At 34.4% G+C, this 72,089-nt stretch overlaps 3 protein-coding genes across 4 annotated transcripts; 2 read left to right on the forward strand and 1 right to left on the reverse strand.

The window, feature by feature from the left end:
* The first annotated feature begins 19,047 nt into the window (after positions 1–19,047).
* On the forward strand, positions 19,048–22,124 carry LOC115716889 (probable receptor-like protein kinase At5g24010). Its single transcript, XM_030645804.2, has one exon. It carries the CDS (start codon positions 19,283–19,285, stop codon positions 21,785–21,787), a length of 2,505 nt encoding a protein of 834 aa, XP_030501664.2. The 5' UTR covers positions 19,048–19,282; the 3' UTR covers positions 21,788–22,124.
* A 7,725-nt stretch (positions 22,125–29,849) lies between these two features.
* On the forward strand, positions 29,850–32,743 carry LOC115716888 (deSI-like protein At4g17486). Its single transcript, XM_030645803.2, has 4 exons — positions 29,850–30,256; positions 30,900–31,161; positions 31,832–31,899; positions 32,234–32,743. Exons 1-4 carry the CDS (start codon positions 30,122–30,124, stop codon positions 32,516–32,518), a joined length of 750 nt encoding a protein of 249 aa, XP_030501663.1. The 5' UTR covers positions 29,850–30,121; the 3' UTR covers positions 32,519–32,743.
* A 13,030-nt stretch (positions 32,744–45,773) lies between these two features.
* On the reverse strand, positions 45,774–48,363 carry LOC115724976 (uncharacterized). 2 transcript variants are annotated; one of them, XM_030654364.2, is made up of 2 exons: positions 48,112–48,363; positions 45,774–47,189 (listed from the first exon to the last, which is right to left on the reverse strand). In XM_030654364.2, exon 2 carries the CDS (start codon positions 46,757–46,759, stop codon positions 46,115–46,117), a length of 645 nt encoding a protein of 214 aa, XP_030510224.1. In that variant the 5' UTR covers positions 46,760–47,189; positions 48,112–48,363; the 3' UTR covers positions 45,774–46,114. The 2 variants fall into 2 exon arrangements, with proteins under 2 accessions (XP_030510224.1, XP_030510225.1); XM_030654365.2 differs by having other exon boundaries at positions 45,774–47,186; positions 48,112–48,332.
* Between the last annotated feature and the right edge of the window lie 23,726 nt (positions 48,364–72,089).

Below are 72,089 nucleotides of genomic sequence, written 5' to 3' on the forward strand. Positions count from 1 at the left end.
AAATAATTCACGTTATTTATCTATCTAAGTATAATTTATAAATATTAAATTAAAATTTATATTTGGAATTTTTCATTCTAAATTGGAAATTTTAATTAAATAAATATATATTTAAAATAAATGGATTAAAATAAATATTAGAAGAAAATACAAACCTTCATTAAATAATGAGCTTTATTATTATAAGGATATTCGATCTCCATTGTTGGTTTTACATAGCTATTGTTTTAGTGAGTAATCCTCCCTAATGGAGGAACGTTCATTAGCAAGTTAGCACCGTTTAATCTCGAAAGATAAGTAATCTTGTAAGTTTTTTTTATATAGTTTATGACCACCCTAATGGTGGCGACTGTATAAGACTTGCAAGAATATGAAACAATGGTGGAAGCTCGTAAGATAGAATAGCCTTGACTCTCGCCTAAACGGGACAACGCGGATTCAAATCTTGATCGAATAAAAGGTTGCTAGAATGTTTGACATTTTAGATGAGCTGACAACTCTATTCAATGAATGATAGCTTTGACTCTCGCCTAAACGGGACACTGATATCAGTTTGTTGAAAACCTTGGAAATTATTTAGGATTGTATGTTTTAGTATTTTCACTTGTCATTCCTACTTGCTATGTGCTTGATAATTTCTGAATTGTGTATGAATTTGTATTGAACCATGTTATTTTCTGTTATTAAATTGTAGTTTAATTTCGAATCTTCATTGTTGGTCTAACTTGATTTGTTTTTCTAATGAGATAAATCCCTAATGGATTTTCACCATTAGACTAACATAGTAGTGTTAGATCTCGAAAGATAAATATTGTATATGCAACATCTAGCTGTTCATCAATTGATGACACCTTAGACTAGTGTTTTACAATATGAAACAAGAAGATTGTATAAATAAGATTACTTTGACTCTCGCTAATTGGAGCATCGTTGGATTCTTATTTAAAACGAAATTATCCTAATTCCTCTTAGCTTATTCATTTCGAATTAGCTTAATGACATATCATTGGATGAATGGTCTATAAATCATATAAAGTCTTATTTTCTCTTAAGAAATTAGATGACGCATATGATTATATTCCCGGAATTCTATCCCAAAATGATATAAATCCTCAATCTTAAATATCTCCTACTTATATAGGCAAATCATAGAGTTAGATTAGTAGTGGTGGTCCAAGAAAGAATTACTAATTATACAGTTACACTTTCACAAGTGTTTCATAACCATTTTCTATCAATGGATTTAAACTGTATGAGTTTAGTATTCTGTGACCAGAATCCACTTGCACTATTCTAAGAACTCTTTGATGTAACTAAACTTAAGTCATCAAAAGATACAACCACATATTTTATAAATCTATGGCATTTGTATCTTGTTCATAGTGGTTTTGACAAGATCATTCTCTGCAAAGAGTTAATATGCCTATATCCACTGAAAGCAATTTCATCTCATTCGCAGATGGATGAACATTCAGGGGTGGATATGAGTTTTCGTTGTATTCTTAAAACGATCACTCTAGATTTTACCTTATGCAAAAGAAATTTGAAATGTTTGAAAAATTTCATGAATTTCTAGCAATGGTGAAGGTAAGTGGTTAAAGATCTTGCGAACTGATAGGGGTAGAGAAAAAGGTAGTAAATATCCAGTTCAAAGATCATTAATTTGATTTTGAATTATATCCAAACTTACCTCCCCAGAAATTCGAGTTGCATATTGATGATTAGTTACTAGTCGTTGCCTAAATCCTTATATGGTAATTTCAGAATGATGTAATGGTTGTATACTTAATGTAAATCATTACTAGATTCATGGATGACCTAATCGAAATCTTAAGAAAAGCTAGAACTGCTAACCCTGGTTTGCATGTTTGTTAGCTATTCTAAGTGATTAGGGGTGGAGCATCCCATAGTCATTAGATAAGAAAGTGTTTGTTTAAACAAATACCACTTTTCTAAGAAAATGACTAAGTCTGAAAATAAAGTAGCAAATAAAGGAGATAATTTTTTCTTGATTCCATAAGTGTTCTATCATCTTATTCGATACAAGATGATCCCACTGCCTCTGTTGCCTTAACACAACCGAAGAGGTCTATACCATTTAGTTTTCTTTGACATAGTTCACGGTACCTTGTTGTAGTGGGAGAGTTTCTAGGAACTCACTCTTCTTATGACTTGGAAGACACTAGTGATTAAAATCCATTGTGAGTTTAAACAAGTAATGGATTGTCAAGATAAGAAACTAAGAAGAAAGCCAAGAGAACTATAGTTTGATCCATTCACATGGAGTAACCTAAAGTTTTCTGTTACAAGGACATGAAAGGAAATTTTCGTTAATAAGTCTATTCAATGGACTTAACAAAACTTCCTGTTCCTAGTATTGTAGGTTTGAGTTTATCTAAACCTATGGCTTGTGATATACCTGGTAATTACTTACTCTAATGCAAGCAACTTACTTTAGTAAGATGCTGGAGCATTTTCTTTCCAATGGAAATCTATAGAAGCTTCACAACTTCTTAGATATAGATTTTATTTATCTAAGGAAAATTTTCAACTATTCCAGAGAAGATAAAGCCATGAAAGAATTTCTTGAATCAACAGTGAGAGGTCTCAGATATGCTTTAGTATGCCGTAGACCAGACACCTGCTGTTGAGTAGGAGTAATGAGTAAGTATCAGATTAATCCAGGAGAAGAACATTGGAAGACAATCAAGTAAATTTTAAGATTAAGAAGAGGAACTATATGTTAGTCAATAAGGGTGTTTTTGAAACTCTTAGACTACACCACATCAGATTTCGAGACTTGCCTGTGTGCTAGAAAGTCTGCTGATGAGATGGTGATTACTTTGGGGGTGGAGTAGCGATTTTGGAGAAGTGTAAAAACCTATCTGAAATCTCTTGGTCTACCAGAAAGAGACTGAATGTTAAAAGTTGCAGGAAAGATACTTATTCAGTCTAAGGAAAGTTCTATACATTTGTGGCAGTGTTCCAACTTGCCTTAACTACTAGGGTTATTTCCTGATTAACAAAAGAGTAGTTGCCCAAAAGTATAGAATCCAGTATCCCAAAAGAGTAGACATATAGAGAGGAATTTCACATTATCAAGGATTTTGTGATTAAGGAAGAGTAATGGTGGAGAAGAGGTTGTGTTTAATTCAACCTGTCAGATCCCATTACGAGGAGTATACTACTATTACACTTGATTGGTATATCAAGGTGTTAATGATTATTTGAAATGCACTTTTTGTTTTATATTAGTGCAAGTGGGAGTTTGTTGGGTTTTATGCCCTAAATAAAACTCATTTCATATAATCGAATTTACTTATTAATAAAGATCAGAAATAACATTTTATGTTGCATGGTTCACATGATTTATTTCATGATTATATGTGTATATAATGTATGAATTCTCTTTAAGTCCAGAACATATGAGTTGGTTAAAGATTATAGTGTTGTCAGCACAGTGGAATATAATCTTTATTATATGTTCAAAAGTTGATTCCCTGATTTGTCAGAACACTGGATTTAGACTGACATGGTATAATCAGCGATAGGTATTCTTACACCTTGGAAAAGTGTTATGTCCTTTCCAGGACATTGGCAAAGTTTACCAGTATCGGATGCATGGAGTATGCATTGGAATGGACCGATATTGAACTTTGAATTAGATTTTGAAACTTACCGTAAATATATATTCAATTCAATATCATAAGTTGATCCTAGATCACATGATCGAAATCCTGATATGGTTAGGCTCAATTTCAAGAGTGTTACTCGTGTTCTTTGATTTGTTAGTTAAGCCCAGTTTTGTATCAGGGTAATACGTACATTTTGGGAACACGGTAATACAATTGAGTGGGGGAGCGCTAACATAAATATGGAATCTATAGCTTCTGTTTGGCAAATAGAAGTAAAGGATGATTTCCTTCGAGCTTAACCAAACGAAGATAAATGGTGGAGATCTCATTTCACTTAGGTGAAATATCATTTATACAGGGTTAAGTGTTTTAAGGATAAAATACATTGTAGGGTGTTACGGTAATTTAATCCCTGTACAGTGTAAATCATCTATATAGAGGATCATTGATCACATTAGGGTTATAACAATAGATAACTAATGATGTGTCTATATCGTGGAACATATAGAGCGTTTCTATATGACTGAGAGTGCAATTCCAAGTTCTAAGTGTGGATTCAATGAGGAATTAATAAGTTAGGGAATTTACTTGGTAAATTCGGTTCGACTTATTGGAAGCTCGGTTATATAGACCCATGGTCCCCATACTAGTTGAGGCCATACTGCTTGTAAGACTCAGTTAATTGATTTTAATTAATCAATTAAAATTCTAAAAGTTAGACTATGTCTACTTTATGAATTCTCACAGTTTAAGGATGAAATTGTAAAGAAAAGGGTTTCTAGGTTTAATTATTAATTAAGAGACTTTGTATGTCTAATTAATAATTATTTTAAATGACAATATTATTTAATAATCTATTTTAGTTATTAAATAATTAGTTTTGGCATTTAAATGATTAGAATTGGAAAAATGGCATTTTTGGAGAAATAGAAATAAAATTGAGGAAACTCCAAAATCCAAGTGAGGCCCATTTCCCTCTTGGGCCGAACACTCCCTTTGTATTTCCCAATTATTATTTTTATTTTTTAATTGTCATGTAATTGCTAATCAAAGCCTAGCTATGATAGGAAAGTGGTGGATCACACTAAATAAGGCAGTTAATCAATTACACAGTAATTAAGGAAACTGTTTTATTTGGAAAGTTGTGCTCTCCCTTTTCCCTATATAAAGGAACCTTGCTCTCTTCTCTTGCATGGACTATCAGCCACGAAATTAAGAGAGAAAAATAGAGAGAAATTTCGAAATCCTTGTGAGATGAGTAGTGCCCACACACATCAAGTGGTATCTCAACCATAGTATGGAAGACTATAGAATTTCTGCATCAAAGAAGGAGAAAAGAAGATCCAGGTTCAGATCTTGGTGATGCTCTGCTACAGAAAGGAATCAAGGGCTAGAGATCTGAACGGAAGGAGTCATATTATTCCGCTGCACCCACTGTAAGGTTTTCTAACTTTATATGTGTTTATTTTCATTGTTTTAGAATTCATATTAGGTTGTTAATCCAACATACTTGTTAGTAAATCTAGATCCTGGTAAAATAATTTCCAACATTTAATGCTCTTGCAAACATGCTTGTATATGCATTTATGATTGCTACAAATCTGACCAGAGAATTGAGCCAAAGAGCTATTCAGAAGCAATAACAAGTAAAGAAGCTAAGCTTTAGAATAAAGCTATGAATGATTAAATGGGATCTCTAACCAAGAACAAGACTTGGATTGTAATTAAAATACCTCACGGGAGAAGGATAATAAGCTGCAAATGGCTTTTCAAAGTAAAACCAGGACTGGCGGAAGGAGAACAACCAAGGTGCAAAGCAAGGTTAGTTGCAAAGAGTTTTAGCCAAAAAGAAGGCATAGATTTTAATGAGATATTCTCACAAGTTGTGAAATACAAGACAATAAGAATCATGCTTGCACTAGTTGCTCAATATGATCTAGAACTTGAGCAAATAGATGTCACCACAACATTCTTAAATAGAGATCTAGAAGAGGAAATCTTCATGGAACAGCCAGAAGGCTATGAAAAAGGAAGTGCAAAGTACTATGTTTGTCACTTGAAAAAGTCCTTATATGGACTAAAGCAGGCACCAAGACAAGAGAATAAAATATTTGACTCTTTTATTAGACAATATGATTTTGTAAGGAGTATGTATGATACCTTCCTATACTATAAAGGGTCAAGTATTCTCCAAGCTGAGTATCTCCTACTATATATAGATAACATGCTATTTATTAGCAAAGAAAGAACAAAGGTAGAAAAAACCAAAGAGATTTTGAAATATGAATTTGAAATGAAAGAATTGGAATCTGTAAGCAAGATACTTGGAATGAATATTCAGAGGAATAGGAAGCAAAAGAGTCTATTTCTGCCAAAACTAGTTTGCCACTTTCTAGTTATAATTTTGCCACTTTATTTCAACTAATTATTCTTCTTTCAATAATAACATATTTTCTAATTCAATCCTATAAATGCCAAAACTATTTATTTAATAATTATAATTAATCATCAAATAAAATTGCCATTTATATTATTTATTAATTAGACCATGCAAAGTCTCTTAATTAATAAATTAAGCCCAAAACCTCTTTTCTTCACTATTAAGCCCTTGCTTAGTGAAAATTCTTAAATAAGACATAATCTAATTTTAGAATTATAATTGATTAATTAAAATTAATTGGCTGACTCTGCAAGCAGTATAAACTCAACTAGTGAGGGGACCATGGGCCTATATAACTGAGCTTTCAATAAGTAAATCTAGAATTTACAAAGTAAATTCCCTAACTTATTAATTCTGCATTGCGCCGCTTTAGATTTAGAATTGAATAGCACTCTCAATTATATAAAATGATCTATATGTACCATGATATAGATACATTACGATTATTCATTATTACAATCCTAATAGTCAGAGATCATCTATAAATGATCTACACTGAATAGAGACAAATTTACCATTCGACCCTTCAATGTATCTTATCCTTAAAAGAATTAGCCACCTATAAATAATATTTTAGTAAACTAATATAATTACCGAAATGAGATCTCAATCATTTATCTCTATCAAGCCAAGCTTGAAGGAAATCATCGTTTCACTTCTAAATACTTATAGAAGCTATATATTCCATATCTATGATCAGGACTCCCACTTAATTGAGCTACCATGTTCCCAAATATATAAATATTCCCCATAATCATTAATTAGCTTCCACAAACAACTTGAAGAACATAAATAATACAACTAAGTTGAACCTAACCATATCAGGATTAAGATCCATAGACTTTAGATCAACCTTCAATATTGACTTAGAAAGATATAACGGTAAGTTTATGATATCTTATCCAAGATCGATATCGGTCCCTTCCAATGTATACTCCATACATCCGATACTGGTAAACTTTGCCAATGCCCTGGAAAGGACATAACACTTATCCAAGGTGTAAGTATACCTTATCGCCAATTATCTGTTAGAATTTATTTTATCGGGATCTTAGATCTACTCACAAGTATGTTGTTTAAGATCCTAAATATGAACTTTCTAAAACGATAATAAACACATATAAAGTAAAGAAAACCTTACATTGGTTGCAGCAGAATAATATGTCTCCTTCCACTCAGATCTCTAACCTTTGTATCCTTTCTGTCGCAGAGTATTATCAAGATCTGAGCACGAATGTCCTTCTCTTTGAATTTGATCCTTCACGATCTTCCAATCTATGAATGAGGTACCACTTGCTGTGTGTGGGCACTACTCTATCACTAGGAGGTTTCAAAATTATGAAGAAGAAAAGAGAGAGAGAGAGAGAGAGAGAGAGAGAGAGAGAGAGAGAGAGAGAGAGGGTCGGCTATAGAGAGAAAGTGGAAGGCTCAGTTTTCAGAAAAAGGCAGTTTCCTGAATTACTGAATAATTGCTTATTTTGGTGTGAGCCATCACTTTCTATTTATAGGAAACTACTAGGTTTAGGTTAGTAATTACTTGGCATTAAAATAATGAAAATATTAATTGGAAAAAGCCAATCAAGTGGCCGGCCATAGGTGTTAGAGGGCCTCACTTAGATTTTGCAGTTTTCACAATTTTTATTTCTATTTTCTCAAAAACGCCAATTTTCCAATTCTAACCATTTAAATGCCAAAACTAATTATTTAATAACTAAAATAGATTATTAAATAATATTGTCATTTAATATAATTATTAATTAGACATATAGAGTCTCTTAATTAATAAATAAACCTAGAATCTCTTTTCTTTATAATTTCACCCCTGCTTAGTGAAAATTCACAAATTAGACATAGTCTAACTTTAGAATTATAATTGATTAATCATAAATCAATTATTGAGTCTTACAAGCAGTATGGTCTCAACTAGAATGGGGCCATGGATCTATATTGCTGAGCTTCCAATAAGCCGAACCGAATTTACCAAGTAAATTTCCTAACTTATTAATTCCTTGTTGAATCCACTCTTAGAACTTAGAATTGCACACTCAGACTTATATAGAGCATTCTATATGTTCCACGATATAGATATGCTATCTCATTTAACCATCGTTATAATCTTAATGTGATCAAAGATCCTCTATAAAGATGATTTACATCGAGATGGGATAAATTTACCGTTTTCACCCCTCAATGTATTTGGCCCCTTAAAACACTTAGCTACCTGTAAATGATGTTTTAGTGATCTAAGAAATAGTCACTGAAACAAGAGCTCATCCATTTACTTCTATTTAGCTAAGCTCGAAGGGAATCATCACTTGATTTCTATACACCAGTAGAAACTATAGATTCCATATTTATGTTCAGCGCTCCCACTCAATCATACTATCATGTTCCCAAAATATACATATCACCCTGACCCAAAAGTAGGCTTAACTAATAAATCAAAGAACATGAATAGAACTCCTGAGATTGAGCCTAAGCATATGAGGATTTAGATTCTTATAATCTAAGATCAACTAGTGATATTGACTTGGACAGATACAACGGTAAGTTTATAATATCTTGACTAAGTTCAATATCGGTCCAGTCCAATGTATACTCCATACATTCAAAACTAGTATACTTTACCAATGTCCTGGAAAGAACATAACACTTACTCCAAGTGTAAGTATACATCATCGCTGATTATCACATCAGTGTAAATCCAAAACACTGATGAAACAGGAACTTAGTCTTTTGAATCATATAATCACAATCACATTCCACTGTGTTGACAATACTGTAATTGTGAATAAATATATGTTCTGGACTTAACTGATTTTGTGCATATATTAAATATATTAAACCATAAGCATGAAAAATTCATGCAAACATAAATCACTTCAAATTTCTTAGATTGATAACTAATCAGATTGTAATGGGTTTTATTTAGGACACAAAACCCAACATTATCATGTCAGTCTAAATCCAGTGAACTGACAAATCATAAGAATTAAACTTTTGAACAGATAATCATGATTATATTCCCCTATGTTGACGACACTATAATCATAAACAAATATATATATATGTTCTGGACTTAATAGAATTTATACATTAAATATATAATCCTGAAATAAATCATGTGAACGATGCAACATAGAATAATTTCTGATCTTTTATTAATTAATAAATCTGATTATATTAAAATGGGTGTTATTTAGGGCAGAAGACCCAATAGGTCTCCCAATCCAACAGTCTTCAGAGAACACGCCTACACATACCCCAAAGGGTGTTGATGGCGTGGCACCTTGGAGAAATAAAGTAATAATTATAGCTGTATTTTTGAAATCCTTGACAAGACAACCAGAAGTCACCATCTCGTGACAACAACTCGCCTGCCTCTCTCTAATAGTTTCCTTAATTACTCAGCCGTCAATCGCAAAACTAGGGGCATGTGTTATAGTGAAAAATTTTCACCTAGAAACTTGAGATAAGTCTCCTATGAAATTGACATGTGGATCCAATCCCCAAAAGATGGATAAGTTGTTAAATAATGACTCCTCGAGAGTTGACCCCGCTTGACCCAAACTCGCGAGATGATGCAACCTTGACAGCGTCTAGTCGCATACTATGCCCCGCATAGAATAAAATAAGTAGGACCAAGAGGGGTTTATACAAGTCGCACATATACCAATAAATATGCAATGACTAAGTAGCCTTTTCTTGCGATTTAGTAAAGATTGTTGCTTTACATAATGAACTTGTCCAGATGACAAAGCGTATTTGATGACTCGATAGGGACTTGCATGTCTCATGTTGTCAACGCATATGAGGTGTCCATATATGCGACTCAAACAGAACGCAAACACCTTAACGTAAGACTCATTAACCCTAAAAAGATAGAACATACACACCCAAAGCCTGTTAGCTTGTGTGGGAATATGAGCGGGCAACTCGCACCCTACAGGTCTCATAAGTTGTTATACTTATTAAAACAGATTTAAAATGTTCTTCATTTTTTCTTTTACATTTATTCTAATTTAATGTTAATATTAATTGTAAAATGGTTCCATAACCGATCAGTTATGTGTAACTAGAGTGACACTTGCTTTGTATATAAAGGAGTGATCCAACCTGAATAAACTAGACAAAAATCCTTTGCAACAGTGGACTAAACAGATCATGAACTGACTGAACCACTATACATCTTTGTGTTCATTCCATTTTTCCATTTTTGTTCTATTGTCTGGGTAGTCTTGTTCGTATACTCGTTGTTCTAAGTTGAGTACTTGTTTATTTTTCTATTAAATGTTTATTATTTATTTACTTTTTGGTGTTGTCCAAATTTCTCCAACAACAGGTTACAAGAAGGTGATAATAACATCAAGTTTTTCCATGCCTCGGCTTCAGCTAGAAGATGCAACAATTTTATTTCAAAACTCAAAGACTGTAATGGAGCTTGGGTCGGTTGGGAACAGATTATGGTGGATTATTTTACTGACCTTTTTTCTGCCTCTTACACCGACTGGAGAGAGGTAACAACCTGTGTTCATTCTCGTGCCTCGACTGAGAAAAACATAGAGCTGCTACAATCATTTTTGGATGAAGAGGTTCAAAAAGTGCTATTTCAAATGCACCCGGATAAGTCCCCAGGTCCCGATGGTATGACCATTGGCTTCTTTTAAAAGTGTTAGCCGGTTGTTAGTCGAGATGTCACCCAAATGGTACACAATTTCTTCAATTCATGACATATCCCTACTAGTATGAATAACACTAATCTAGTTTTAATTCCTAAAAAGAAGTAGCCTATGAATATGGGTGATTTAAGACCCATTGCCCTTTGTAATGTATTATACAAGATTATTTCCAAAGTCATTACTAATAGGCTTAAGATTGTTATGCCTCCCGTCATATCAGATACGCAAAGTGCATTCTTACAAGGACGTCTAATTTCTGACAATATAATGATCTCTTATGAGATTATGCATTATTTGAAGCGAAAAAGAAGGAGTCGTGATGGGTTTATGGCTCTTAAGCTTGACATGAGTAAAGCTTATGATAGGTTTGAATTGGACTATCTTTGAGCCATGCTTGATAGAATGGGATTTGATGGTAGATGGATAAATTTGATAATGCACTATGTGCTCTGTTTCTTACACGATTACTCATGGAGGTAAGGAGTTGGGTCCTATTGTTGCTCAAAGAGGCTTACGGGCTTCTCGAGCTTGTTACGTAGTTATGAACAAAGTGGTTTGATTACTGGCTGCAAGATTGCAAGAGGAGCCCCAATTATCTCACATATGTTATTTGTAGATGACTATTATATTTATTGTAAAGCTACAGAGGAAGAAGCTCATAATATCAAAGAATTATTGTATACTTATGAGGTAGCTTCTAGACAAAAAATTAACTTTTCTAAGTCTTCTGTGTTTTATAGCAATAATACTAGTATTGTTATGAGGGATGTTGTTTGTGATCTATTAGAAATTTATGAGGCCGATGACAATGGTTATTACTTGGGATTACCTTATTCAGTTGGTAAGAATAAGAATGCTATACTTGGTTTTCTTAAAGACAGACTAAGGAAGAGAATACAAGGTTGGGAAGGTCGTATGTTGTCTCGTGTAGGCAAGGAAGTTTTGCTAAAATCAGTTTCACAAGCGCTCCCTAATTATGCAATGAATTTTTTATGTTACCCATTGATACTTGTAAGGAGTTGGAATGACTCATGGCTAAATTTTGGTGGAATACGGACTCCTCTCAGAAGACTGGTATTAGCTGGATGAGTTGGGATCGTATGTGTCACCCTAAGCATGTTGGAGGATTGAGATTCAGAAGTTTGAGAGATTTTAATATGGCTCATTTAGGGAAACAAGGCTTGAGGCTTTTAGTGAATGGACTCTCACTAGTGGATCAAGTTTTTAAAGGCAAAATTATGCTCACGGGTCTTTTCTTTTTGGTGAACTAGGGGATAACCCAAGCTTCATTTGGAGAAGTATTTTTGAAGCAAAAAAACTAATCCTAGCAGGTGCTTTTCGGTTCATTGGTACGAATGAACATGTGTCTATTCTAAGAGATTCATGGCTCCCACATAACACTAGTAGTTTTGTTACTTCAATGCATCTTGCATTAGAGAATAAGACTATCAACAACCTGTTTAGTTTAGAAGCTCAAGCTTAGGATGAGAAAATCATTAAGGATCTTTTTATAAAAGAGACCAAGAATTAATTTTTTCTATCCAGCTAAGTGACTCAGCCACAACTGATTTTTGGTGTTGGAAATTCGACAAGCTAGGATAATACACAGTTAAGAGTGCGTATAAGCACTTGCAAGAGGTTAAAAGAGCTTGGTCGATGGATAATGCTACTGGGTTTTGGCAGGACCTTTGGAACCTTAAAATTCCACCGAAGATCAGTAATTTTCTTTCGAGGACCGCTTCAGGATCATTGCCTACTTGTGTTCAATTAAAAAAAAAAAGGCATGTGCCTGTAAGTTCAACCTGCCCTTTGTGTCTTTCATATGACAAAACCATCTATCATGCTTTGGTAGGCTGCTCATTTGCTCGGGCTAGCTGGAGCTGATTGATGGTGGATATGGTAATGGTGTGGATGAAAATTTCCACAGTTGGTTGCTAGTTTTGATGAGCAGGGGCAGAACTCGTGAGTTGGAAGAAGCAGCAGTGGTAAGTTGGGCAATATGGCGTGCACGAAATGAGTTTGTTTGGCAAAAAAAGAGCTGGTCTGCTGCAAATATTGTTGCTTCAACAAAAATTCTACTTGATCAATATAGTTTTGCTCAAGAGAGAAAAGGTTTTTCTTTGTCTCGTCTTCTTGATGGCAGTCGAGTTACTGAGCGTTAGACTGCACCTTCTCTAAACCAAAGCAAGATTAATGTTGATAGAGTTTTGTTAGAGAAGAAGGGCCGTATTAGGTTTGGTTGTGTGGCTCACGATTGTCGTGGAAGGATGGTTGAAGCCTACACTATGGGCAAGTTGGGACTGGTTCAACTCAAAATTGCAAAAATATAAGCACTAAGGAGGCTTTAAGCTGGATTGCTCATCACTCATGGGGTCTGGTATTATTGGAAACGAATAGTTTGATCTGTGTCCAAGCTATTCAAAGTAATATATTCATCTTATCTCAATTCGGTCTTTTAGTACAAGATGTTTGTACTCTTCTTTTATCTTACAATTATATTGAATTGTATTTTGTAAAACGATCTACAAATAAGTAGACTCATTGTCTGGTAAGGAGTTCTTGTTTCTCTACAGGTCATGTGCTTTAGTTGGAGAACATTTTCTGTGAAGTGCGCTATATTATTTTGAATAATTTTAATCTTGTTATAAAATAATATAAAATAATATAAAGTAGATGAGAAGAAAGAAGAAGAAGATGAAGAGAGAAATAGAAAGTGAATGAGAATTTCTGAGTTGTTTATTCCAATGGGGTGAACCCCTATTTATACAAATACAAGAGTGAGATATTAAGAAACTAAGAAAAAGGGAAACTAAGGAAAAGAGGAATGTTGATTACAATTCATGGTAATAAATAAAAGATTTGGACATCCACATAATTATTAATATTTATAACACTCCCCCTTGGATGTCCATAATAGCTGACTTATTAAAAATCTTGCTGAAAACTTGGTCAAAGGAAAAAGAGTATAGTGTAAACTAACTCCCTCCCCCTCATTTAGGCATTTGTGGAGATCTTCTAATCGACGAATTTCGATCTTGTCTGTCGTCTTCTCAAATGTTGATGTTGGTAATAACTTTGTGAATAAGTTTGTAAGATTGACACTTGATTGAATATGTTGAACACCAATATGCATTTTCTTGAAGCGTATAAAGAAGAATTTCGTGAAATGTGTTCTAACTCTATCTCCTTCAATGTACCTCCTTTTAGTTGAACGATGAAAGCAGTATTATCCATAGAGAATTGCTTGGGTTGATACTTCTTTATTGAGTGCAATCCGTATGTTTCCCGAATATGCTATGCCAATGATCTCACTCACACACATTCTCTACTTGCTTCATAAAATGCAAGTATGTTAACATGATTTATAGTTGCCTCGTTAAAAACCTTGCCAGAAAAACCCAGTGGGACAAAATCTGAGCTAGGGAAAAGAGTACAATATATATTTCATATTCATAATTATTTGCAAGTTGCCTCGTTAAAAACCTTGCCAGGAAAATCCATTGGGACAAAACCTGAACTAAGGGAAAAAGAGTGCAAAATATGTCTCCCCCTCATGCACATATGATCCATAATTCTTTTGGTGATAATATATCTCATAAGATTATTGTTATCACTTTTAAAATATCACCATATATAATCTTTGATCATATATTTTCTATAACTCTTCCAGAGTATGCATGGACTTCCAAATTATAGATGAGGGGTTCGTGGAACATTAGTCTTTATCCAACTAATTGTATCATTCATGTGTGTACACAACTTTGTTCATACGAAAATTTAAAATTTCAAGTAGATATGAACATAACACATTAATGGTACTACAAATTTTCATTTGTGACAATGATGGTACTCCAAGACCATATATTTATTCCATCTTGTTTTATGATCTTAATTTCCATATCAAATGATCATATATCTATAATTCTTGATACATATGAAGTACTTCAGGACTTCAATACTAATGAACAAACTTTATACATTAATATTTCTCGAAATACAAAAGAAATAAAAGTTTGTTCTTCAATTAATCAAAAACTCTTCAAGAGTCTATCACAACGTATAATTTACGTATTTATATTGCATAGACAACCATAGGTATTTTTCAAATAATAATTTACTTACATGTCTTTATTTCATACAAAGATCTTTGTCATATAGTGCGCGCGACTTTGAATTTATATCACTTAAGACATGTATTAAATTCTTCTAGAATTTTTAGATAAGGCTTATTTCAAATTCTCACTATATTAGGAGCTCCAAATAAATAACCTTTTGTTGCAACATTTATGTGACGCTTATAAATCCTCATAAAATATATTCCAGGCTATAATCAAATCATGATTATATTTTCTCAATATTTAAGCCTTACTTCAATCAATCTCATGTCTATGCAAACTTTGTACAACAATTCATTATGTACAAATACATATATGCAAATTTCTCATTAGAAATATTTATTTGCACACCCTACAGGTCTTACTTCACTTTATGTGAGTAAATTTGCCTGGATTGCGTCATAATATTTTAGCCAAAAATCAAAATGTATGTCGATGATTCTCGACAAATCTAATACCATGATCCTTGCTATCTCATGTTAGTTTATTGCATATGCAAACATTCAATATTTATTGTCGACAAAAATTTCAATAAATGATAATTTCCTCCCATATTGACATAACTTATAGAGATCTCTTTAAATTACATATTTTTCAAATATGTTTATCATTTATAGGTACCTATATAGAATCACTTCAGGGATTCAATTATGATCAAATGTGTTATGTCTAACTTCTCTTGGGAGTCTTTTCGAGTACCGTTTTCATCACGGTTATCATTTTAATACTTTATAACATTAAGGTATCTCCATGGGTACCTCTAGATTTAACAACTTCAGGGCAAATCAAATGAACATTTATTAATAATTTTTACATTATTCATTTACGCTTCAGGCGTTTTCAACTCATTCTATCTCAACTTTGAATAATATTGATTTGCAGTTGGTATATATCATTTTGAACTATATTGTTCTTATATACTTTGTGCAAGGATCATTTTTCAAAAATTATCATCGATCCCAACCGGCTTCTCTCCCCCTGATCGAGAGAATTTTTAAAAATTGTGATATCTAATAATATTAATATACTTGTAGGGATTTCAGTATATCACAATGAATCAATATTTGTTTAAACTCATATATACTATGTGACATTGAACTTCAGGTTCAATAAACTTCAGTTTCAAGTTCAATCCTTATGAACTTAATTCATTTCTAAGAATGAGTCATACGTGTATAATTAGAAATACATAAATTTACACATTTTGTAAATGCATGATTATATAATCTTATCACATCGATAAGAAATTATGCAATAAAAATCTAACAATGGCTCAAGATTGTTAAGAAAATATAATTTAAATATTTTCTATGTGGAAAAATATATGCACATTCTTCTTTTGAGCCTTATAAATAACAATGAGAAGAATCTTCTGGTTCTTCAACAAAATTTAGTCAAATTCTTTGACAATTTATTGCATATGATTGATCATGTCAAAATAATTCAATTCATGAACTTCAGGTTCACTATAATTTGTATTTCAATGAAACTTTCAAAATGTAATGTAAATTCATTACAACATAATCATTACAAGTTTTATTTTTATATACACGAATAATATAATTATATTATTCTCCAAAACATATACACTCTTCAGGAATCACTATCATCAATTCAATGATGTGTATAATTTAAAAGATACATGACAACTTCATCATGTTATTGTAATGGTCAAATAGATATAACCATAACATATCATTCATTTTTCCTGATATCTTTTTAACAAGTCGTCTAATTTATTAATAGACTATTCATCAGTCTAATTATCATGACTTGATATATTATATATTTAAATGTACAACAAGTACATATAATAAGTTATTTATTATCACTTTCATAACTAGATAAAAGTTACACATCTAGGTACATACAAAGACATTTTACTACTCAAAGTAGCAATTGTATGTAAGACTTCTTCAGGAAGCTTTTCAACTAATCATTTTGTGATTCTTTATCACTTTGATTATATTGGATCACTAACAAATATTAGTAAATTATATATCCACTTTTGGGATTATGCAAACTGAATTATATGGTAACTATATATTTACATATCATGTACCAACAATAGTTTGAAACTATTGATTTCAAGAAATAATAAAATATGTATAGATTAATTTCCTTCTGGCATTACCAATATATGTGAAATCTATATTCTTTGAAATAGAATTTCATGCCTATTCATTCTCTTTAGGTAATGATATTTAAATATTCTAAATGTACAATAAGTTTGTACAATTCACATTCTATTAAATAATCAAGTATACTTTTATCTTGATTATAAGTGTGTCCGTACTACAAGTACGCGACCACTATTATTCAATTCCACACATGATATATAGATTTCATGCACTTTGATTGTGTGTGGTATCTCATCTTTTGGTTGTTTCCACTTTTTTCTGTAAATATTTGAGTAGTAAATAATGTCATTGATTATTTAAAATCATTACATTCACTTCGGGGAATGACGTTGAACAAGTAGAACATTATTATAAATTTCTTAAAAATTTATTACTTGTTCATCCATAAAAATATAAGAAATTATTCAACAATTTCTTTTACGATATTTCAAAGAATATATGAATGCAATTTTTGCATAGTCTCCAAGATGTATGCAAAATTTAATCTTTAATATATGTCAGATTCAATAATTTCCAACATTGCAAGTAATAACAATGTATAATAACATGACTAATACGAGGAATCTTTAAAAGTAATTGACTTCAATTCGTATCATTCTCTGCAGGGAATGATGAACAATAAATACATGCCTCATGTATTTAAATAACATTAGTCATGCTCATTGTTATTCTTATACTTTGATGTTTCAATGCAATTTTCTTAATATTCTTTTTGGATATTCAAAACCCACTATAAAATTGCATCAATAATAATCATTTTTAATGATTCTTTAGTTGTATTCACATAAATACAATCATTTTTTTTTGACAAAAATAAAACATTTACTTCAGGAAATGTTTGTCAAAATCTATATCGATATTAGATTACTTTTCATTGTCCTCAAAGAATACAAGAACATATATATAAGTATGTATTCATCTCTTTCATTATATATCCATCAACTATATAATGAATATTACGTTTGCATAATCTTCAGGATATATGCAATATTTTATTGAGGAAGCATAATCATCAGGATATATGCAATATTTTATCGAGGATGCATAATCTTCGGGATATATACAATTTTTTTTATCGATGATGCATAATCTTTAGGATATATGCAATATTTTATCGATGATGCATAATCTTCAGGATATATGCAATATTTTATCGATGATGCATAATCTTTAGGATATATGCAATATTTTATCGATAATACATAATCTTTTGGATATATATATATATATAATTTATATAGATTTTCTCTATCATATCATAGGCACACATATATTGTAAATATTATGAATGATAAGAACATAATATATATATGAAATTAATAATAAATATATAAAAACATATACATACATATATAATATATAGATATATAGATAAAAAGAAAAAGGAAACCAAATGATTCTTGAAATTGTTTCAGTCAGATGAGTATATATATAAATATATATTTAGTGTATCGTGACTTTGAAACAATTCAAGAACTTTAACAAAATACTTACATTGGGTCTTAGGCAGAGATTCATGCTTGAAGCTTGGGCAGAGACTCGTGCTGATAACGTGTTATAAAATAATATAAAGTAGATGAGAAGAAAGAAGAAGATGAAGAGAGAAAGAGAAAGTGAATGCGAATGAGAATTTCTGAGTTGTTTATTCCAATGGGGTGAACCCCTATTTATACAAATGAGATATTAAGAAACTAAGAAAAAAGGAAACTAAGGAAAAGAGGAATGTTGATTACAATTCATGATAATAAATAAAAGATTTGGACATCCACATAATTATTGATATTTATAACAAATCTTTAATAAAAGTGACTGGTTTATTTTCTTTAAGAAAAAAAAAACAGCACATATATCTTTATAAGGAAATTACATAATTACCATATCAATTGATTTTTATTTTCTTGGTACGTGATTGGCGATTGTGATGGAAACATATTAATGCTGGAAGACTTTTATGTACATATTTGATAAAAATGCCAGTGAGTAGTAACCATATATGATAAATATATATTCTTTGTCTTAATGGGTTCCAGTCAGGCTAAGTGTGGAAAACGTATTCCTTCAAAATAGTAGAAAAAATGCGACTTTGTATCATTGTTAATCTTATCTGAACACTCTAAGAAAAATACTTATGTCTCTGTCTCCACTACTAGACTAGTAGTGTACTACAATTGAGTCTCCCATAGTCAAACCCCAAAAGGGTCTTCTTTTCTTTTCTTTTGTTTTCTTAAAAAGCTTTGAACTTTTCTTTTGTTGAGCTCCTCCTTGATCTTCAATGGAGACAAGAATGAAGCTACACTTTCTCTTTCTTTCTCTTTCCTTTCTCCTTCTTCTTCCAGTATCAGCCTCTTTCACTCCACTAGACAATTACCTTCTCAACTGTGGTTCACCTTCCAATGTTACGCTCTTTAACCGGGTCTTCATTGGTGATTCATCCAATTTGGGTTCGGATTTTCTCTCTACAGACCGGTCTATCTCGTTCAAGAACCAGAACCCATCTCCAAACTTGTCTCCTGTTTACACCACGGCTAGAGTTTTCACCACTGCTTCTGGGTATAACTTCAACATCAAGAAGAATGGGACTCACATAGTACGTTTTCACTTTTCACCTTTTGTTGCTCCTAGTTTTCCATTACCATCTGCAAATTTTACAATTTCTGTAAATGGGATTTCGGTTTTGAAAAATTCCCATGTTAGAGATACTTTGATTAAGGAGTTTATAATGAAAATAGACAAAGCTGCACTTGAAATTGTATTCACCCCCTTGGGTAAGTCGGGTTTCGCTTATGTGAATGCTATTGAAGTTTTTTCTGCCCCTGATGACTTTATTGTTGATGATGGAGTTAAGTATGTTAAAGCTGATGGAGATGTAGAGTACAAGAATCTCTCTTCTCAGGTTTTTGAAACTATTCAGAGAATTAATGTTGGAGGTTCAATGTTAACCCCTTTTAATGATACTTTGTGGAGAACTTGGTTACCTGATGAAGATTATCTTGTTCTAGCATCTGCTGCCAAGCCTGCTGTCACCACTCACACTCCAAATTATCAGAAAGGGGGTGCAAGTAGAGAGATTGCTCCAGATAATGTCTATATGACTGCCCAGCAAATGAATAGGACTAACTTAAATGTTGGCTCTAGATTCAATGTTACTTGGAAATTTCCAGTAGGTTCAGGTGGAGTTCCACACTTGGTTCGTTTGCATTTCTGTGACATTGTTAGTCCTAGTCTTAACTCACTCTACTTCAGTGTGTACATCAATGGGTACTCTGCTTACAGGGATCTTGATCTCTCAACTTTAACTATTCACTTACTTGCTTCTCCAGTGTATATGGATTTTGTTGTTGATTCTGATGATTCAGGATTTATGCAAGTTAGTATTGGCCCTTCTGATCTTAGTTCTCCATCAAGGGCTAATGCCATTTTGAATGGGGCAGAGATAATGAAGATGCTTCATGCCGTCCCTTTGCAGTCAAATGGCGGGGTAAGTAAGAAAACAGTTTGGATTTTGGTGGGTTCAATTGTTGGAGGAGTTGTTCTGCTGTGTTTGGTTATACTTGGAATCATTCTTTCTTTCAGACGAAGGAAGAGGAGGCCAAAACCAAGACCAAGACCTGCAGAGAGTGTTGGGTGGACGCCTTTACGCATATTTGGAGGCAGTTCACTCAGTAGACTGTCTGAAGGAACCACCCTTGCATCACCAGGACCAAACGGATATCTTGGCTTGAGAATCCCTTTCACTGAGATCCTATCAGCAACAAACAACTTTGACAAGAATAGGATTGTAGGTTCTGGTGGATTTGGTATTGTGTACAAAGGTGTTTTGAGGGACAACACAAAGGTTGCTGTAAAGAGAGGTCAGCCAGGATCTAGGCAGGGCCTTCCTGAGTTCCAGACTGAGATAACAATTTTGTCAAAAATACGCCACCTTCATCTTGTTTCACTTGTTGGGTATTGTGATGAACAATCGGAAATGATATTAATTTATGAATATATGGAAAAGGGAACCTTGAGAAATCATTTGTATAGTCCAAGGTCCACACCATTGTCTTGGAAGAAACGGCTTGAGATCTGCATTGGTTCAGCAAGAGGTCTTCACTACCTTCATACTGGTTCAGCACAAGGAATTATCCACCGAGATATTAAATCAACAAACATTTTGCTTGATGAGAATTATGTGGCCAAAGTGGCAGATTTCGGTCTTTCAAGATCTGGTCCATGTCTCTGTGAAACTCATGTAAGCACTGGTGTGAAAGGTAGTTTCGGCTATCTTGATCCTGAGTACTTTCGCAGGCAGCAACTAACAGATAAGTCAGATGTTTATTCATTTGGAGTTGTGCTCTTTGAAGTTCTTTGTGCTAGGCCAGCCGTTGATCCATTGCTTCCTAGAGAACAGGTGAACTTAGCTGAATGGGCACTTCAATGGCAAAGGAAAGGCATGCTCGAGAAAATAATCGATCGCCATCTTGTTGGACAGATCAAACCAAGCTCGTTGAAAAAGTATGGAGAAACAGCAGAGAAATGTTTGGCTGAATATGGTGTTGATAGGCCAACAATGGGAGATGTGTTATGGAACTTGGAATATGCACTCCAGCTTCAGGAATCTGAACCACAGACTCAACAGGAAGAAGTTGGCAATGTCGATTCGCAGCAGTTGTCAACTACTACAACTCCTAGCAATGCAAGAAGAGTAGAAGAAGAAGAAGAAGCTGACGGCAGTAGTAGTTTAGAAATTAATTCAAGCCAAGTTTTTTCCCAATTAATGACCAATGACGGCAGATAACTTCACCACATGCTGCTGCAGCATTCGATTTTTACTCAGTAAATCTACTCTAAATCTCCATCTATCACAAGTTACAACATCAGAAGCAACATATTTTAAAGGTACTTAAGTATTAACATTAAATATTCTTCCTTCTTTTCATTATTTTCCCCTTTCATATATAATTTTGATTGCAAAAACATACTATATAGTATCACAATATTCATATAGAACACAATACATGGGCTTCTAATTTTCTAGCCTAAATAGTTCAGTGGCTTATAACTGTTGTATGGTTTTCTCTATTGTTATTATCCACTGGATATATAATTAATGAAACTGCTTGAAGGTTGGACTCTCTCTCTCTCTCTCTCTCTCTCTCTCTCTCTCTCTCTCTCTCTCTCTCTCTCTCTCTCTCTCTCTCTCTCTCTCTCTCTCTCTCTCTCTCTCTCTCTCTCTCTCTCTCTCTCTCTCTCTCTCTCTCTCTCTCTCTCTCTCTCTCTCTCTCTCTCTCTCTCTCTCTCTCTCTCTCTCTCTCTCTCTCTCTCTCTCTCTCTCTCTCTCTCTCTCTCTCTCTCTCTCTCTCTCTCTCTCTCTCTCTCTCTCTCTCTCTCTCTCTCTCTCTCTCTCTCTCTCTCTCTCTCTCTCTCTCTCTCTCTCTCTCTCTCTCTCTCTCTCTCTCTCTCTCTCTCTCTCTCTCTCTCTCTCTCTCTCTCTCTCTCTCTCTCTCTCTCTCTCTCTCTCTCTCTCTCTCTCTCTCTCTCTCTCTCTCTCTCTCTCTCTCTCTCTCTCTCTCTCTCTCTCTCTCTCTCTCTCTCTCTCTCTCTCTCTCTCTCTCTCTCTCTCTCTCTCTCTCTCTCTCTCTCTCTCTCTCTCTCTCTCTCTCTCTCTCTCTCTCTCTCTCTCTCTCTCTCTCTCTCTCTCTCTCTCTCTCTCTCTCTCTCTCTCTCTCTCTCTCTCTCTCTCTCTCTCTCTCTCTCTCTCTCTCTCTCTCTCTCTCTCTCTCTCTCTCTCTCTCTCTCTCTCTCATGTATTGTATGTATCACTGTACTTGCTCTTTCATCCATTTATTCAACCTTAGTGGACATCAATTAAAATTCAAAAGACTAGAGGCATATTATGTTAGGTGGGTTGTATTGAGTCATTGCTCATTATGGTTTTTCTTACCAGTGCATTAGACTCTAGGCACTCACAGGCATAAGTGAAAATGGTACTCAAGTATTTGAGCAACTTAATAATCAAATACCTCTGTATATATGTATTCCCATGATAAAATAGAAAAGACAATTAGCAAAAAAAAGAAAATAGACATAGTCATCATATATCCTTAAAATTAGTTTCAATTTTGGTAGTTGTTTTCTGTTCATTAGTTGTAGTTTTCTTAACTACAGCACAGTATTGGATTGATTTTTGAACAAAGTTCATTCCTTTTGAAATATCTAAGGAAGCATGGTACAATAATCAATTATAGAAATCTTGCATGATTTGAAAAATGAAGTTTCATCATGTGAGTGTAAATAACAATAAAAGTAGAATATACTAAATCACAGCCATAAATAAACACACTTGTTAATATGATTGAATAGGACATAGTCTAGAATCAATGAACAAAATAGACAACTCTTGTCTTTTTTCCATTAGTTTTTGAGTTGAATAGTGTAACCAGCAGCATAGGAACAACACAACATATGTACAAGTACTACATAAATTCTATAATATATAAAAGAAAAATGAATATGAAAGCCCTTAGGCCTAGACTAATCTAGATATCAAGATATGCTAATGTTATGGTGTTGATTCACTAGAAAGTAATTTCATTTTCAGCTTTGATTTATTGCAATGTACAAAGTGCAAATATGATGTGTGTGGAGGGAGGGTCCCCTTATACGGCTGGAAACACAATGGTCTATTTTTGGGCCAATGGAATATGCCATTATTCTTCAATTTTTGCAACAAAATTCCAATTGGGAAAAAAATGTGCAGAGTGGGGAAATAATATAATTATCTAGTTATGAATATCAGAATTTACATAAGTGTTAGCTAAAAAAAATAATCAATATATATTCAACTTAGGAATTTAGGAGAGGTGGTATTTGGACATTCTCTCCACTAACACATACACCCACCATGTTGTGGGGGCTTATCATATAATATTATTTTTTGTCCTCAATGTATCACTATCTTTTTGTTTTTGAACAAATTGTGTCACTAGCTTTGATCATTATGGTATCTTGAAATTTTCTTTATTTAATAGTTAGAAGCAATGCACTTTCCCATTTGCAAAAAGTTCAAAAGTTTACCCACCGCCACATGTGTACTCACTGGTATTTTAGGTTTTATTTTAAAAATAAAATCTTCTCAATAGTTCTTTAAATACTACAACTTTTTTTTGAACATGAGGAAATTTTATTCCAAAAAAAAAAAACACAGAACAAATAACAAGCAAGGCAAGCTGCAATAACAACATACCACAAAAACAACTCTACCAGCTATTGACTATACTTAATACATAATTATCTCTTCTTTTTTTAAAATAAATAAATAAGCCTTGTGATCCTCAACAGCCTTTATCACATCACATTTTTAATCTCCCTACTAAGCACTATAGCAGAGTTACAAACATCATAAAAAATACAGCTATTTTTATTTTTCCAAATCAAATAAAAAGCAGCTAAGCATGTCAAAAAGATCCATTTAGTTGGAGCGGGTTGCAGCTCCGATTCGATGGATCACCTTTGATTCGAAACATTCGGATACTTATTGGATCTTGGATTAGATCCGCTCCGTCCCGCCTAATTTTTTTCTGGATCGGATCTGACCTGACCCGATTTAAATTTATTTTTTTAAAAAAAAAAACTTAATTCAAGACTTGGATCCCTTGAGACCTGGACTCGGACCCAGACTCGGAACCCTGACTCGGGACCTAGGACCGGGACCCAGACCCAGACCCTGACTCAAGACCCGGACTCGGACCCGGGACCTAGGACTGAGACCGGGACTCAGACCTTGACTTGGGACCCGGACCTTGACCCGGACTCAGACCGGGACCCGGGACCCAGACCGGGTGCCAGACTTGGACTTGGACCTCGACCCAAACCCTGACCCGGGACCCGAACTCAGACTAGACAACTTTAGCTATTCACTTACTTGCTTTTCCATTCCTTAGATAAATAAAGTATATGTCTAGGAGCCAAAAGACTTCCTAGACATAGATTTTATTTATCGAAGGAAAAAATTTAACTATTCCAGAAAAGATAAAAGTCATGAAAGGAATTCCTTAGGATCAACAATGAGAGTTCTCATATATGCTTTGGTATGCATTAGACCAAACACTTGCTATTGAGTGGGAGTAATGAGTAGGTGTCAGATTAATCCAGGAAATGGACATTAGAAGACAATAAAGTAAATCTTAAGATCGAAAGAGGAACTATATGTTAGTTGATAAGGGTGGTGTTTTAATACTCTTAGGCAACACCAAATCAGGTTTGTTGACTTGCTTTGATGCTAGAAAGACTACTGATGAGATGGTGATTACTCTAGGGGTGGAGCAGTGATTTTGGAGAAGTGTAAAAACCTATCTGAAGTCTCTAACTCTACCAGTGAGACTGAATGCTGAAGTTGCAGAAAGGATACTTATTCAGTATATGGAAAGTTCTATACAGTTTTTTTGGCATTGTACCAATAATGAATTAACTGCTAGTGATACTTCTTGACTAACACAAAAGTAGTTGCCAAAAAGTAAAGAATCCAGTATCTCTAGAGGAGTAGACATATAGAGAGGAAATTCACAATATCAAGGATTCTGTGATTAAGGAGATGTAATGGTAGAGAAAGTTTGTATTGAATACAACTTGTCAGATCTTATTACAAAGAGAATACTACATACTACACTTGATCTAGATATGAATGTGTTGAGATTATATGAAATGCACTTTTAGTTTTATATTAGTGCAAGTGGGAGTTTGTTGGGTTTTCTGCCCTAAATAAAACTCATTTCAATATAATCAGATTTACTAATTAATAAAAGATCATAAGTCATTTTATGTTGCATGGTTCACATGATTTATTTCATGATTATATGCTTAATGTATAAATTCTATTAAGTCCAGAACATATATTTGTTCATGATTATAGTGTTGTCAGTAAAGTGAAATATAATCATGATTATATGTTCAAAAGTTTAAGTCTCATGATTTGTCAATACAATGGATTTAGACTGACATGATAATCGGCGATAAGGTATACTTAGTAACCTTGGATAAGTGTTATGTCCTTTTCAGGATATTTACAAAATATACCAGTATCGGATTTATGGAGTATACATTGGATTGGACCGATATTGATCTTAGATAAGATATCATAAACTTACCGTTATATCTTTCTAAGTCAATATCACTAGTTGATCTTAGGTCTATAGATCTTAATCTTGATATGGTTAGGTTCAATCTTAATTGTATTATTTATGTTCTTCAATTTGTTCGTTAAAGTCGACCAATTAGATCTTCTCGTGAAATACAGATTAAGAACATGGTAGTTCAATTGAATGGGAGCGCTAATCATAGGTATAGAATCTATAGCTTCTATAAGTATTTAGAAGTGAAATGATAATTTTTATTGAGCTTGGCTTGATAGAGATAAATGATTGAGGCCTCATTTCAGTAATTATATTAGTTTACTGAAATATCATTTATAAGTAGCTAAGTATTTTAAGAATAAAATACATTGAAGGGTAGAACGGTAAATTTGTCCATATTCGATGTAGATCATCTATAGAGGATCTTTGACTATTTAGATTGTAACAATAGATAATCATAACGTACATATATCTTGGTACATATAGAGCGTTCTATATAATTGAGAATGCAATTCTGAATCTATAGTAACGCAAGGAGAAATTAATAAGTTAGAGAATTTATAAATTCTAGATCTACTTATTGGAAGCTCGGTTATATAGACTCATGGTCTCCTCACTAGTTGAGATAATACTGCTTGCAGACTCGCTTAATTGGTTTTAATTAATCAATTACAATTCTAAAATTAGACTATATCTTATTTATAAATTTTCACTAAGTAATGTCTTAATTGTGAAGAAAAGAGGTTTTGTGGTCTATTTGTTAATTAAGAGACTTTGTATGGTCCAATTAATAAATAATATAAATGGTAATTTTATTTGATAATTAATTATAATTATTAAATAAATAGTTTTGACATTTATAAGTTTGAAATTGAAAAGTATGGTATTATTGAAAGAAGAATAAGTGGTTAAAATAAAGTAACAAAATTGTAACTAGTAAAAGGCCGTTTAGTGGCCGGCCAGTATATGTAATTTTTGCCCATTATTTAATTCTTTTTTAATCCATATAATTCAATTCTAAGCCCTAGTTGAAACACTATAAATGGAACATGATGCTCTAAATCTGTTAAATCTAGTTTCTAAATCTGTCAGACAACTAGTAGATGCAAGAGACCTTTTTATAGTGATTTCGAGCCTCCTTCATTGTTCTTCATAATCGTCCCATAGTGATAGTGTGTTATGCCCACACATAGCAAGTCAAGTACTCAATCATAGTGCAGAAGACGGTAGAAACTAACCCGAAGGAGAGAAGGAGACCTAGGTTCAGATCTTGTTATTACTCTGCGACAGAACACGGGTTAGAGATCTAAGTGGAATGAGTTATATTATTTCGCTGCAATCAATGTAAGGTTTTCTAAACTCTTATGCGTTTAATTTTATCGTATTAGAGATATTCATATTTAGGATGTTAATTCAACATACTTGTTAGTAAATCTAGATTTTGGTAAAATAATCTCAACATAAATACCTTATGTTTTTAGTTTTATACACTTATGTACAGAATATTTTTTTCTTTGATGGATTAAATACTATATGTTATATTTTTGTTGTAGCCTTTACTACCAATTTATTAAATGTTGATTTGATTAAGTATATGTCACATGTCAATATATTAGTGATCTAACTATTTTTTATTTTTAAATTATCATTAAATAATCTTACAAAAAATAACTATAAAAATTGAAATATTAATAAGAAGAATAATAGAAATATATTATTATTATTTAATTTGTTTTTCAATATTGAAATTATTTAATAAAATTTTTATTGAAAGTGGACCACTAACCAATTAACACGTGTTAGGTTAGTCGGAGTTAACAAGACCGACCCTAAATATAGGCGGGTTAGGCCCGTGCTTAGGGCCCATATTTTTTGGGGACCCAAAATAAAAAATGAAAAGCTTCACTAGACTTTTATTTAAGTAAAATTAAGTGTAATGTTAACAATAAATATCAATAGCTTAGTTGGTAGGAATGTATGACACATCACACAATGATGTTCATAAGTGTATGAAACTGAAAATATAAAATATAAATTACAAATAGGTACAAAAAGATCTTTTAAAATAAAATTTAGGTTCGATGACTATGCTGGTTTTGCACTATTTTTTGATAGTTTTCATGTCTTTTATAGTTTTCGTGTCATTTTTATGGCTTACCCCTATTTATTTAAGGTAGATTTGTGATATGGACAATGGATATGAGAATTGTTTCATTTTGTATTCATACCTTCTACAAATGACTTTTCGACAGATAAGTGTTTCAAGTTTTGACACTATAATATGAATTGTTTTACCATCTTTATTCATATCAATTATTTTTTTCTCCATTAAATTGTATGGTAATAGAGTTTTATTTATTGTTAAGTTGTAGCGTCAACTGTAATAGAGATTTTGCCAATAAATTTTATTTTAAATTTAACTTGTTTGAGAGTTGTTATTTTCGAGCTATTGAGATTTTCTTTTATTAATTTTTAATATTATTGTTAAGTGATTAACTCATTTTTTTTTTTTTATTTTACTTTGTTTTGTAAATGTTTGGGGACCATTCTTAATATGTTAATGAGTTGGTGTGTAGTATTCAGTGATACAAGTTAAAGCTATAACTCTTTGGGTGTGATGTTTGAAGACGTAACTTTATTGTCTAAATTTTTAGGGCAATTTTATCTCATGTTGTTTACTGATTTTAACAGTTTATAGTTTGACAAAGCATGTCTTTCGGTTAGACGATGAGCTATCCAGATTCAAGGAGGTTCTTATACTACTTACAAATATCTACATCGTAAATTTACGAGTGATTCTAATTAATAAAAAAAATAAACTTTTTTATTTTTATACTTAAAAAATAGTTTTTTTTTTGTATTTTTACGGAATTCTACATAGAAACTCCTATTGCAACTAGCGCTGCAACCTAAATTGCAACAAAAAATCGTATAGAAACCCCTATTGCAATTAGCTGCAACCACTTTAGAAATCAAACCGTAAATTTGAAAAAAAATTACGGTTAAAAAAACAGTATATGGGATAATTTTCCTAAAAAAAAAGATATATTTACTGCAAATATCCCTTATTTATTTTAGGCTAATTAGGATTTTTGTCCCTTGAATTTTGACATGTACCAAATCATGCCCCTGAACTTTTAAGGTCGTTAAAAATGCCCCCCTGAACTATTGAGATTGTTGAATTTAATGACTTTTTTCCAATTTTAGTAAAAAAGTCTAACATGGATGAAAATTCAGAGGGCATGATTTAGTACATGTCAAAGTTCGAGGGTGATTTCGTAGATATCAAAGTCTAAGGAACATGGTATAGTACATAAACAATCACTGAAATAGTAAAATTAAATAAAATTTCACAAAAGTTCTTGAATCCAACGATCTCAATAGTTCAGGAGTATTTATAACGACCTTGAAAATTCAAAAATATGATTTGTTTTTTAAGGTACAAAAATCTTAATTAATCTTTATTTTATTTAATTTTTAGTTTTCCCAATTGTTTTTTTTTTTTTGAACAAAGATTATTTAGTTTTCTATAAGCCTAGACCGAAAAAGCTGTCGGTGTCTACGCCGTTAAAAATAAGTAAATTTAGAAGGTGGGGCCCACTTATCCAGGTGGAAATAATAATTAATGATACATAACAGTGAAGTGGCAGATAGTGGTAAAATAACTGTCAATCGCCGTGAATTCCACAATTACCCCTCCCTCGTTTTCCTATTAAATAATCATAAAAATAAGTCCGTACAAAAGTGACGGGGGTTGCTTTGCTTTGCTATCTGAATTTTGATTCTCAACTATCTCACAGTGTTCCTAAAATCAAGAATTAGACATTTCTAGGGCACAGCATTTTCAGAAATTCCCAATTTCACACGAGCGAAAGAGAGGGCTCCACCAGTGAAATTGAGCAGTTTGGAGAAAAGAGTAGCGTAATTAGATTTTTTTGTATATTACAGAGAAAAGGAAGGGAGTGGACAAAAAAAAAAGTTAGGGTTTTTGGAGGAAGAAGATGACGGATGTGGTATTGCATATATATGATGTGACAAATAGCGGATCCGAGAAAACGAACAACACCATTGTTCAGATCAATAAGATCTTCAAGGACGGTATTGGTCTTGGGGGTATTTTCCACAGCGCCGTACAGGTTACTTTTGTTTTTATTTTACATTTGTCTATGTACTAAATGTGTGGTGTTAAAAGATGGTGTCTTTATTGAGGGCTTTGGTTTTAGATGGGAGATCTAGGGTTCTGTTATGGTTAGTAGTTGGAATTTTGAGTTCGGTGAAACCTATTCATGGGTGTTGTTTGTCTGTGGATGATGATTGTTTGTTGGGGCTACTTTAATGATTTTGATGCCTTATGCACAGTGTTGAAATTTATAAAGCTATGATTTCAAGCAAAAATAGTAATTCTCTTGTTTTGATCCAGTTATTATACTTGTCTTAATTTGGATTTGTGGGTAAATTAGCTGTGTCTAAAATTTGTTTCCCTTAAAATTTTGTTGGGTTCACTGTACAATGTAATTTATTCAAAACAATTTTGCATTTTACTTGAAGTTGAAATATATTCTACTGGCTCATGGTTTGAAAGTCATGACTTTTGTTATCTCTCTCCATGTTTGTCATTTTTTTTATTTGTTCTTGTATGTACTGTTGAATCTATATGAACTTAGGTGATGTGATCTGTTATTTTGCAAGCTAATGAAGGAAGATTTGAAGTATGCATTTTCACTTTTGAGTTAAAGAGAATCGTACACGAAGTTAATCGGATACCTTATGCCTTGATAGGTTTTTGGTGAGGATGAATGGTCATTTGGGTTCTGTGAGCAAGGAACTGGTGTTTTTAGTTGCCCTGCAGGTAAGAATCCAATGTATTCCTACCGTGAAGCCATTATTCTTGGGAAAACAAACTTTCCAAATTTCAAGGTTAATCAGATCTTGAGGGAGCTTAGCAGAGAGTGGCGTGGAGATTCATATGATTTGTTATCAAAAAATTGCAATCACTTTTGTGATGAGTACTGTGAAAGGCTTGGTGTGCCAAAGCTTCCAGGTAATTAATTTGAGATTAATTGTTCTCTAACTTTTTTTAAAGTTCATTTCGTGGTTCAGTATAATTACCGGACTATTTCAAAGCTTCTTGTTGCATGGGAGGAATTAACTCAGCTTTGGCAGTTATACGTATATCCTTAATTTCTTATACTTGAAAATTGATATGACTGCAGGAATGAATGGAATGAAATAAGGTTTTTTTTTTTAATAAATAAAATAAATGAGGTACTTCTGGGTTTAATAGGCTAAACAAGTTAACATCTGACTAGGTGTGTAGAACTGTGATTATATGCATTCATTTCACGCATTTCCATTTAATGCTTTACTTGCTGGTATTTGTTTTTGTGTGGATATGCACTAGATGTTAAATTTATACATAAGGAGCTTATTTTGGTGAGATTTTGTAAATGCAAATGTATTTATTTACTGCTTGTCTCACTCATATTTTTTATTAGTTTCTGGGAAAGCTACCTCAATAAAATAAAATAAAGAAGTTAATGAACTCGCCCCACCTTGTCTTTTTTGGATGCAGAACAACTTTGCTACTTTATTTGGTTAGTTAGCAAGCTATAGCCCAAGAGCTTAGTACCACTCTTTGCCTTTTTGCTGCAACATCCAGTTTTTCTAATTATCACTATATTGTGCTTATTATAATGATTTCTTACGTAAAGGTTGGGTTAATCGTTTCGCTCATGCTGGTGATGCCGCCATGGAAGTAGCAGGAACCACAGCATTAAGGGTGCGTGTCTCTTCTTCATTGAGATAATTTACAATCTTTTAAGGCGTTTGTTCATGTGTGATGCTCATGCTGTGATTTTGCTAGTCCTTGTAATAAGTATTTTGTCAACGTTTCTAAAGGCTAAGTAGATGCATGTGCCTATTAAATTAGTTAACATTTTGCAGTGTTGTCCATATTGCAATTATCACATGGTCCCCACCCTTTTTCTACCAATATTACAAAACTTGGATTTAATAAATTTGTTTTCCTTTAGTTTATATTTCATCTGTATCCAATGCCAATCAATTGCACTTGCTTCATGCGAATCGTGTCTTCTTTTTGTTGCTGTTTGCAGTTTAGACAAGCTAAAACAGAGATTGTGACAGCAAGCAAAGTGGCATATCGTTTTCTCTTGGGTGTTACCAACAATGTGGCAACACCTACTGAATCCTCTGGAAATTCAAACAGAGGTTCCCCTAGATTTCAAGGTACTTGGTTTAAGAACTTGGTTACAACTGGGGCCAAACCTTCAACTAGTTCAGAGATTGAGAATCAAGAAGAGGATTTTCATCGCCAACACCCGCATTCAGATGTAGTGTCACAACAGCGGCAAAATTCACAATCTCGACATGATATTTGAATGTTAGTTTATTAAACATGCTTGTTATATGTAGCTGAGACCATGCAAAAATTATTGACGTTTGCTATTCATTTGTGTATGAATGTAAAATTTTCTTTTATTGTTTAACTGAAATCTGCTTATAGATGATCCCAAAGCTTAAATGTTCTTATAGTGCGAGCGAGGATATGGAACACACTACCAACTGTTCCAATTTCATTCTAAATCAGTCAATGTTTTGCATAATTTGATATTGCCTTTTACTAGTTGTCATTTAAGTTATGTGTTCGATGCTCTAGCCTTTTATTTTCTTGGTTAACATGGTGTAGTTATGCAATTTTGTTTCAAGGAGTAGTGAGTAATGATATGGATGCACTAATTTTTAAAACATTGGAATGTGATTCTAATTGAACCAAAGAGCAGGTTAGGAAAAACAAATTGATATACTGATACCTAATAATTTGAAGGCTTGGTTTATTATCATATCTATCTATTCTATATAAAGTGTGTCTATATAACTGAATTCTTAGTTTATGAGAAATTCATAGATGACTTTTTATTTATATTTAATAAAATAATAAAATATTATTGAGAAATTCTACAATGCACTCCCTTAAAATGGATACATTGATATATCCTTATCTGTTTTAACACCCGAAATAATTTTTTAGTCAAATTTTTTCTCATAGTCATGTACGTTATAATTATTTAAGACATCCTGCAAAATTTTAAGAAATTTGGAAAAGTTTAACACGCTGAAAACTACGTTCAAACAGTGTATTGCACACGTGACTATTTTATTTTATACGCGTGTAAAATAGACTGTTTGAACATTGTTTTCTATATTGTAAATTATTCAGAATTTCTCAAAATTTTGTAGGTTATCTTAAATAGTTATAACGTACATGAATATGAAAAAAAATTAGACAAAAAAAATTTTCTCGAGGCCGAAACAAGATAAGGGTGTATCAGTACACCCCTTTTAAGGGGTGCATTGTAGAATCACCCAATATTATTTATATATAATAAAATAATAAAATAAAAATAAAACAAATCTCATTAATATTTGAACTGATATTTGATGCTAATCATTTATCTGTTTTTATTTTTTAAAAAAAAGTGTCATAAACATTATTGAATAATGGCAATTGCCAACACAAGAATTTCAGCACAAAAAATTATACTTGACCCCTAGACAAGATTATCATCTTCCAATCCTAATAATATAAATAATGAACAACACCTCATTAGTTATTCTATGAGAATGATGCATGGTAATGTCAAAAAAATCATTAGATGATAATAATATTTCTCTAACAATGATACCCTAAGTAAGAACTAAGAAGTATTGTAGCGTTTTATTTTTAAGAGCATGAATAATATTAAGATAATTGGATTCCACAATCAAACTCTTATTCTCCTATTAAAAAAACACATTAATATACATGTAAATGATTCTTAGTTTTACAATAATAAATTATTAATTAACTCACAATTTCATAAAATTATAAAGTAGTAATTTCAATTAATTTTTAAAAATAATTTATAATTTTTTCAAAGTTTGGTTATAATTATTATTTCCAATTTTATATAAAAAAATAATTATTAGAAACTTGTCATAAAAGGTTATTAGATTGTTAACTTATTAATTTTTTTTAGTGTCCATCAATGGGTATTACACATTTAGAAGTGTTCCATATATATATATATATATATATATATATATATATAAAGTATTTTAACTAAAACATTTCACATTATAATTTGTGAAAAAGAGATTTTTTATCTACAATTTTTAGATAGATGTTATCTTCAATTATCAATAATTTAGAGATTGATTTTTAATTTTCTTTTTTATTTCACACATTTAAGTTGTGTTTTCTTTAGTATTTGAACATGAATTTTTAGTTTATTTTTGGATTATCTTAAGAACATATTACACTTAAATTATCAAGTTTTCTTAAACACTATAATATATTACATCCAGTATTTACTTTTAATTGTCAACATTATAAATTATATTATTTAGATATACATAATAATAATCTCACCTAATAAGTAATAAGATTTTTTCTTTAATTGTTAATTATATCTTTTAAATAAAGTAAAAAATACCTAACATAAAATTAGTATACGTGCCTCGCACGTAATTTTTTACTAGTATATATATATACTGGTAAAAAGTTACGTGCAATACACGTATAATTAGTTTTATGTTAGGTGCTTTATAATTTAATTGAGAAAGATTCAATAAATAATCATATAATTTAAAATGGTTCAAAAACTAATTTAATTACTGTGTGGAGTTATTTGAAAATCAGTAGTGAAATGTCAAATTCAAAATTTGCAATAAAAGAAAGAGAAGAGGAGAATAAAGATTAGCTTGAAATATATTTAAAATATGATAATGCTACACATTTATTCACTCTTCTCTTAATTTTATCCTCAATTAAATTCATGAGTTGGTGCAAATACATTTTTACCACACTTACTTTGGATACGGAACTTGAACCGGTGATAATAAAATTATATAGAATAGGAGTAGCAGGCCTATAACTCAACATATAACCATATTACACATAGTAAAAATCATTACATGTATAAGATAAATAATTTTGACCTTTCAAGAATACCAAAAAAAAAACTTAGTTTGATCAATCATGAGAGAGAGAGCCACAGAGAATTTAACTTTAATGAACAACATGGAATAATTTTACAAGAGAAACAATGTTGAGCTCAATGATCTCTTTATCTGAAGTCAAACTACCTAGCCTTTTCTCTTTGACTTTTATACCATTTTTGTTTAAGAAAATAAACATTATTATACGTGCCCACACATCAAACATCAAACATAAATTTTTAGTAGATTGCCCATAGCCAGTGTAATCATACTTGAGCACATAAAAATTGATAATATTTTCCATATAATCTTGGTATGCTGAAGCGATGTTACTTTTTCTGTATGGTGTGTAATTTTTGTTTTCTTGTTATGTACATTAAAGTAAGAATATAATAAAAACTATAGAGAGAAAGACTAATCCCATAAGATTAACACCCAGATGAAGACTAAGCTCGGTGAAAATGTGATACATCTGACCAAGATCAGCAGTATTGTCATGAGAGTAAAGCAAAGTGAGTGAAGCAAAGGGTTTATTCACATACATAGCCACTATCTCATTCACACATTAATATGAATCCATTATCATTATTTTAGGGGTCTATTTTTTGTGAGATCTATTATTATTTCAAACACAATGGAGATCCAAGAGGAAATAAAGTTACTACACTTAAACTTGATTTTAGCCAGGAAGTTTATTCCCTAAAATTAATCAAATACTGATTATAAAACGCTAAAATTAATAAATCGATTGAAAGTAGACACTCTGATCTACCTCACTCACACACTCTGCTCAACATTAATCATATATGTATGGAAGAGACAAGAATTTGATCAATAAATTAACTAAAGAAGAAAGATACTGAATCAATACTACAATATTGCTGGAAGCGGAGTTGCTGAATCAAGAATACAACCATACATGTCAGACAAAACCATTTTGACATAAACTTATTCCCAATCAAACAAAATACGAAAAACCTATAAAAGATACAATCAAACAGAAAAGGAAAAAAAAAGGCATAAGAGAAAGATGACGACTGAATAGGAAAATAAAATAAAAGAGAAAGGTGGCGACTGATTAGTCAAATTTTAAAACAAAATTCCATGACACGATCGCAAGCATCAAGCCGTCAATGGAGATCGCAACCCTCGGATCCCATTAATGGACTGTCGACTCCAATGTTAAACGAGATAGCAAGCCTCAGCCCCCGTTATGGGGATTTTTCTTCCCACAACTCGGATAGGTGAATCACAATTATTAATTATTATTATTATAAGATTATTAAGAAATGGGTTAAAAAATGAACGGTTAAAAAATGAACGGATGTTAAGCTTAAAAAAGTTATTTAGAATTTTTTTTTAAAAAAAAGTCACCCATAAATTTCTCATAAACTAAGAATTCTGTTATATAGGCACACTTTATATAAAATAGATATATTTCTTCATACTAACTCAATAAAACTCTACTATATTCTTTCTGCTTTCCTAAGAGGTGTACCGTACACCTCAGTAGTACAGTAAACTCCCATAACAAACTCATACTAGTATGAGTTATAAATTCTCTGTTGCTGGCTCACTGTTGCTCTTGTTAGTCCTACGTGTATAGGACATGTATTGGGAGGTCTGTCAATACCCTTCGCCTAAAGATGCACCTCAAGGTGAAAATGAGGAAATTGCTCTAGAATGTTGTTGAAATCTTTTAGGCTAGTGAGACGAATTAATGAGAGTTGCGGGACTACCTTATGAATTCTAGGGCACATATCCAACTCTTGTTTTGGTTCGAGAGTCTAATCCAACTCAACTCTAGGGGTGTTTATAAAATAGTCAATCAAATCTAATTTGCAAAGTATGAATGTCTGCACTTACGTGGATTGGATTGGATTGAAAAATACAAAAGTCCACACATTGTAAAATACAAAATTCGCACTTGTATAAATTGGATGTTGATTTATATGTCAAATAACTAATCCAATTTAATCCACCCATATTTATATAATTTTTTTTAAAAAATAATATATAATTAATATTTTAATAGCAAAAAAATAGTAATTTAAAAATCTAATATATAAAATACAAATATATTTCAAAACTTAATAAATTAAATGTATATTCTATTTTTATATATAATTTATATTTTATCTACATACAATTTAAAATAAAATTTAACATTTTTTTCTACATGTATTTTTTTTTTCTTTGAATTTATTATTTTATTATTTTAATTTATTTTCGGAGACATAAAACAACAAGAATTTCTTCTATTTTGTTATTAGTTATGTGAAGAAAAAATATTTTTTTTAATAAATATTAAATAATTTAATATTTTAAAGTAACAAGACTTGGTTGTTAATGGAGGATTTTAATGATATTCTTGCCAAAGAGGAGGGAATAGGGCATCGGGTTAAAACTCATCCAGACACAGAGTTCTTGCAATGTGTCAATACTTGTCAAATGGAAGATGTCAAAGCAAGTGGGAATTTCTTTACTTGGTCAAACAAGTAACATGGGGAAGATAGACTATTTTCAAAGATTGATAGAATTATGGCCAACCAATCATGGATCAATAAGTATGATCTTGCTGAAGCGGTATTCCTCAATGAAGGTTTATTCGACCACACACTAGGAATTTTGACTCTTTATCCTAATGTGGTTAGTGGGAAGAAGCCTTTTAAATATTTCAAGATGTGGAAATCACATCCGAAGTATGAATCTGAACTAAGGGAAGTGTGGGGACAGCCAGGAGAAGGATCAAAAATGTTCCAAGCAGTGTATAAGATGAAACAATTTAAAATGAGGCTTAAAGAGATCAACAAGGAGGGTTTCTCAGATATACAAGCCCCGGCTATAAGAGCTAAGGCAGAGTTGGAATTGCTACGAAATCATATTCAGATGCATCCCATGGATAGTGCTTTGCATATACAGGAGAAGGAAGCTCGGGAAAAACTGATCGGAATACAGGGTGATTATACTTCCTTCTTGCAGCAGAAATCTAAAGCTGATTGGATTCAGCATGGTGATTGTAACACAGACCTCTTCCATGCTTGCATTAAGCAAAGGCAGAGACAAAACCGTATCCTCTCCATTGAAAGATTGGATGGTAGCATAGTCCATGAACCAGAGCTAATCACGGAGGCATTCTTGGATTACTACAAAGGGTTGCTTGGGTCAAAAATGGAGCAGAGAAGGAAAGTAGATCCTAGAATAATAGCCAAGGGACCAGTACTAACAAAGGAGCAGATAATTGACCTTACTCAAAGATTTACTAGTGAGGAAGTGAAGAAGGCAGCCTTCAGCATACCTGGAAATAAATCTCCCGAACCGGATGGGTTCTCAAGTAGCTTCTTCCAAGATAATTGGGAACTCATTGGAGAGGAAATCAGTGGTGCAGTGATAGCATTTTTAGAATCAGGTAAAATTCTTAAAGAGATTAACTCTACGATCATTACTCTGGTTCCTAAATGCAAATGTCCTAACTCTATTAAAGATTTTAGGCCAATTGCTTGTTGCAATGTTATTTATAAGATTGCAACAAAACTTTTGAGCTCTAGAATCAGTAACATTCTTCCTGAAATAATTTCCCAGTCACAAGGGGGATTTATTAAAGGAAGATTCATAGGACATAATATCATGATTTGCCAAGATTTGGTGAGACACTACTACAGGAAAGCCAATAAGCCAAGTTGTATGATCAAACTTGACCTCCAAAAAGCCTATGACACAGTTGAGTGGGAATTCCTGGAGGAGGTTCTAATTGGGCTTAACTTCCCCAACACATTTATCCAACTCTTAATGAATTGTGTATCCACTCCAAAGTTCTCTCTTATGTTCAATGGGACCTTACATGGTTTCTTTGAATCTAGGAGAGGACTTAGACAAGGAGACCCCATGTCTTCCCTGTTGTTTGTACTGGGTATGGAATACTTTTCTTTATTAATGGGGAAGATTGGAGAGAAGGAAGATTTCCACTTTCATGACAGATGTTCGAGCCTCAAGTTAAATCATTTGGCTTTTGCAGATGATGTTCTATTATTCAGTCATGGTGACTTCAAGAGTGTGCTCTACATGTTACAAGCCTAAAAGCTCTTTTCAGTAACATCAGGTTTGCAACCTAATGCCACTAAAACTACTATATACTGTTGTAATATGCAGCATGAGTGTGTGGACAGGATTTTACAACTTTCAGGTTTTCAGAGACATGAGCTTCCTTTCACATATTTGGGAATTCCAATTTGTGCTAAGAAGATATCCAGGAAAGAAAGTGAGATTCTGGTTGAGAAAATGACATCAAGAATCAGAACCTGGAGTTCAAGGAACCTCTCATTTGCTGGGAGAACAACTCTTATCAATTCAATTTTGATTACCATACATGCATACTGGAGTCAAATCATAATCATGCCCAAAAGAATCATGAATTCCATTGAGGCTATATGTAGAGTTTTCTTATGGAAAGGTCAAGCGATGTTTTATGGAGCAGGTGCTGTGGCTTGGGACAATGTATGTCAACCTAAAGCTACTGGGGGTTTAGGTATCACAAAGCTTGAAGCTTGGAACAAGGCTGCCATGTCCAAATATATTTGGGCAATCTCGAACAACCAAGAGAGCTTATGGCTAAGGTGGGTAAATAGTGTATACATCAAAAAGGGCAAAACTGGTGGAGTTACAATGCCTCTATCCACTCGAGTTGGTATTGGAAGAGGCTTGTTGCTCTCAAAAACCAGATCCTATCTTTGAATGTTAGTGCTGATTATCACAGGAACAAATATGCTAGGCAGGCTACAAACTATTCAGCACCCCAAAACTGAAAACCCATTGGAGCAAAGAAGTATGGTCAAGATTGAATACACCCAAGCACTGCATGATTCTTTGGCTTGTGATGCTGAACAAGCTGAAGACCAAAGACCGGTTGTTCAAAATGGGTATTAAGGTACAAGAGAAATGCAATTTATGTGATGAATGCAATGAGAATATACAGCATCTGTTCTTTGAATGCAGGATAACCAACCAATTCTTGGTAGAGATCAAGTCTTGTCTAGATTGGAAAGCTGTCACATTCAATGTTCAGCAGCTAGTTAAGTGGATTGGGAGGGCCAAAATCTCAAAATTCAAGAAGGCTGTATATAGTGCTGCGGTTGCAGCCATGGTGTACATTGCTTGGAAATTGAGGAATGTCGTTCTATGGCAGGGTGCGCAAGTCGACACCAACCGAATGATTGAAGACGTTAAATGGAGTCTAAGGACTCGGGTACACAATTTCCTCCCAAAGAAACTCTCAAGTGTAGATAGAGAGTGGTTTTTTGCTCGATAGATAACATAGAAATCTTTTGTAAGCAAATGTGAAGAAAAAAAAATAACAGAGAATTGTATAGATTGAGGCCCTGCTTTGGGTGCTCTTAGCTTGTAAATTTAGTTTGTGCAATACAACTCATTGATTTATCAAAAAAAAAATATTTTAAAGTAACCAATATAATCTGCACTTTTGTGGATTGAATTGGATTTGAGCTATTGTGTTGATTGGAATGGATCCAAAATATAAAATCTGCACTTAGTGCGAATCAGATGCACTACGAGAAAAATAGCACGGATTGGATTGGATGAACACCCCTACTACTCCATTATCAATACTAGGGTAAGGATAGTCGCTTGCTAACATGGCCCAAATGTTGTTCAAAAGAGTGAAACATGAAACACTGGGTGATATAAACATCTCTAAAGGCAGTTGGATACAATACACAATTGAGCCAATTTGAGCTAGGACTAGCAATGGATCAAAAAAATGAGGCATTAGCTTCTCTTACAATCAATGCTGGCCACATATTTAGACAGAAAAGTCCATTCCGAAAATGATGTCAAAATTTGCTATAACTAACTCGACCAGATCAACACTTAACTCCCTACCATGCACCCTAATTGGTATAGACGTAACTCATCTCTTGGAGGTAACTAACTCTCCACATGGCAATAGGGTTCCAAACCCCATCTCATAATTATCACAAGGTGTACCCAATTTATCAATTACTCTCGGTTCCACATATGAGTGTGTAGCTCCAGAATCAAATAATATAAAGTAAAGGAAGTTGTTAATGAGAAGTTGACATGTCATAACTGATGGACTGGCCTCTGCATCGGCCTGGGTAATGGCAAATACCCGTGCTAGAATCCAGATAGAAGCGATGGATTCCATATCTATGATTAGCGCTCGCACTCAATTGTACTACCGTGTTCCCAAAATGTACGTATCACCCGGACCAAAAGATAGGCTTAACTAACAAATCAAAGAACATAAATAACAATCTCGAGATCGAACCTAACCATCTCAGATTTGAGATCGTTTAATCTAGGATCAACTAGGTGATATTGAATTAAATAGATATTACGGTAAATTTATCATATATAATCTAAGTTCAATATCGGTCCCTTCCAATGCATACTCCATGCATCCAACCAAAGCTTTACTTAAACCAATACTCTGAAAAGGACATAACACTTATCCAAGGTGCAAGTAAACTATGTTGTAGATTATCATATCGGTTAAACCCTGTGTACTGATAAATCTAGGAATATATTTAATCACATAATCTTGATTACTTTCCACTGTACTGACGACACAATAAACAAGAATATCAATGTGATAAGGATTTGGATAAATTTATAAATCAAATAAACATATAAATTATCACATGAACCAAATGACATACTAAATAAGTGATGAAAATACTTCTGTTTCTTTATTGATAATTTAATGATCAAGATTACATTAAAATAGAGTTATTCAGGGCACAAAGCCCAACATGATCTTGTTAGTTCTACCACTTCAACCATGCTCTCATTTATTGGCTTTACCTGCATATTAGGTCAAGATAATCAATGTTCTAACTATATAGAAAACTGAAAAGAAACTATAAGGCAACTTATAGTTTTAAGTGATTATACATTTTCTGTCAATGAGTCTACAAAGTTGTTGACTAGCTTTTTCTCTGCTGTAGGTGTCAAAATTGTTGTGGTTTTTTGTGCTTATTTCCTATTTATGTATGTCCATTTTTGTATCAAAGCTCTCAATGACTCCATTAGTGTTGTGATTGGCAGTTCTCTAGCTGCTAAGTTTGCTGCGTTTAGAGATTCAACAATGTTAGAAGTCATAGTTGAATACATGTTGTGTTTGCTATGGCATCTTGACCATTTATGGTATCCAACTTATTGTAAATATAGTCTAACACGAATGTCCAAGCTGTAAAGCTCGCTCATATGGTATTCAAATTTCCTCAATGTGTATGTTTTTGTTGCTGCAAGGAATGGTTTTATCGAGCTTACTTGCATTCTTCTTGAAGGTTGCTTTCAGGCTACTTAACAGGTGGTATACACAATAGCCATGCGTTATTTCTAGAAATACATGACCAGTTGCCTTAATTATGCTCTTATGTCTGTTTGAGATTAAGCACTGCTCTTCTCTGATCCCATATGTTTCCCTTAATTTTGTAAAAAACCATTGCCATGAGTTGTTGTTTTATGAATCCACAACAGAAAAAGCTAGGGGAAAAATATGTCCATTTGCATCTTGTGTACAAGCAGAGAGCAATGTCCCTCCATATGTTGATTCAAGGAAAGTTCCATCAACAACTATTATGGGTTTGCACTTCTTCTATCCTTTTATTGAAGCATCTAGTGCCACAACAAGTACTTGAAGCTGTTATCCTCTTTTGTTTCCATGTGTACAATTGTTTCGGGATTAGTTTTCTGCAGCATGTGCAAAAAATTTGGCAGCAGCTTGTATGATTTGTTTACTTTTTCTCATAATTCTTTTTGCGCGTGCTCTTTGCTTTTCCATGCTTTCATGTAGTTCATTCTTACACCATACTTATATTTCATTTCTCCTCTGATGTCTTGTGGCATTTGAGTTGTTTTTATGTTGGTAAACCTTGGCTTGATATAGTTTCCAATCAACTTTGTTTTAGCCTATCTTTTGTCTGCAAATCTTATGTTTAGATCACAAGTGTGAATCACCTTTCTGTCATATTTACGAATTATGAATGACTTGGTTGGTCCGTTTCTTGATGTCGTGAGTGCCCACTTGCATTTTGGATCCAAGCAACAAATTTTCTATGTTCTTGCGCAAGACTTTTTCACCATGAATTGGAAATTGTTTCTAATTGCATAGAAACCAAGCATACTTTGAAGTGTTTCCTTGTCCTTGTATATTTGTGCTTCTTCTATTTCAGGATGTTGCGGATCTGTGATTAATAGTTTGTCATAATCTGTGATTTCTGCCTCTCTGTCTTTGTTGCTTTCCAGTTGCTCAACTATTTCCTTTGCCACAAGTTTTGCATAGTCCACGAAGTCAAAAAAATTTCCCCATCTTCCAGCATTGTCCCTTGCATTGTATGTTGTTGAGTTGTTGAGTCTTCTGTTGTTGCTACATTGTATTCCATTGTTTCTATTGCATTTGTCTGTGCAACTAATGTGTTACTATTTTCCAAGAATGATGGATTGATGGTTGTTGTTATGTTGTTGATGATGTTCACACACAATGGATATGTTGTGAAGTCAGGTTCCTTCAGTTTTAGTTGTATGTAGAAATGTAGGCTTTGATCATCCTTTATTCTCAACGGTTGGTATCCTTCTTTCACTTGGTATTTTAGTTGCAGGACAGTGTTTTCTTGGTTGCATTCCAGGACCTCTTTAAGCTTGTGTATTAGTTCATCATATCTACAATCGATTGAGATGTATTGTCCACTAGCTTCATAATTTTCAATATTCATTCGATCATCAAGTTGTCCATTGCAAAAGACTAGGAATGGAATGTCTTCTTTTTTCTGTAATGTGAAATTATTATTAGTGTAAGTCAATTAATTTGAAACTATATTGAATCTGTAATTGCTTTTGTTAGTAATGTTTCCGAATATTTTTGATCCAAATTTATAAAATAAAAATTAAAATGATCTTTATGAAATAGAAAATAAACTTACTTCTATTGTCTTTTTTCTGTTCAAGTCTTGTATTTTCAATTATTAACCCTGTATTTTTGATTTTTTTTTGTTTGTTTTAGTACTGTTATGCAACTATTAAAAAATTAAAATGCAACTATTCCGCAACGTTTTTAATAATTTTATACAAACTAACAATTTTGTCAAAGTGTTTTCTCTTCTTTCGCTGTCAAAAAAAATTCCTGCAATATTGAATAAAACCATAATTAAATGATGATGCAACTACAAATCAACTTGAAAAAACTTTGAACATAACTCCAATTAACATAGGTGTAGATTCATTCTATTTGGAAATCAGAAAAAAAAAATGACAATGCAATTGAATATACCTTAGCTATATTATTTGTAAATAATTTGGATTAATTGGGAGCTCCTGATCTTTTTGTTATTCCAAGTCAGTTGTCGCCAATTGTGAACCCTGCTTTTTTCATGATTTTTGTTTGTATCAAAACTTTTTTGCAACTATTATAAAACGAATATGTAACTATTTTCATAAAACTTACCATGTAGAAGCAATTTTTTCGAAGTGATCTTTCTTTTTCACCGTCAAATGAAATTCCTACAAATTGGATAAAACTATTATGAAATGATAATGCAACTACAAGGCAACCAAAAAAAAAATAATAATAAACATACTCATACGTAATTGGCTGTAGATTAATTTGAATTTGATTTTCTTATTGTGTTTATAAATAAATATATTCCACATTGGAAATCATAAATCAACCAAAATGCAACTGTATATACCTTAGATTTATTATTCATGACCTTTTTTTAATTTTTCACATTATACCTGGTTTTGGATTCAGGGGGGGAGGAAGCTCCAAATCTGTTTGTTAGAGATCTACATTATATGAATTTGAATTTCGATATTAGGAGTTGTTTTGATCGAATAAAACCAAAAATCACTGCGTAATTTCAGTTTCGTCCCAATTTTTCTAATCTATTTTTCGTCAATTTCCATTTAGATCGTTCCATGTCTTCTTTTCCAGTGAAATTCGCCGGAATTAATGGTGGTCTTTCTCTTGATTTGGTTTCATTTCGATTGTTTTGCTACTTTGAACGATCGAGGATTGTTGTTCTTCATCGTTCTAATGCGTGCGGCTGAAGGTTTAAAGGATGTGGTATTTTTATAAATATTTATTTATGGGCTGCATAATTATTTAAATGGCCAACCCAAAGTATTTTAGTAATTTTTTTTTTCCTTTTTTTGTATTTTCCTGTTTTTTTTCCCAATACTACCACTTGACTATTGTACTTGCATGACTAAACGAACCAAAGTCGTCCACTACTCTTTATGAATTAGTCAAAATGACTAAGCGAATCAAAGGCATCAGAAAATTACCAATTTTGAAATGTCATAATCTAAATTTGAATATTTTGTGTAGTGTGATGAAGGGGACCATTAAGCAATGAAACTCTACTAGTGGCAATTTTCCAAGAAATTAATATTGTTGTAAAGGACAACCAGTGAGCAAACATGGGCAGAAGAGGACGTTACTCGTAAATATTTGACCACGTTACACAAACAGAAATCACAAAGAATTTAGCTTTAAATTCAAAGATGAAATTAACATGCTACACCACAAATCTAAGTAGTATCTAACAAGTCGATTGAATTTGTTTCACCCTATTAATCCCACTAATACAAACATACCAACTAGCAACTACCAAAAACTCAACACAATAAAAATGAGTTTTTATTATAGTCTGTCAAATTAGAATATTTGTGGCAAGATAGGAAGATTGGTTTAACTAATGTCTCATAAGTGGTGAAACATCAATGCATGAAAAAGTAGCAGCAGCTGTAACAAAGGATGGACTAACAAAAGAAAAGAAAAAAAAAACAAGAGCAAGAGGAGACAGACTACAACACTGTCCGAACAGAAGAAGCAACATGTGTGTAACTTGACAATCAGATAAAAACACATTTACGGGAATTATATACAGATAGAAAATATGGCCAAAGGCTCCTTCCAGTGACTAGATAATACGACTGCAAGTGAGTTCATCGTCCATCTACCGCCTTAGCATTCCGTTAAGCACAATAGTGTCTTCATCCGATTCCTCTGCGATATGAAGAGAGGAAACAGCCTGAGCCGCAATAAGATCAGCAGAGAATCCTGTACCTCCCCAACCTGCTTCTTCCTCAAGAAATGAGTCATGAATATCTCTTCCATAATGCCCAGTTGAAAATGACCATTCGCTTTTTCCCAAACCACCCCACTTGCATCCAGATCTGTAACCATTGGAGACCCATTCAATGCCTTCAAGTGAACATATGGAAGAATCCTGACAAGGTAAACCTGTTCTCCTTCCACCCATGAAAAAATCAATACTGCTAGAGCACTCCCAAGGGTTGAATTCCTCATCTTTGTTTAAGACAATCTTACACGAATCATCTGAGTCTTCACCAATCAGGACATGCAGGGCAACAGCTTCAGCAATTGCAGCGCCCTCTTCATCAAGTCTCTGCTGTTCTTCTTTCTTTTTCTGTTTCTTCTTTTCAAGTTCAGAAATGATGGCTGCTGAAGTAGCCAATGCTTTCTCCAGGCGTCTTTTCTTCTTCTCGGCCTGCTTTTGACGATCCAATTCGTCCTTTACTTGCTTCTTCTTCACTTTTCTCACAACCGTTTGCATTTTATTACACGCAACGTTATCCATTAAACTAACAATCTCTACCTACTCAGTTGGCTTTACTCAACTTTCTTTTTTCCTTTTTAGAGAGAATTTCTCTAAAGTGTATACATTACCCTATAATGTGTTTCCTTCTTTTTCTATATAATACTAAGTAAATTCAATCAATTTCCTTATTGAAAACTAATATAATATTACGATCCTCAAAACTACACCCACTCAGGTCTGAACGAGTACCTCATTTTACGAACAATGCAATCCCAAACAGAAACAACAGGAGACAAAAGAAGAGCAAACTGGTAAGCACTCACAGATCCACCCCTTGAAACCATTCTTCCTAATTTCCCACAACCCTTGCATTTACCCATGTCAAGAATGCCAAATCAAGAGCAATTCTGTGGAAAGTTGTACGGCAACAACCAGAACCAGTTTAAAACAGCTCACATGGCCTTCCCTGCTGGAGAGAAAAATGATAAAACTGAATGTCATTGTAAAGTTAAAACACTCAAGTAGTACTGGTATTGGTAATAATATATATTTATACAACTAAATCAATATAAGAGGAAGCAGTATTCAACATCCAACCAATAAAAATTAAATAAGAGAAGAGAGATGCATAAGCCACAAAAACAAAAGTATACTTCGCCAAAAACTATAATCACAGAAGCAAGAACAAAACCTTTGCCTTCCGCACAAAAAAAAAAGGTTAAGAATGGTGGTACTTTCAAAATTGTACAAACATAACCCTTAACTAACACTAACGTAAAATTCTGAAACCCCAGCACAGAAGGGCTCAAATCAATTTATATTGAAGATAAATACGGAAACAAAAAAAGTTACAGATCGTTCACCTAAAATAGAAATGAGAAAACAGAGTAACCAAACCATTTCCGATTAAAAGGAAAACTCATCGCTGAAACATGACAAAGTAAAATTGGTGTCCAATATCAATAATTGGGTCAAAAACTCCAAGCGACCCATCACTTATTCCGAGTGAGGAGTGAAATTGGGGTAGTCAATCAATTCAATATACGAAATTCTCAATCTTCAATTAACTAACAAAAACATAAACTCTATTTAATAAAAACCGATTCCTCTCAATTAAGATCTATAACACAGATAGAAATGAAAATACTAATTCAGCAATTACCGAAATAATCAAATCGAGTGATCTAATAAACCCAGATACAGGAATTCAATTTTGAACAGTATGAACCACTTCTACACAAAAAGTAACACCAGATCCAATTATCCGTCATCTCAAAAACACGAAAATTCCACCGAAAAATAGTAATTAAGATGAAGACAGAGCAAATCATATTACAAAAACTTATAAGATACACAATTATAATCCCAAAATCAAAATTAAAAGTACAAACCTGGCTGTAATGACAGAGAGAGGAAAGGCCCCCAAGATTTCTATGTTTCCCGTTGGAATAATGAGAAGGAAAGAGACGGTTAGGTCTGGAATTCAGAGTGTTTGGATCCAGAGAAAACTTGGGTATGTGGGAAAGAAAGTGGGAAATTTTCTGAGAAGAGAGATAAAAGAAAAAAGAAGAAAGAGAGAGAAGAGGGGTAATCGTGTGAAGTACGAATAGATTAGTTACACGTGGCAAGCGATGGGTTGGGTTGATCTAAAGGAGTAAAAATCTAGAATATCTGACTTTTCTTGGTGTCTCTTTGGTTGGGATTTGGAACTGTAGCTTTGCTGATGTCATGACACGTGGCTTTGATTATGCGATGAATGAGGTGAGTCAAGTGGGCCCTTGCTTAAGACGTGTTCATTCTTGTCCGTCAGATTCAACAAATTGTGATTTTTGATTGGTTGAAAGGCCCATCGACGGCTGAGATTGCAGATCTAAACACGTAAAGTGATTCATACACGGTCCAAGCATTTACGGTAACAAGTGGGGCATATGAATGAAAATGAAAAAGTTGGTGAATGAATAAATCAAGATCTATAGTTTCATAAAATAAAAATAAATCTATGATGTGATCTGTATTCTTATTCTATATGTTTAAATTACTCTTTCATTTCTTAAAAAAAAAAAACTACTCTTATATTTATTTTTAAGTGTTATACTGTGAATTTTGTGTTTAGAAGTGTTGACGCGGTTTTTCGTCAATGGATCTAAGAAAATCGTAGAACGAGCAAGATAAACACAAGCAATAGTTAATCAAAGTAAACCGGTTTGTAAAAAGAAATTCACCAAAAACAAATACAAAAATTTTATAGTGGTTCATCCCATTTCAGCGGTAATAGGCTAGTCCACTCCAAGAGTTCACTCCTCAAGTGAGTTTTTAGAATTTGAAAGAGGGAGCTCAAGAGTATGATCTCGTGAGTATCAATTTTAGGGTCCCTTTACAAGTGATTTCACCCTCCTTATATAGATATTCATCTAGGATTTAAAATTCCTTAAACATAAGTATGCCCTCTCGTAACTATAATTGGGTTAGGCTCAAGATACAAAATAATAATAAAATAATTATTTAAAAAATAAATATCTCTTCACTTATCATTTTTTGACTATATTTTCGGAGCAGCTCTAACAGCACGCGTCCCTCGTATTTAGCGGACCCGGATGGTCATGGGTACCTGAGGGGAGCTACTTGGGTCGGTTCGTGCCCATCAGGTCCTTGAGATAATTTGACAGATGAGGAGCTCTTTACACCTTAGCACTTGACGGTTGCACCTCGGCACCTGACGGAGTTGGGAGCTTAGTGCGCCCAAAATGCTCCTCCTTGGCCAATGTGCTCCTCCATGGCCAATGATCTCCTCCTTGGCCCATGAGCTCCTCTTTGGCAAATGAGCTCCTCCTTGGTCCATGAGCTTCTCTTTGGCCCATGAGCTTCTCTTTGGCAAATGAGCTCCTCCTTGGTCCATGAGCTCCTCTTTGGCCAATAAGCTCCTCCATGGCCCATGAGCTCCTCTTTGGCAAATGAGCTCCTCCTTGGTCCATGAGCTCCTCTTTGGCTATTGAGCTCCTCTTTGGCAAATGAGCTCCTCCTTGGCCCATGAGCTCCTCTTTGGCTATTGAGCTCCTCCATGTCCAATAAGCTCCACCTTGTTGGACCTCCATATCTAGAGTAAAAATTCATGCACAATTATTTTGGATTTTTTGAGAGATAACATTTGCCCCCCAAGTTTATCATAACTTTATAATGTTGTGATGGACTTGTAGAAAAAATAATCCCCGCATTCTTGGACTTAACACCCGCATATATCGGTACTACCGAGTGTAGACATGTAGAAGACCACCAATATTTTTAAGCATTTTTGGACACAAACAAAAGAAGTGAAATAATAAGAATAATAATAAAAATATATATATATATATATTAATTAACCCTTATAGCCTTTAAATAGGTCCTCTCCTTTCTTCACAACCCATCCATTCTACTCTTCACTCTATATCAAACATAATAGCTTTTCTAAAAATCCTCACAAATAGCTCCAAGAACCATTTCAAAGGAATGCTCAAAGTGGAAACTAGAGATTATTGGAAGGGATTCAAGCTTGGGCATCATTATTGAGTAAGTTTCTCTCATCCATTCACTATTTAATTTTATTTTCCATGTTAAAACTCAGAAAATATGAACATCATAGTATTCTTTGAACTTTTTCACAAAACCCTCTTTTTACATATTTGCTTTTTCCTAATGTTGTGAAATTTGGCTTGAAATTTTTGGAATTTATGAATGAAACTTTGCAATGTAGGCTATGGGTTATCTTAATCCACTCTTTATTTTAGAAATGAGTGAGATTTATGTATTTGGTGTGATTTGAGTGAACTTTTTGGGAAAAAATGAAGAACATGATGATGATAGTGATGAACATTTGAAATCCCTAGTTTTGATCCAAAAGAAATTTAAAATGGAGGGAAAAATGTGTTTGTGGTTATTTAGGCTTTAGAGGATAAAGACAAAAAAGTAGAATAGGTTGGAGTATGTAGGAATTGATGAGTGTAGATGTGTAGATACCATCTCCACGCCTATTGATGCATATATATACATTTTTTTTTTCAAAAAAATAGACAATAATGCCAATTGGGTCTCCTCTTGTGCCAATTGGCTCCACTTTCCTTTGTTGGAGCTCATGGAGCCATTCAATCGGCTCCGCTCTCTTTTCTTTCAGCTCCACTTTCTTTTTTCAGCTCCACTTTCTTTTCTTTTTCTCAGCTCCAACCTTTTTTTTTCTGCTCCATTAGAGGAGCCTATGGAGCCATTTGACCCCTTTGTGGGAGCTTATGGAGCCATTTGCTCCTTTGTTGGAGCTCATGGAGCTACACATATTGCTTTTTTTTTTTTTTTTACACATGTATATACCAAAAATACATAGAGAAGGTTGATGCCTTAATAAAATTCTAACATACCCAAAACAAGCCAAAAAAATAAAATAAAATACTTTTTTAGAAAAAAAATTAAATTCATTTAGCTTAGTTAAATTAAATTAGGTTTATTCCAATCCAATTTAACACAATTAGATTTTTCTAATTTGATTTAAATCAAATTTAGTTTTCATCTAATTTTTGTAATTGAATTAGTTTTTTATCTTATTATTTTAATTAACTAGCCTAACTACTTTATCAAGTGAAGTTAACTTAGCATTATTTTTTATTTTTTTTTTTGTTACCTCATTTCATGCTTGTGAAGATCGTAGAACGAGCAAGATGAACACAAGCAATAGTTAATCAAAGTAAACCAGTTTGCAAAAAGAAATTCACCAAAAACAAACACAAGAATTTTATAGTGGTTCACCCCCTTTCAGCTGTAATAGGCTAGTCCACTTGGAGTGTTATTGATCTCAATGCTTGAGGGGAGTTCTCCAGAGTTATGTTCTCGAAGAGTTCACTCCTTAAGTGAGTTTTTAGAATTTGAGAGAGGGAGCTCAAGAGTATGATCTCGTGAGTATCAATTTCAGGGTCCCTTTACAAGTGATTTCACCCCCCTTATATAGATATTCATCTAGGATTTGAAATCCCTTAAACATAGGTATGCCCTCCCGTAACTATAGTTGGGTTAGGCTCAAGATACAAAATAATAATAAAATAATTATTTAAAAAATAAATATCTCTTCACTTATCATTTTTTGACTATATTTTCGGAGCAGCTCTAACAGCACGCGTCCCTCGTATTTAGCGGACCCGGATGGTCATGGGTACCTGAGGGGAGCTACTTGGGTCGGTTCGTGCCCATCAGGTCCTTGAGATAATTTGACAGCTGAGGAGCTCTTTACACCTTAGCACCTGACGGTTGCACCTCGGCACCTGACGGAGTTGGGAGCTTAGTGCGCCCAAAATGCTCCTCCTTGGCCAATGTGCTCCTCCATGGCCAATGATCTCCTCCTTGGCCCATGAGCTCCTCTTTGGCAAATGAGCTCCTCCTTGGTCCATGAGCTCCTCCTTGGCCCATGAGCTCCTCTTTGGCAAATGAGCTCCTCCTTGGTTTATGAGCTCCTCTTTGGCCAATGAGCTCCTCTTTGGCAAATGAGCTCCTCCTTGGTCCATGAGCTCCTCTTTGGCTATTGAGCTCCTCTTTGGAAAATGAGCTCCTCCTTGGCCCATGAGCTCCTCTTTGGCTATTGAGCTCCTCCATGTCCAATAAGCTCCACCATGTTGGACCTCCATATCTAGAGTAAAAATTCATGCACAATTATTTTGGATTTTTTGAGAGATAACATTTGCCCCCCAAGTTTATCATAACTTTATAATGTTGTGATGGACTTGTAGAAAAAATAATCCCTGCATTCTTGGACTTAACACCCGCATATATCGGTACTATCGAGTGTAGACATGTAGAAGACCACCAATATTTTTAAGCATTTTTGGACACAAACAAAAGAAGTGAAATAATAAGAATAATAAAAAATATATATATATTAATTAACCCTTATAGCCTTTAAATAGGTCCTCTCCTTTCTTCACAACCCATCCATTCTACTCTTCACTCTATATCAAAAATAATAGCTTTTCTAAAAATCCTCTCAAATAGCTCCAAGAACCATTTCAAAGGAATGCTCAAAATGGAAACTAGAGATTATTGGAAGGGATTCAAGCTTGGCCATCACTATTGAGTAAGTTTCTCTCATCCATTCACTATTTAATTCTATTTTCCATGTTAAAATTCATAGATAATATGAACATCATAGTATTCTTTGAACTTTTTCACAAAACCCTCTTTTTACATATTTGCTTTTTCCTAATGTTGTGAAATTTGGCTTGAAATTTTTGGAATCTATGAATGAAACTTTGCAATGTAGGTTATGGGTTATCTTAATCCACTCTTTATTTTAGAAATGAGTGAGATTTATGTATTTGGTGTGATTTGAGTGAACTTTTTAGGAAAAAATGAAGAACATGATGATGATAGTGATGAACATTTGAAATCCCTAGTTTTGATCCAAAAGAAATTTAAAATGGAGGGAAAAATGTGTTTGTGGTTATTTAGGCTTTAGAGGATAAAGACAAAAAAGTAGAATGGGTTGGAGTATGTAGGAATTGATGAGTGTAGATGTGTATATACCGTCTCCACGCCTATTGATGCATATATATATATACATTTTTTTTAAATAGACAATAATGCCAATTGGGTCTCCTCTTGTGCCAATTGGCTCCACTTTCCTTTGTCGGAGCTCATGGAGTCATTTAATCGGCTCCACTCTCTTTTTTTTCAGCTCCACTTTCTTTTTTCAGCTCCACTTTCTTTTTTTTTTTCAGCTCCATTGTAGGAGCCTATGGAGCCATTTGACCCTTTTGTGGGAGCTTATAGAGTCATTTGCTCCTTTGTTGGAGCTCATGGAGCTACACATATTGCTTTTTTTTTTTACACATGTATATACCAAGAATACATAGAGAAGGTTGATGCCTTAATAAAATTCTAACATACTCAAAACAAGCCAAAAAATAAAATAAAATACTTTTTTTTTTTAAATTAAATTCAGTTAGCTTAGTTAAATTAAATTAGGTTTATTCCAATCCAATTTAACTCAATTAGATTTTTCCAATTTGATTTAAATCAAATTTAGTTTACATCGAATTTTTGTAATTGAATTAGTTTTTATCTAATTTATTTTAATTAACTAGCCTAACTACTTTATCAAGTGAATTTAACTTTACATTTTTTTTAATTTATTTTTTGTTACCTCATTTCATGCTTGTATGCTCACTCCCCATACTTGTGTTTATAGATGTATGCTCATGACCATTGGGAAGGCGACAACCATATTGATGACGACCTCCTTGCTCATCTAAACTCATACTACCGGTCACCTCCAAATTCATCTGATTCGTCGTCTTCACCTAGCCCTTTAGGTAGTAGTGAGTCAACTGGTAGATCTCACGAAACTACATGTCCTATTCATAGAGTGAGGAGATTGAAAAGAATCCTCCCACACTGGGCCTTGTACTTCCTGCACAAAGGAGAGTGCTCCACCCCTCACGCTATTGCAGAGATGGCCAATCCTTCCTCCCAAGACGGCCCAGAGGAAAATGAAGCTCATACTGCTCCTACTCAAAAGAGGTGGACTCAGCAAGAGGAAACGGCTCCACACATGGCGACCAAAAATAAAGGAAGCGGGACCAACAAGAGGTTCAACGCATGGCGCCTACCTTAGAGGCGAAGGCACGCTATGATCATGTTGGGTTTTATGCCCTAAATAAAACTCTTTACAATCTGATTAGTTATCAATATAAGAAATTTGAAGTGATTGATGTTTGCATGAATTTTACATGCTAATGGTTTAATATGTTTAATATGTTTATTACATTCATACACACAAAATCAGTTAAATCCAGATCATATGTTTATTCACAATTACAGTATCGTCAACACAGTGGAATGTGATTGTGATCATATGAATCAAAAGTTTTGGTCCCTGTTTCATCAATGTTATTGGATTTACACTAATGTGATAATCAGCGATGATGTGTACTTACACTTGGAGTAAGTGTTATGTTCTTTCCAGGACATTAGTAAAGTATACTAGTTTCGAATGTATGGAGTATACATTGGACTGGACCGATATTGCAACTAAGTTAAGATATTACAAACTTACCATTATACATATCTTTCCAAGTCAATATCAGTAGTTGATCTTAAGATTAAAAGAATCTAAATCCTGATATGCTTGGGCTCAACTCAGGAGTGCTATTCATGTTCTTAGATTTATTAGTTAAGCCTACCTTTGGGTCAGGGTGATACGTATATTTTGGGAACATGATAGTATGATTGAGTGGGAGTGCTGAACATAAATATGGAATCTATAGCTTCTACTGGTGTATAGAAGTCAAGTGATGATTCCCTTCGAGCTTAGCAAATAGAAGTAAATGGATGAGCTCTTGTTTAACTGACTAATTATTAGATCACTAAACACCATTTACAGGTAGCTAAGTGTTTTAAGGGGCAAAATACATTGGGGGTGAGAACGGTAAAGAAATCCCATCTCGATGTAGATCATCTATATAGAGGATCTTTAAATCACAATAAGATTATAACAATGGTTAAATGAGATAGTATATTGATATCGTGAAACATACAATATGCTCTATATAAGTCTGAGAGTGCAATTCTAAGTTCTAAGAGTGGATTCAACGAAGAATTAATAAGTAGGAATTTACTTGGTAAATTTGGTTCACTTATTGGAAGCTCAGCATATAGATCCATGGTCCCCATTCTAGTTGAGAACATTCTGCTTGTAAGACTCATAAATTGATTCGTGATTGATCAATTATAATTCTAAAGTTAGACTATGTCTAATTTTATGAATTTTCACTAAGCAGGGATGAAATTGTAAAGAAAAGAGTTTCTAGGTTTATTTATTTATTAATGGACTTTATATGTCTAATTAATAATTAAATTAAATGACAATATTATTTAATAATCTATTTTAGTTATTAAATAATTAGTTTTGGCATTTAAAAGGTTAGAATTGGAAAATTGGCGTTTTTGAGAAAATAGAGATAAAATTTGATAAAACTGCAAAATCAAGTGAGGCCCAATATAACACCTAGGCCGGCCACTTAATGGAGTTTTTCAAATTAATATTTTCATTATTTTAATGCCAAATAATTCTAAACCTAGACCTAGTAGTTGCCTATAAATAGAAAGTGATGGCTCAGTCAAAACAGAAGTTTTCAGATCATCTTTCTGACAGAAATTTCTCTCTTCAGAAAAACTGAGCCTTCCCCACTTTCTATACCTGGCCGAAATACCTCTCTCTTTTCCCTTCATCTTTTTTGTGACCCTAGTGAAAGAGTAAGTGCCCACACACAGCAAGCAGTAACTCAATCATAGATTGGAAGACTGTGAAGGATCAAAACTTGAAGAAGAAGGACATTCGGGCTCAGATCTTGATTATACTCTGCTACAGAAAGGATTCAAGGGTTAGAGATCTGAGTGGAAGGAGACATTAATTCCGCTGCATCAATGTAAGGTTTTCTTAACTTTATATGTGTTTAATTTATCGTTTTAGAAAGTTCTTATTTAGGATGTTAATAAACATACTTGTGAGTAGATCTAAGATCCTGGTAAAATAAATTCCAACAACTGGCGTCAGAGCCATGGTAATTGATTTACTTGCAAGAAATTTGGACTTTAAAACGATTGTTTGTATGTTCTTTGGATGGTATCATGTTGTATTGAGTGTTATTTGATGATTGATTGATGTTTGTGAAATTTTCGTGAAAAATAATTGTGATTTCATCTCTGGAATTATTTTTATTGGATAGTATGGAAAAAATTAAGCAAGTTAGCCCTTTACAGAACTTAATTTGGATTTTATTTGAATTAGTTATGATTTTTTGAAGATTTGAAAAAATCGGGGCTGTGCTGATATTTTCCTACGATCGCAAATCTGTCCGTACAGTTTCGAATTTTTTTGTTTTTCTTCGATTTTTCATGCTTTTTCATGGAATTAACTTCCGATTTTTTGTATGGTTTTGTATATATACTATTACTATTCCTAATTCAATTCTAATTATCATTTGGAATTAATTTAATTTTTTTTTAATTTAATTCAAGATATTAGTGTAATTTGAATTTGAATAGAAATAGTATCTATCTTCTTGCTTAAAAATTTATCTTATTTTTAAATTTGATTATATCTTACTTTTTTAAATTTAAGGTCAGATTTTATAAGATATTTATAAAATTTTTTAAGATATTTTTAAGATATCTTATCTTTTAAGATATTTTTAATTAAATCTTATCTTTTAAGATATATTTTTTTTTTAAATTAAATCTTTTTAGATATTTTGACCTTATTTAAATTTAAAATAAGATATTTATAATCATGTAATTTTAAATAGATGTAAGATATTTTGCTAACTTTTAAATTTTGTTATTTTATTTATTTAAATTAAATTTAAAATCTGAAAAGATATTTCATTTATCTTTTCTAATTTTTATTTAATTTTTTATTTTTAAAATAACATTTAATTTTTAAAAGTAGTTAGCAAATTTTTTGAAATGATATTTAGGTTGGTTGAAACCTAATTTTTCAAAAAAATAGGTTTAATTTTAAATTTCGAAATTTAAATTATTTTATTTCCGAAATTAAAATATATTTTTTTTTAAATTTTATTTTTTCGAAAATTAAAATATTTTTTATTTATTATTTAATTATTTATTTTTCGAAATTATTTATTTAAAATTAAATAAATCCTACTTCCAACTATCCAGCTAACCTTGTTGCAGGAGTATGTGGTTTTAACTTGTGTGTAAGTTTTTAAAAACCTATTATTACTTGATTGCAAATAGCCATGGTTACTTTTTGCCAGATCTAATGATCTGATGGCTCCCTTGGTCAAGTTAATAATTTGTAACAGGTAAATTTTACAATCTTCTTTCATCTGTGTATGACCTAGCAACATGATAGGATCTATCCAAAGTGTGCCTGTGTGAGCCTATATGTTTATTTTGTTTTAATATAGATGCATATAGGTTGTTGCTAAATAAAATGTCACACCATGATAGATTTTATTTAGGTCCATTTAGTTATTGGACCTATTCAATTAATAACAGTTATTCATTTTAAGGTTAAATTCCTCTCTTTTGGGCCTTGTGTGAGAGTTGGGAGCCATAGAAGTGGGTACGACATACTGAACCCAGCACCCCCTCACATGAACTACCCCAATTGTGAAGGGCCATTTGCCTGATTTGAATAACTGTACTAGGTTAATTATATTAGTTTGACCTAATAAAATTGAATTAGCAACATAATTAACTTTTAAAATATATGAAAATTTAATTTTCATTTTAATATTTTAAAGTTAATTTTAAGAAAAATACTTTTAGTTTAGATATTATTTCTAGACAAACTATTTGTATTTTTCTTGTATTTAATTAAATATAGAATTTTAACTAACTAAGATTCTTTCTGGAGCTTATTTAATTAAATATTCCTATTTAAGTTATAAATTAGTTGTATCAACTGATTTTTCTTATCTAACTTAAATTTGAATATTTGATTTAAATTTTAAATCAAGTTGAGGAATCCTAGGTATTAGTTATTAAAGATTCTTAAGATATTTTTTAAGTTAATATCTTTTCAAATATTAACTTAAAATGGAATATTTTAGATATTTTTTTTGGTTAATATCTTTTCAAATATTAACTTTAAAAGGATATCTTCAAATTAAGTGGTTACAACTTAATTTTGATATTTAATTAAATCTAAATTTGAAATTATTTAAGTTTTAGATTTTTTCTATATAATTTAAATTAGATATTTTTCAAATTTTTGAAAAGATACTTAGTCAAATAAGATATTTTCTAGATAGTAATTTCTAGAATACTTATTATTTCTAATATTTAAATAGGAAAATTATACTTTGTGAAATTAATTATTTAAATAATTAATTTTGGTACAATTTTATTAAGTATATTTTTCCTAGTATTAAATAGAAATTAATAATTAAGCCTTCTCTACACTTAATTATTATTTCTTGAATTTAATACATTTAATTAACTTGAAAAATCTAAATATCTAAGTTGATTTTCATCATGATACTTAAATATTTATTGATTTTTCATGACACTTAATTAAATAGAAAATTATTTTAGGTTGAAATTTAATTTTTCAACTTAAATTTAAATAATTTTCAATATATATATTTTTCTTTATTTTATTAATAAATTTCGAAATTTGCATTTTATTTATGCAATATTTTCGAATTTTTTTTATTTTGAAAAATAGATTGGGTTGTAAATTAATTATTTATTTTAATTAATTCTTGGACCAACTACAATCAATGATTTTTTTATTTAATTGATTAATTTAAAATAAATGAATTTAAAATATATATATATATATATTATTAGAAATTGAATTAACTAGTCACAAGGAAATCTAGATAGGTGATATTTTTGCTTGAAGTATTTCTTTTCTATTTTTATTATTTTCGAAAATTGTATTTTTATATACTTTAAATTTTCGAACCCAATAAATATATTCTCAAAGGAAATTTTTAAGTTGCTAATTATTTATTTAATTCAACTTAAATTAATTTCCTTAATATTTATATTTAAGATTATTACTAAGATGGAAATAATTAATTTTATTTCAATCACCATCTAAGTATAATTTTATAAATATTATATTAAATTCTTATTTTTGAATTTTAATTCTTAATTAAGAATTTAATGAGATTTATTTATTAGAATAATAAAGAAAATACATTTTAAATAATGAGCTTTATTATTATTAAGATATTCGATCTCCATTGTGGGTTTTACACCGCGTTTGTTTTAGTGAGTAATCCTCCCTAATGGAGGAACGTTCATTAGCAATTTCGCACCGTTTAATCTCGCATGATAAGTGGTTTGTAAGTGTTTTATATGGTATAGATCACCCTAATGGTGGCGACCATATTTGACTTGCAAATTACGAAACAATGGTAGAAGCTCATAAGATAGAATGACCTTGACTCTCGCCTAAACGGGACAACACTGGATTCCAATCTTGATCGAATAAAAGGTTGCTAGAATGTTTAACATTTTAGATGAGCTGACAACTCTATTCAATGGATGGTAGCTTTGACTCTCGCCTAAACGGGACACTGATATCAGTTTGTTGAAAACCTTGGAAATTATTTAGGATTGAATTTTTTTAAGTATTTTCTCATATCATTCCTACTTGCTATGTGCTTATAATTTCTGAATTGATTTTGTGTTAAACCATTATTAATTTCTATTTGTTGATTTCTATTATTTTGTAGTATCCTGTTTTGTCAAAATGAATCCCATGTTATCACTGTTGACTGAAAACAAGCTGAATGGATCTAACTTTAATAAATGGAATGAGAACATTAATATTGCTCTCATAGGAGAAAGTGCCTTGTTTGTTTTAACTGAGCCGTCACCTGAAGTGCCTGGGGATAATGCATCCAAAGCTGTGAAAGAAAAGTATGAGCGTTGGCAGAAAGAAAATGACAAAGCTCTATACTTTATGCTTTCTAGCATGGTTGACACCCTCAAAACTCGGTTTTCTAAAACTGAGAAGGCTGCTGAAGTTATGACGAAGTTAAATGAGCTATTCGGTAAGGCATCACTTCAGTCACGCTTTGACGCGACTAAGAAGTACATTAATGCACGGATGGAACCTCATCAAAACGTGCGTGACCATGTTCTCCTCATGTCCAGTTATTTCCAAGAAGCCCAGGATCATGGTGCTGAAATGGACAGTGCTACTCAAGTTAGTCTTATCTTGAATAGCCTGACTCCAGCATTTCTACCATATACATCAAATTATGTCATGAATAAGAAGGAAATTGACTTTCATGAATTAGTCAATGACCTTCAAACTTAGGAAAATTTGATTGGAGGACCCAAGAAGAAAGGGAGTAAGCCTCACAATCCTGGGAATGGTAATGGGACGATAAAACCTGAAGCAAATATTGCCTCTGCTTCAAAGCCCAAATCGAAGAGGAAGTGGCACAACACTAAGAAGTGAACAAAAGCCAATAAAAAGGCTGCTCCTTCCGGTGATGCCACACTTAAAGGAAAGTGTTTCTACTGCAATGAGAAAGGTCATTGGAAACCCCAGTGTCCTAAACTTCTTGCAAAGAAACAAGGTATTTCCATTAATAAACTTTAAGAGTTTAGTGAATTGTTTTCCAATTGGATTTATGATTCTGGACTAACTTTGTTTATTTGTTTTCTTCTTCTGATAGGCCAAGCTACTTGAACTCAATTGAGTTGGATCAGAAAGCTGGACCAAAGGGTGAATCGTCCAGATGAAGATGAAGCTCTTCAATTTATTTTTGAATTAATTGTTTTAGTTTAAAGACAATTTGGATTTCAAATTTTAGTTAGGGATATTTATCCCTATTTCTCTCATATTGTTGCAATATTCTTTTTATTAATAAAGTTTCTAATTTTCGAAATTCACTATTGCAATTTATGAGATTGAGCTTCATTTAATTTATCTTCATCAATTATTACCACATTATATTTATATGTTTGTATGTGTAAGTGTTTTTATTATTGATGCAAATTATATAATATTTTCAACTCTTCATAGAGTTATATTATATAAACACTAGAAATTATTTCTATGTTTATCAATAATTGTTAATTCTCATACAATTATTAAGAATTTGTTTAATAAAAGGATCTTATGATCTGATAGGGGTGGAGAAAAGTTAAGAAAACTATGCAGTTCAATGATCTTTTATATCTAATGAACTCTGGATAGTATTCAACTCCACATAAACTCTATCACACTAAGAGACTCATGATCTTTACAACCTTTAGGGGTGGATCATAATCTCTATATACTTAGGGGTGGAGGTTATCCACAAGTACCCTATATGTATATTCTTAGGGGTAGAGTCTATTCCACAATTCCCTATGAAACACATATCTTGTTTAAATATGGAAGTAATATAATGAGTCAGCTATTGTCAATATAAATTCTTGATCTTGATTGTATGTTCCATTTCGTTTTTACTATTGTAAGTAAAAGTTTGATACCTTTGAAAGTTCTTTGTTAAAAGTTTCACACTACCTTAATTGAGTGGGAGAATTTTAAAGTTCTATACCCATCTTCATTAGGTTGATAATTGTGATAGGTACTTAAGAACTGTTGTCGAGTGAATTTCGCAACACCAAAATGTATTATTTAATTAATATAAAAGAGAATTTTCAGGGAAGTGACAAGTGCGAGTATTCGACCTAGAATGGCGAGTACTCGACTGGGAATGCAAGAACAAACAACAAGGCTGGAAAATGTAAATAAGACAAAGAATTATAGTGGTTCAGTCAGATTGTGATCTGCTTAGTCCACTGTAGCAAAGGATTCGTAGGTGCCATTTTAATGGTGGATCACCCCTTTATATACAAAGTAGGTGCCCAATCGGTTACACAAGGATCACATTCATTGTTAATCCATTATTTACATATTGAATTGCAATAATTAAACCCAAACAACGTTAACATCAATAAATGCGTAACAGTTACTAAGTTCATCAACGTATGCGTCTTCCGCATCTGCGAGTTGACTGTTCATGTTCCGTTTGTTGAGCTCGCAGGGTCATCAGTACGTTTGGAACGTCTGCGCCCTTAGGTAATCGCCCCTTGTATACATCGCATGTTTGAGCTGGTAGAACTTGGACATGCGAATTTATATCGGCTTGTCAGGGCTATTGGATCATTGGGACCAAATTGCATCATAGAGAGTTGGTCTCTATGCTTTTCGCGGAAATATAGAGGGGACACTCGCACATGTTCTGACACATGCGAGTTGGATCTACCCTGCATAACGAGAATTATGGTTACGTGGTTCGACTTAGGTCGCACTCGCAATATCTCGCTGGTTTTATCCTGAGCGAGGTTTAAACTTCGAGAAGTCTCTCACGGACATTTCAGCTTTCATTGGAAATCTGAACACACGTGTCCTTTAAAGAGGAGTCTGGTCTCGAGTTTCTATCTGAGGGAAATCTCACTATAACACATGCCCCTAGTTTCGCGACGTGACAGGAGCGGTCACTGAGGGAAACTATTATTCGAGAGACAGGTGAAAGGTTGTCACGAGGAGGTGACCTTTTGGTTGTCCCATCGAGGGTTTCGAAAAATGACGGTTGTAATTATTAGTAATTATTACCTTTATGGTGCCACGTCACAAAACCCTTCGATTTTCGTGTAGGCGTGGCCATCGTTGGCCGTTAGATTGGGCGACCTTAGACATTCTGGCTGCCACGTGTCACAATCCCAATTAATAAGGGATATGGGTATTTAAATACTTTGATACAAATCAAAATTCCCATTTTTCCCTCTCACTCTTAACTTCTTCTTTCCCTCCATTACATACACTTCGAAAATCCATCCCCAGATTTTCTACCACTTTTCCACAACATTCTCAATCTCAGAAGTGATCGAAAGCAATCGCAGAAATCAGAACTAAAGGTTAGTTTTCAAATCGCTGCATTTTCGTTTTCTGTTTTGGGGAAAATATGCTTTACTTTCTGGGTTCGGGTATTTTAAAGGTTTTCTTTAGGAATGTATGCTAGTGGGTGTTAATGAGGCTATGTGTTTTAGGTAAGAAAACCTGGGTAAATTCGTAGGATATGACCTGTAAACTGACATAACCGCACACCATTCATAGGCAATGTTCCACGTCCTGAATACTCGCGGATATTCGGATGAACAACTTGAATGTTCGCGGGTGTTCAGATGAACAGCTTGAATACTCGCATGTTGCCAAAATTTATTTCCATTTGACTGTTAGCTAGATCTTTTAGGATTTTTATATGTCGCGGGCTGAGTTGCGAGGGTATTAATCGCTATTCCAAATGGTGGGTGTGTCACAGTATTCTAATGGCCATATACGCGGTTATATGTCCCTTGAGATACTGTGATACACCCAGCCATTTGTGACATGCGTTAATATTTGAATGAGCGTACTCTTTGGTTAATAGGTAGTCTCGGAACGGTGGGGGTCTCCCAGTAACTTCAGGGTCATGCTCGAAAATGCATACCCCTTGAGTCACTGGGAAACTCCCAGCCGTTTCTGGAGGTATACCGCTTAGCCGAGGATGCGTGAATTACTTGCCCAAGATAGTTTTATCTCTTCTCGCACATTGATGGGATGGTCAGTATTCGCAAGGAGGCTGACCATTCTGTCGAGTGCGACTTTATAATCTACTGCGGGTGAGATCACTCACTTTGTTTTCCACACATCCATCACGCTGAAAAGATCTTCTATCTTTCAGATGAGCGATCTATCGGATAGCCAGCAGCTCGGCTCGGGAGGCCATGCATTTGACGGTGAGGCCCGGCCCGGGAGAGGGACAGTTTTCTCCCCACGGACATTTCCGAAGTGGAGGCCGCTCAAATAGAATTAGGTCCGATGTTTTCTGTGGACATCGAGAGGATGGTGCAGGAACTCGCAGAACCTGAGACCATCGATATCCGGGACAGCGAGTCCACAGTGTCGGCATGCGACTACCTTATACATACGAGGCATGCTCCTGACGTCGAGGTCGAGGAGATGGACGAGGAATGGACGACTCCAGCTCGTGAGTCAGGTGGGGAAGAGGAGGAGGCGGAAGGGAGTGGGACAGATTCGGTCGACGATTCCCAGCTGAACGAGCCCTTCCCGTGCGAGGATTTAATCTCGAGGGTTGCCAAATCAGACTTCACCACCTTTGTGAGGTTGAATTTGCTGCGACTCGCGTTTCAACGTCCTAAACCATCTCAGAGAGCGCACCTTCCATTTACTAACCCTGCGATCATTCCCACAGAGGATGTGGTAGTCTCAATACCCATCCTTCGGTGTGGTGTATCGATCCCCTTTCACCCCTTCGTCGCAGCCATTCTCAGGCGATATGATGTATCGCCCTTTCAGCTAACTCCCAACAGTTATCGCACTGTCCTAGCCTTCTATGCGATGTACATGGAGTACGTCCATAGGGCTCCCTCAGTAGAAGAGTTCAGTTATTTCTACGACATAAAAAGCGTAGGTCTTCATAACGGCTTCTACTGCTTTAGCAAATGGGCGACTTCTGAAATCAACGGAGTTGAGGGAATGGTGTCGAACATGGGTGATTGGAAATCGAAGTGGTTTTATGTCTTTAAGGTTCCTGGGATTAGGACTGACTTTAATCGCAGACCTAGTATGTCGCGTATTTTTTGACTTAGACATTTTTTTTGCATTACTTTTGAAATCTTTTGCTCACTCGCTCTTTGTTGTCATCGCAGATAGACCAGCTCGACCGACCCTTGACGCGACTAGTAAGGAGACAACTGAAATTCTCGGGAGCCTTCTGTTGTCGAACAAATTTCGCAACACCAAAAAGTATAATTTAACTGGTAAAAAAGAGGATTATTTGAGAGATGACAAATGCGAGTATTCAACCTAGAATGGCGAGTACTCGAATGGGAATGCGAGAATAAACAACAAGGCTGGAAAAATAAATAAGACGGTGAATTATAGTGGTTCAGTCAGATTTTGTTCTGCTTAGTCCACTGTAGCAAGGGATTCGTAGGTCCATTTTCATGGTGGATCACCCCTTTATATACAAAGCAGGTGCCCAATCGGTTACATGAGGATCACATTTATTGTTAATCCATTATTTACACATTGAATTGCAATGACTAAACTCAAACAACGTTAACATTAATAAATGTATGACAGTTACTGAATTCATCAACGTATGCGTCTTTCGCATCTGCGAGTTGACCGTTCATGTTCCGTCTGTTGGGCTCATAGGGTCGCACATACGTTTGGAACGTCTGCGTCCTTAGGTAATCGCCCGTTGTAGACGTCGCATGTTGAAGCTGGTAACATCTGGACATGCGAACTTATATTGGTACGGTTGGGGAGTTTGTTGGGTCGCTGGGACCAAAACTGCATCATAGGGCATTGGTCTCTATACTCGTCGCGGAGGTATAGAGGGGGACACTCGCACATGTTCTGACATATGCGAGTTGGATCTACCCTGCATGATGAGAATTATGGTTATGCGGTGTGACTTAAGTCGCACCTACAATATCTCGCTATTTTAGCCTGCGCGAGGTCTAAACTTCGAGAAATCTCTCACGGACATTCAGCCTTTATTGGAAATCTGAATACACGTGTCCTTTAAAGAGGAGTCTGGTCTCGAGTTTCTAGGTGAGAGAAATCTCACTATAACACATGCCCCTAGTTTCGCGACGTGACTAGAGCGGTCACTGAGGGAAACTATTGCTCGAGAGACAGGTGAAAGGTTGTCACGAGGAGGTGACCTCTTGGTTGTCCCATCGAGGGTTTCGAAAAATGACGGCTGTAATAATTAATTTTCATTATCTCTAGGATGCCACGTCACAAAACCCTTCGGTTTTCGTGTAGGCGTGGCCATAATTGGCCGTTAGATTGGGCGACCTTAGGCATTCTGACTGCCACGTGTCACGATCCCAATTAATAAGGGATATGGGTATTTAAACGCTTTGATACGAATCAAATTTCCCCATTTTCCCTCTTTTCTCTTAACTTCCCTCTTAGTTCATATACTTCAGAAAAAGTTCTTCTCCAGATTTCTGCCAGTTTTCACAACATTTCCAATCTCAGACGTGATCGAGAGCAGTTTGCAGGAATCATAACTAAAGGTTAGTTTTCTGCATTTTTCGTTTTTATTTTCTGAGAAATTGCGTTTTACTCTCTGGGTTTGGATGTTTTTGAAAACTTTTAGGAGTGTATGCTAGTGGGTATTTATGTGTTTTGGGTCAATGAAACTGGGAAATATTCATAGTGTAAGGCCTGTAAATTGACATAACCGCATACAATTCAGAGGCACTGATTCACGTCTCGAATGCTCGCGGACATTCGGATGAACAATTTGAGTGTTCGCGGGTGTTCGGTTGAACAATTTGAATAATCGCATGCTTCCAAAACTTATTTCCGCTTAACTATTAGCTAGATCTTTTAGGATCTTTATATGTCGCGGGCTGAGTGGTGAGAGTATTAATTGCCATTCCAAATGGTGGGTGTGTCACAGTATTCTAATGGCTATATATGTGATTATATGTCCCTTGAGATACTGAGATGCACCCAGCCATTTGTTGACGTGCGTTAATACTCGAATGACCGTACTCTTTGGTTGGTAGGTAGTCTCGAAACGGTGGGAGTCTCCCAGTAACTTCAGGGTTATGCTCGAAAAATGCATACCTCTTGAGTCACTGGGATACGCCCAGCCGTTTCTGGAGGTATACCGCACAACCTAGGATGCGTGAATTACTCGCCCAAAGATAGTTACATTTCTTCTCGCATGTTGATAGGAGGGTCAGTTTTTCGCACAGAGCCTGACTTTCTTGTCGAATGCGACTTTTATACTCTACTGCGGGTGAGATCACTTACCTTTATTTTTTCACACATCCATCACGCTGAAAAGATCTTCTATCTTTCAGATGAGCGATCTATCGGATAGCCAGCAGCTCGGCTCAGGAGGTCGCGTCTTTGACGGGGAGTCGTCACAAGAGAGAGACAGTTTTCTCCCTACGGATATCTCCGAAATGGAGGCTGCGGAGATAGAGTTAGGTCCGATGTCTTCTGTAGACATCGAGAGGATGGTACAGGAGCTCGCTGAACCTGGGACAATCGATATCCGAGATAGCGAATCCACAGTGTCAGCACGCGACTACCTCATTCATACGAGACATGCTCCCGACATCGAGGTCGAGGAGGTGGAGGAGGAATGGACTACTCCGGTCCGTGAGTCAGGTGGGGAAGAAGAGGAAGCGGAAGGGAGCGGGACGGATTCGGTCGACGACTCCCAATTGAACGAACCTTTCTCATGCGAAGACCTAGTCTCGAGGGTCGCCAAATCTGACTTCACCACCTTCGTGAGGTTGAATTTGTTGCGACTTGCGTTTCAATGTCCCAAACCATCTCAGAGAGTGCATCTTCCGTTCACCAACCCTGCGATCATCCCTACAGAGGACGTGGTCATCTCAATACCCATTCTTCGATGTGGTGTATCGGTCCCGTTTCATCCTTTCGTCGCAGCCATTCTCAAGCGTTATGACGTATCGCCCTTTCAGCTAACACCCAACAGTTATCGCACTGTTCTGGCTTTCTATGCGATGTACATGGAGTACGCCCATAGGGCTCCGTCAGTAGAGGAGTTTAGTTATTTCTATGACATAAAGAGCGTGGGTCTTCATAACGGCTTCTATTGCTTTAGTAAATGGGCGACTTCTGAAATAAACGGTGTTGAGGGGATGGTCTCGAACATGGGCGACTGGAAGTCGAAATGGTTTTATGTTTTTAAGGTTCCTGGGATCAGGACCGACTTTAATCGCAGACCCAGTATGTCGCGTATTTGTTGACTTAGATAAAGTTAGTTACTTTGTTTTTTGAGATCTTTTGCTAACTCGCTTTTTGTTGTCATCGCAGATAGACCAGCTCGACCAACTCTTGACGCGAATAAGAAGGGGGTAGCTGAAATTCTCGGGAGTCTTCCGGTACAAGATCGCGACTGGCGATTACTGTGCACGACTGCGAAATTGCGAGAACACCAGCTGATCCCTGAGAACGCGAGTCTTCAACGGGAGCCAGTATATAAAGAACCATCTGAGAAACAGCAAGAGCGGATAGATAAACGTCTCTCTAAGCAAACTCCTCGGCAATCTTCAGGTAACTCGTCCTTTTGCTATAAATTGACGTGTAGGGTTGTGATTTTTACTTATCTGTCCTTTATGCTTGTAGACATGACTTTTTTGAAGTCTGCCCCTGTCCTGAAGATCAAGCAAAAGGGCGGAACACCGGCGACTTCGCCGGTCGTTGCCCAGAAGAGGAAGAGCGATGTGATGACTTCGCTTGCTGCAGACTCCTCCAAGAAGTTGGCCAAGACTACTCAGGATAAGGGGAAGAAAGTCGTCATCGACTCTCCAGTTCGTGCTCGCGACTTCCTGGCCATGCAGGAAAAATTACTGACTGAGATTCCTTACGAAGATCTCGTTACTCGATCTACTGAACTGGCCGTGCAATCCATGGCTTTGTTCATGAAAGCCGCGGCTACTCCTTCGAAGGAAACCGATTCGCTGAAGAGGCAGAACGCCCATTTTCAAGAAAACATAAAGAAGCTGAAGCAGGAGGTGGCGAGGATGGAGGAGCTCAACAAGGCCAAGGAGAAGGAGCTCGAGGAAGTCAGCAGGGCAAAAGAACAGGTGGAGCTCGAGCTCAAGAAGTCGCAGACAACGATCGTTGAGATGACTCGCGACTTGGAGGCTGAGAAAGAGAGTGGGAAGAAACAGTACGATCAGGCTGTGTCTGATTACATTTATACCACTCTCTCCAAAGTCCCTGACTTTGACTTCTCGCTGCTTGGAGCTGAAGCTGCTGAAATGGCTGAAGCCTTTCGCGCCATGTCTCCTACCCAGACTCAAGGTGGGGGAGACAACCTTCCGGACGAACTCGAGGGAGTACAGGCTGAAGAGGTCGAGAATGAGGTCGTCAGCAAGATCGCGGACGAGGCTGCTCCTGATGAGACTACTCCCATTGCTCCAGACGTTTGATTATTTTCTATCTTATGTTGTTGTTTAATTTCACTCTCACTTTTTTTTTATATATGCGGTACACGGTACTCGCACTTCTGTACTTAAAGAATTTTATCTTACTTTTTGGACAAATTTCTATCCTCGCGGGGATAGCTTACATTTTAATATTTACGCAGTACACGGGTACTTGCGATTTTATATATTTTTAACTTTGATCACAGCTTGGTGTAATCGCAATTTTATATATATATGCGACTTTAATTACAGCTTGGTGTAATAAAGTAGGAAAAACTTTTGAAGTCGGTAAATTAAATTACTCGAAAAACTCAATAAGTAATTTTATTCACGCAATCAGTAATACATGCGGGTACACATGCCCCTATACTTAGGAATTATTTTAAACAAAAAATATCTAAGTATAAGTACTCGAATTAACATAACCGAATAACGCGAATATTACTGATAATAAAATTTCAAGCTCTCGCTATTCCATGCTCGTGGAATCGCGGTTCCATCGAGTGTTGCGAGTCGATAAGTGGCATCACCAATTTGATCTGCGATTATGTATGGTCCTTCCCAATTGTCTCCAAAGACTCCATGAGATGGGACTTTGGTGTTTGGCATTACCTTTCTAAGGACCAAGTCTCCTACTCGCAGAGGTTTTATCTTAACTTTCGAGTTAAAGTACCTTGCTGTTCGTTGTTGATAAGCCGCGTTTTGCAGTTGCGCTTTATCACGCTTTTCTTCTAAAAGATCAAGGCAAAACAACTGATTCTCGTTGTTCTGCGAGATATCGAAAGCATCTCTGCGCAAGGATCCTGCCCCAACTTCTACCGGCAACATGGCCTCGCACCCGTAAGAAAGTGAGAAGGGTGTTTCGCCGGTTGTAGATCGAGGGGTTGTATTGTAAGACCATAGGACTTGCGGTAATTCATCTGGCCATGCCCCTTTGCGATCTTCTAACTTTCCCTTTATGGTGTGCTTAATTATTTTGTTGATTGCTTCAGTCTGTCCATTACTCTGCGGGTAAGCGACTGCGGAAAAGGCTTTTTTAATTCCTAAATCATCGCATAGTTGTCGCATTTCTTTACAGTCAAACTGTTTTCCATTATCCGAAATGAGTTTGTGCGGAATACCAAAACGACAAATGATGGAAGTGTAGACGAACTCGCGTAACTTCGTCGCAGTGATGGTTGCGAGTGCTTTCGCTTCAGCCCACTTCGTGAAGTAGTCAACCGCGACTACAGCATATTTGACTCCGCCTTTTCCCTTGGGTAACTCACCGATTAAATCAATTCCCCACATTGCAAAGGGCCAGGGACTCGTGATAGAATGGAGGTTACTCGGGGGTTGGTGTGTATATGTGGCTATTCGCTGACATCTATCACACTTTTTTGCAAATGCGAGGGCATCTTGTCGCAATGTTGGCCAGTAATATCCTTGTCGCATAATTTTTAAGGCAAGGGAATTACCTCCAGTATGATTTCCACAAATTCCTTCATGCACTTCGCGCAGTATGTAATCGCAACCTTCTCCACCGATACATCTGAGAAGTGGTTGACTAAAACTTCGGCGATACAAACTCTGGTCATATATCACATAACGGGCTGCTCGTTGTCGCAATTTCCTTGCTTCTATTTTATCGTCAGGTAGGAGCCCCTTGTCAAGGTACGTGAGGATAGGAGTCATCCAGGTAATCTCCTGAACGTCATCGATCTCCATGATTGTTTCTCGATCTATAGTTGGATGAGACAATATGTCTACTGGAATTACATCGAGTAATTCGGCTTCTCTAGTGGAGGCCAGTCGGGCCAATGCGTCTGCGTGGGCATTTTGAGTACGCGGTACTCGAGACACAACTACATGTTTGAATTTCTGCATGATTTCACGAACGATGGCTAAGTATTTAACCAATCTTCCGCCTCTCGCTAGGTATTCTCCACTCACTTGACATACCACGATTTGAGAGTCGCTAAATGCTTGTAGGTATTCGACTTTCATCTCGAGAGCCAATTTCAGACCTGCGATTAAAGCCTCATACTCGGCTTCATTATTAGATGCAGAGAATTCAAAACGTAGAGCAGCGTGTACCTTGAAATTATTGGGACTGATTAACAAGATCCCGCTGCCAGAACCTTCATTATTTGAGGCTCCATCGACATACAATGTCCATACCTCTTTGCCCATCATGGTGATGTCATTTCCACCCTCTACAACTGCCACCTCTGTGCTCGGGAACTCAAGTATAAAATCTGCTAGGGCTTGCCCCTTGATCGCAGTTCTTGGTTTATACCTAATGTCGAACTGACTCAACTCCATAGCCCACTTTAACAATCTCCCCGACGCCTCTGGCTTTGCTAAAACCTGTCTTAAGGGGAAGTTTGTTAAAACTTCAATGCTGTGAGCCTGGAAATAAGGTCGCAATTTTCTTGAGGATATTATCAAAGCAAAAGCCAGCTTCTCCATTTGAGGGTAACGCGTCTCGGCGTCCAATAATCGCTTACTGACGTAGTACACCGGGTGTTGACGTCCTTGGTCCTCGCGGACAAGTACTGAACTGATTGCATACTCGGAGACGGCTAAATAAATAGACAAAACCTCTCCGGGCAACGGCTTTGATAGGATTGGAGGTTGCCCCAGATGCGTTTTTAACGCTTGAAAAGCCTGCTCGCATTTCTCATCCCATTGAAACCTCTTGTTACCTTTCAAAATCTGAAAAAACTCTTTACATTTGTCAGAGGATCTGGATATGAAGCAGTTTAAAGCCGCGACTTTGCCTGTGAGGCTCTGAACCTCCTTTGGCTTAGTTGGTGACGACATTTCTACCAACGCTCTAATCTTCGCAGGATTGGCTTCTATTCCTCGCTGGTTTACCATAAAACCAAGG

Source organism: Cannabis sativa, chromosome 5 (assembly GCF_029168945.1).
Source record: "Cannabis sativa cultivar Pink pepper isolate KNU-18-1 chromosome 5, ASM2916894v1, whole genome shotgun sequence".
In the NCBI taxonomy this organism is placed as follows: Eukaryota; Viridiplantae; Streptophyta; class Magnoliopsida; order Rosales; family Cannabaceae; genus Cannabis; species Cannabis sativa.

What these genes read in the sequence shown, in the direction of transcription:
- LOC115716888 (XM_030645803.2), top strand. Translation starts at nt 30,122, where the DNA reads ATGACGGATGTGGTATTGCATATATATGATGTGACAAATAGCGGATCC. An exon ending in TTTTCCACAGCGCCGTACAG is followed by an intron (nt 30,257 to 30,899) that starts GTTACTTTTGTT and finishes ATGCCTTGATAG; the next exon opens with GTTTTTGGTGAGGATGAATG. An exon ending in CAGGAACCACAGCATTAAGG is followed by an intron (nt 31,900 to 32,233) that starts GTGCGTGTCTCT and finishes TGCTGTTTGCAG; the next exon opens with TTTAGACAAGCTAAAACAGA.
- LOC115724976 (XM_030654364.2), bottom strand. Translation starts at nt 46,759, where the DNA reads ATGGATAACGTTGCGTGTAATAAAATGCAAACGGTTGTGAGAAAAGTG.
- LOC115716889 (XM_030645804.2), top strand. Translation starts at nt 19,283, where the DNA reads ATGGAGACAAGAATGAAGCTACACTTTCTCTTTCTTTCTCTTTCCTTT.